The 64,242-nt window shown below is 41.4% G+C and overlaps 1 protein-coding gene across 19 annotated transcripts; it reads left to right on the top strand.

The window, feature by feature from the left end:
• Window positions 1-24,161: 24,161 nt before the first annotated feature.
• On the top strand, window positions 24,162-58,029 carry PWWP2A (PWWP domain containing 2A). 19 transcript variants are annotated; one of them, XM_087429477.1, is made up of 4 exons: window positions 24,162-24,820; window positions 29,063-29,134; window positions 29,757-31,371; window positions 41,541-41,605. In XM_087429477.1, exons 1-2 carry the CDS (start codon window positions 24,237-24,239, stop codon window positions 29,109-29,111), a joined length of 633 nt encoding a protein of 210 aa, XP_087285603.1. In that variant the 5' UTR covers window positions 24,162-24,236; the 3' UTR covers window positions 29,112-29,134; window positions 29,757-31,371; window positions 41,541-41,605. The 19 variants fall into 19 exon arrangements, with proteins under 19 accessions (XP_087285603.1, XP_087285598.1, XP_087285604.1 ...); XM_087429472.1 differs by lacking the exon at window positions 29,063-29,134 and having other exon boundaries at window positions 29,757-29,830; window positions 31,309-31,371; XM_087429478.1 differs by lacking the exon at window positions 41,541-41,605 and adding an exon at window positions 31,706-31,723 and having other exon boundaries at window positions 29,757-29,830.
• The last annotated feature ends 6,213 nt before the right edge of the window (window positions 58,030-64,242 follow it).

The raw sequence follows: 64,242 nt of genomic DNA on the forward strand, positions 1-64,242 counted from the left end.
CCTCATCCCAGTTGTGACAATGAAAACTGTCTCTAGACATTGCCCAAGATCCTCTGGGGGACAAAATCATCCTACATCCACTCACTCCTCTATCTTTTGTGGTTGCAGGAACATTTACCCAGAAGCATTATTTATCTGGTGAAGTCATACACATTCTTCAGGTGTCCCTCCTGGATGCTCCCATCAAGCTGTATCTTGTGTTTCCCCCACTAGACTGTGAGCATCTCGAGGGCAAGGACCACGTCTAACACCTCTTGGTATCTCCAGCTCAGCACCTGGCTCTAGACTGAACCCAATAAATATATGTTGGATGAATGAATGAGTAAATTAAGTATGAACCATACATCTCTCCTGAAAAATAATGACTTCCTTTTGAGGAGAACAATCCATCTCTGGGTCCCTAGTAGCCCCAGGAGGGTTTGGGCTTGGGGAGATTTTTCTGTTTACATTCACATTCACATATCCCTTATCATAACTCACCATCACCACCCACTGACAGATGGGTTGCTAAGGAAACAAAAGTGTTTGGGGGATGCCTTAACTTTTGAAGTCGAGGACAAAGGGGCAGCTGGGGGTAGTGGGTCCAGGGCAGTGCTGTCCAATAGACTTTCCACGGTGATGGAACTATTCTGATAACCTACTCTCTTCAAATACAGTATCCACCAGCCACATATGGTTAATGAGCTCTTGAAATGTGGCAAGTGCAAATGACGAACTAATCTCTCTATTTCATTTAACTTGGGCTAATTTAAATCTAAATCTAGACAGGTCAAGAGCGTCCATTTCAGAATCAAGGGGCTTGGATTTTAGTCTTGCCTCTGACTTTGACTCATCTGTGTGGGCTTGGACAAGTGCCTTTCCTTCTCTGATCCTCAGTTCCTGACTCTGTAAAATGAAGGACTAAGATTAGAACAGGGATGACAAATATGGTTCCTCTAGCATACTAGCCTTCATGGATTGCTGATGGCTGCCTGGAGCACAGTCGGGAGGAGAATTCTGAAGCCTTGTACTGCCAGGGAGGAGGAATGCAATGTCTGAATGAGCACTGTGGTGGATCCTGAGGGTCTGCTGCAGGCTTACGGCTCCAGGACTGAGTCCTTCATTTGCCTAGCTGCTGGGAGTGTTGTCAGGGCCAACTCAGCTGAGCCCCTCTCCCGACTTGCCCTTGGCTGAAGAGCGCCACCCCACTGGTCAATGTGGGTCCAGGAGGCAACTCTGCACAGGTCATTCCAGCTTTGGAGCTTCCAGTAGGATGCACTGGGGCCTTTGTTACACCTACATCATAATTCAACTTCTCCCCTGCCCCATCCTGCTTCCCTCCCTCCCCACAGCTGTTGATCCTGAAAGCATCTCCAGTAAATTTCCTGTATGAAAATCTCCATCTCAGAGTCTACTTCCCCGAGAACCTGGTTCTAAGACAGCACGGTGATGGGGGGTGGGTGAGATGGGGAGATTGGTGATACTGGGGATAAGAATTTGCCACTTAGGGCCTAGAGAGATTATAAATCAGGTTTTCCCACAATGGCCCCTGGTACCTATAGTGAGTGACAGAAAACAGCTCAGCTACAGCCCTGCTTCTAGGAAACTATATTCCCACCTGAACCAGCCTCTGGTGCTGCTGTCGTAAGCAGAGGCCAAGCGTGAAAACCCCGGGGAAAGCCCACAGTTCACTAATCTCTGATGGTTCTCTCCAGCTTCTGTCTTGCCCAGAAGACCGTGAGGCTGCTCTGAGTTCCCTGACAGGCTGGCAGGCCCCAGGCAGAGAACCATTTGACATTGACAGAAGAGACAGCCCTGGGAGGAGGGGACTCCAGGCAGCAAAAGTCACAAGCCATTTGTCAGGGCTTCTCTGCTGTGTGGGACGGAGAGAGTAGCACTAGCAGGGTAGAAGACAAGTCTCTTGGTGTACACATTTGCTGGGTGTGTCTCTGTATGTTCCAGGTGCAAGCAAAAGGTACATTACAGGCATTATCTAATTTAATTTGTACAACCCCTTATGTGTTAGGGACTCCGATCCAGTTTTATAGAGAAGACTGAACTGAGGTTCAAAAAGAACTAACTCACCCAAGATTGCATAACCAGTAAGCGGCATTGCTGGGATTCAAACCCAGGACTTTGTGGTTCTGATGCTCACCTGAAGTCACTCCCATGCCCTGCTGCTGTTGTGATTGCAAGCCCAGAGGCTCACATTCATGAGAATATCAGAGCTGGATGGGCCCTTAAAAACCACCCAGTTCAGGCACATGGGTAGTAGGTGCTAAGCTATGTGCCAAGTCTGATCCCTGAGTGGTAGCTGATTAAGTCACTGTATTGAAAAGGATTCTGAGGCTGACTCCCAATAGTGCCATGATCAATTAGTGATATCTGCCAAGGCAGGGGTATGTGTGGCAGAATGTAGGTGTGGTCTTAGTCATCCCAGAACTGGTCCTACCCCGTCACTGCACCAATGAAGAAACTAAGGCCCAAGAAAGTGATGAGACTTAAGTAAGATACAGGTTTGGACGGTGGCAGAACGAGGACCAGATTTTGGGCAACCAATTCTTCCCATTGTCTCCCAAGGTCCGTCTGCTTTTTGTGCCTTCTGCCTTGGATCCTGGCAAAGGGGCTGCTTGCTGTACTTAGGCTCAGAAATATTCACTTCTGGTGGCATTTAAATTGGTGGTGAGCCCCCAGAAGTCAGGGGTCTCAGAGCCACCTAGTGCCACCTGTATCATTGGACTGGGATGAGAGTCCTGATAGGGAAATCTATGAACGCATAAAGAAACTCGAGGAACAGTTCTGCACCCGAGTCTGGACCTCAGGGCCCGCTGGAATTGAGCAGAGGCCACAGCCTGACCAATTAGCAGTTTCACCCTCTAGGGCTCCATTTCTCATTTGTCAACCAGGTTATTGTAGGATTAGGGGCAATTCCCAGGGACTTGAACAAAACCAATGTGTTTAGTCTATGGCACTGATTTTGAGAAAATGTTTGCTTTATATTCTTGTTTTCTCTGCAATTGCTGAAAGAGTGTCACTTTACTGTCCCAAGGGAAAGCAATTTTCGCTATCTCCCTCCCTCCCACCAGAAGGATGCCACAAAGACATTTCATAGGGCCAGCCCCAGTGGCCTAGCGGTTAAGTTTGGCATGTTCTGCTTCAGCGGCCCGGGTTCGGTTCCCAGGTGTGGACCTACACCACTCATCTGTTAGTGGCCATGCCGTGGTGGCGGCTCACATGCAAAAAGAGGAAGATTGGCAACAGATGTTAGCTTGGGGCGAATCTTCCTCAGCAGAAAAAAAGACATTTCACAAATCAGTTGGGCACCAACTTGAGCAAAGAAACAGATTAGTCGACCAGAAAAAGCAGTGCTGGGAGCTGAGAGTTGGCAATGGAATGAATTACTATGGCGGTGCTTGTTAAGAGCTCAGGGGATGTTTACTGAATGAATGAATGAATAACTCAAAGGTTACCTCCTCAAAGAGACCTTGCTTGGCAATCCTATGTAAAGTAACTTACTCCCCATTTGACCTAGTCACTTTCTACCTTAAAACCCCCACTTAATTTCCTTATAGCATGTATCAGTATCTGAAATGATCTCTCCAAAATGTATTTGTTTATATACTGCCTCCCTTCATTAGAATATAAGCCTCGTGATGGCGGGCGCTTGTCTGGCTTGTAAGTCTCTCTATCCTCAGTAACCAGAATGGTGCCTGGGGCATGATAGGTTTTTAATAAATAGAGTTGTTTCTGCTTTTTGGCTGTTATGAATAATGCTGCTATGAACTTTCACATACAAGTATTTGTGTGGACATAGGTTTCCTTCTCTTGAATATTTACCTAGGATTGAATTGCTGGGCTAGGTGGTAACACTGTTTCAACCCTTTTGAGAAACTGCCAGATTGTTTTCCAAAGTAGATGCACCGTTTTACATTCCCATCAAGAGTGTGTGTGGGTTCCAGTCTCTCCATGTCCTGACCAAAACCTGTTATTCTCCATCTTTTTTTTTTTTCTGCTGAGGAAAATTTGCCCTGAGCTAACATCTGTTGCCAATCTTCTTCTTTTTTCTTGAGGAAGATTCGCTCTGAGCTAACATCTGTGCCAATCTTCCTCTATTTTGTATGTGAGCTGCCCCCACAGCATGGCCACTGATGAGTAGCGTAGGTCTGTGCCCGGGAATGGAATCCCGGGCTGCTGAAGCAGAGCACACCGAACTTAACCACTAGGTCATGGGGTTGGCCCCATTTTTTTAATATTATAGCTGTCCTAGTGGGTGTGAGTGGTATCTCATTGTAGTTTTGATTTGCAATAACCTGATGGCTAATGATATTGAGCATCTTTTCATGTGCTTATTGGCCATTTGTTTATCTTTTTTTGTGTGTGTGAGGAAGATCAGCCCTGAGCTAACATCCCTGCCAATCCTCCTCTTTTTGCTGAGGAAGATTGGCCCTGGGCTAACACCATGGCTAGTGCTTCATCCAGACAAAGAAGTCAAAGTGGTTCTGGAAACTTCGGTGAGTGTTGGAGGTGGTTTTGGTGGGAATGACAGCTTTGGTCATGGAGGAAACTTCAGTGGTTGAGGTGGCTTTGGTGTCCATCATGGTGATAGTGGATATGGTGGGAATGGGGGTGGCTATAATGGATTTGGTAATAATGGAAGCAATTTTGGAGATGGTGGAAGCTATAATGATTTTGGCAATTACAATTAATCTTCAAATTTTGGACCCACGCAAGGAGGAAATTTTGGAGGCAGAAGCTCTGGCCCCCATGGTGGTGGAGACCAACATTTTGCCAAACCATGAATCCAAGGTGGCTATGGCCATTCCAGCAGGAGCAGTAGCTGTGACGGTGGCAGAAGGTTTTAATCACTGCCAGGAAATAAAGCTTAGCAGGAGAGGAGAGCTAGAGAAGTGACAGGGAAGCTACAGGTTACAACAGATTTGTGAACTCAGCCAACCACAGAGGTGACACGGCCTAGCTGCTATGAAGAAGACACATTTTAGGCAATACTCACATGTATGGGCAAAAACTCAAGGACTGTATTTGTGACTAATTGTGTAACAGGTTATTTTAGTTTCTGTTCTGCGGAAAGTATAAAAGATGCCAACAAAGGGTTTTTTTTTTTTTTTTTTTATGAGGAAGATCAGCCCTGATCTAACATCCATGCTAATCCTCCTCTTTTTGCTGAGGAAGACCGGCTCTAAGCTAACATCTATTGCCAATCCTCCTCCTTTTTTTTTTCCCCCCAAAGCCCCAGTAGATAGTTGTATGTCATAGTTGCACATCCTTCTAGTTGCTGTATGTGGGACGTGGCCTCAGCATGGCTGGAGAAGCGGTGCGTCGGTGCGCGACCGGGATCCAAACCCAGGCCGCCAGTAGCGGAGCGGGCGCACTTAACCACTAAGCCACGGGGCCAGCCCCAACAAAGGTTTTTAATGTAGAATTTTTTTTGCATCCATGCTGTTGACTGCTACATGTAATAGTCTGATCATGATGCTGAATAAATGTCTTTAAAAAAAATAAATCAAGCAAATCCAATCAGACATCCATAGCAAAAAAACAGACTTTGACATAAACCTCAGACCTTATATAAAAGTTAAATCAAAATGGATCATAGACTTAAATGTAAAATGTAAAACTACAAAACTTTTAGAAAAAAGAAAAAGAGTGAAAATTCAATATCCAGGGCTAGGCAAAGAGTTCTTAGACTTGACACCAAAAAGCATGATTCATAAAAGGAAAAACTGATACACTGGATCTTATCAAAATATAAAACTTTTGCTCTGTGAAAGCCCACGTGAAGATGAAAAGACAAGCTACACAATGGAAGAAAATTCTTGCAGACCACATATTTGATAAAGGACTAGTATTTAGAATATACAAAGAACACTCAAATTCAGTAATAAAAAAAACAAGCAATCCAATTAGAATATGGGTAAAACACATGAAGGAAAAGCTCATCAAAGAGGATAGATAGATGGTGAATAAGTACATTTTCATGTTCAACACTATTAACTATCAGGAAATGCAAATTAAAACCACAATGAGACATCACTACACACCCATGAGGACGGCTAAAATAAAAACTAGTGACGACACCAGATGCTGGTGAGGCTGCAGAGAACATGGATCACTCACATCTTACTGGTGGGAACGTAAATGGTCTAGCCACCGTGGAAAACAGTTCAGCAGTTTCTTTAAAAACTATTATGCCACCACCATGCCACCCAGCAATAGCACTCCTAGGCATTTATCCCAGAGAAATAAAAATGTATGTTTACACAAAAGCCAGTATACAAATGCTCATAGCAACATTATTTGTGATAGCCCCAAACTGGAATCCACCCAGATGTCTTGCAATGGGTGAACGGTCAAACAAACTGAAGTACATGTGTATCATGGGATACAGACTACTTACTAACATAAAGGAACAAACTATTGATGCATGCATCAAACCGGGTGTATCTCCAGGGAATTTAGGGGAAAAAAGTCAATTCCAAAAGATGGCATACTGTATGATTCTATTTATATAACATCTTTGAAATGACAAAATTTTAGAAATGGAGGGCAGATGAGTGGTTGCAGGGGTTAGAGATGAAGAGGAGAGAGGGGAGGGAGGTTGGTGTGGTTACAAAAAGGCAGCACAAGGGATCCTTTTGGTGATGGAATGTTCTGTATCTTGATTGGAGTGTGGAGACAAGAACCTATCCAGGTAATAAATTGTGTAGAATTCATACACTCACACACACAAATAAGTACAATTAAAATGGGAAATCTAAATAAGATGAGTGGATTGTGTCAATGTTAGTGTCCTGGTTGTGATATTATATTACAGTTTGGGGTTTTTCTTTTTTTAAATTGTGGTATAAAATACACATAACATAAAGTTTACCATCTTAACAATTTTTAAGCGTACAGTTCATTAGTGTTCAGCACATTCATTCACATTGTTGTGCAACCAAACTCCAGAACTCTTTTCATCTTGCTGAACTGAAACCCTATACATATTAAACAATAAGTCCCCATTCCTCCTTCCCCCCAGCCCCTGGCCACCACCATTCTACTTCCTGTCTCTCGGAATTTGACTATGTAAGTATCCTGTATATTGTAAGCGGAATCATACAGTATTTGTCTTTTCGTGACTGGCTTATTTCACTTAGCGTAATGTCCTCAAGGTTTATCCGTATTGTAGCATGTCAGAATGTCCCTCCTTTTTAAGGCTGAGTAATATTCTATTGTATGTATAGACCACATTTTATTTATCCATTCATCCACTGATAAACATCTGGGTTGCCTCCACCTTTTGCCTATTGTGAATAACACTGCTATGAACATGGGTGTACAAATATCTCTTCAAGACCCTGTTTTCAACTCTTTGGGGTGTATACCTATACCATGGTTTTGTAACATGCTACCATTGAAGTGTACTAGGGATCTTTCTGTATTATTTCTTGCAACTGCATGTAAATCTACAATTATCTCAATAAAAATTTCAATTAAAAAAATCAAGCAAATTGCTCTCATCATGTTAGCCCCTGCTCTGCAGTCTTGAAACATCTTTGCACTTAGATGAGAACCCAAGACTGTGAGAAGTAATGAACTTGCCTGAGGACACACATTAGTAAGTGTTTGATCCCAAAACCACGTTCCTTTCACTCCCAGCCCAGTGAGGCCTTCTATCCTGGCTGCTAACCCACCTGAGGACAGCTCTGCCTCCCTGGCTCGAATTCCATGCTGTTAGCCCTTGTTTCGTTTGTTTATATTTTCTTTTTTCAAGTAACTTCTGGAAGATCTTTGATTTCCCCAAAGAGCTTGGCACAGGGCCTTGTTACGGTGACAAGTCTGGAAAGCTTTGGGCTGGTTGCCAGAGTTGCCAGATGGCTGCGTGAGCCAGCCCTGCCTGCCCTTGAACCTCACTTCACACCTCCCTCTCACTCCGTGCAGCCACACCTGCCTTCCCCCAATCCCTCCTGCCAAACGCCTTCCCTCTGCAGGGCCTTTGAATGTGCTGATCTCACTGGCAGGAAAAATTTTTCCCTCTTGTTTTAACTCCTACTCATCCTTCAGACACCACTTTAAATGTCATTTCCTTGACCAGGCATGTTATATGCCTGTACTTTTCCTCTACGGCACTTTCGTTTATGGCACTGTTCATGATTACTTGTTTATTGACGCTCTTCCTCACTAGACGGTAGGCTCCCTAAGGCCATGGCCTGTGTCTCTATGCTGACCACAGTATCCTCAGTGCCTAGTCTAGTGCCTGCCACGTAGGAGGGCCTCAATACATATTTGGTGATGGAAATAATGCGTGGGAAGGGAAGTGCTTGGACTAGGAGATCTGAAGTTGTGGAACACATTGTGGGAAAGAAGAACCTGAGAACTGGAATGGAAAGAAGGCTTACTTTTCACTCTACTCTTCTGAGTGGTCTGAATTGTTCATTATGTGCATGTGTTCATTGGAAAAATGTTTTAATCAGAAAAAAAGAAAAGAAGAGAAGATCAGGAGGCCCACCTGTAAGGAGGAGACACTTGAATCTAGATCTTTACCCAGACGCTGTCACGTACCCATTCCCCCCTTCTCAGTGGTGCTTGGGAGAGTGACTTCAGAAGTAAGTGGTCCATTGTCCGGGCAGATGAGGTTCCGCCAGTAGCTTGCATTGCCAAGCAGGAAGTTTACTCAACCAAACAAAGACTCATGGGGAGAGACTTTCGATTCTAATTTTTCCTTGTGCTTAAACATGCCACAACAGCCTGCCCCTACCAAGACACTGTCCTTCCTAGCTTGTCATGGGTCCTAGTCGATACTCAGGTCATCAGGAGTCCCAAATCATTCAGTCTCTTTAAAAATACCGACATTTATCTAGAAAGAAAGGAAGAGAAGGAGGGAGGGAGGGAAGGAAGGAGGGAAGGAGGGAGGGAGGGAGGGAAGGAAGGAAGGAGGGAAAGAAGGAAGGAGGGAAGGAAGGAAGGAAGCAAGGAAGGAAGGAGGGAACGAGGGAAGGAAGGAAGGAAGCAAGGAAGGAAGGAGGGAAGGAGGGAAGGAAGGAGGGAAGGAAGGAAGGAGGGAAGGAGGGAAGGAAGGAGGGAAGGAAGGCGGGAAGGAAGGAAGGAAGGAAGGAGGGAGGGAAGGAAGGAAGGAAGGAAGGAAGGAGGGAAGGAAGGAGGGAAGGAAGGTGGGAAGGAGGGAAGGAAGGAGGGAAGGAAGGAGGGAAGGAAGGAGGGAAGGAAGGAAGGAAGGAAAAAGAAGACTCCCCTTTTGTCCTCCTTTTGTGCCTGTGAGTTGCTGTCTGAGGAGAGGGCTGGCAGGCCTTGCCCCCATTCTCAGGACAAATTTTTTCCCATTCATTCTGTCCTTTTGAGCTTCCCCATGTGGCCACCTGTCCAAGGCCCTGCTCTGGCCACCTCAGGGAATTCAGGGCCAGGCCTAACAAGTCTGTATCCTATCTACCTTGGAAAAAGGGAAAGGACCTGATGAGAGATGAGCTAGAATAGCAGAGGAAGTGTTCAGTGAGGGAGCAGGCAGAGGTGAGCAGAGGCCACAGCTGCCTTTATATCTCAGCTGGAGAATGTTTGCTGGAAAATGCTAGAGCCTTATTAGAATAATCCTTAGATTGAGATGACAGAAAGACATTGATTAAAGAAAGGAAACAAATGTGTTGTACACCTGCTGCCAGGTATCATGCATCATGGTAGGTCGTTTCATGTACATTGTCATCTAATCTTCACAATATTCTAGAGGATAGGAATTATTTTTTATTTTTTATTTTTTTATATTTATTTTTCCCCCAAAGCCCCAGTAGATAGTTGTATGTCACAGCTGCACATCCTTCTAGTTGCTGTATGTGGGACCCGGCCTCAGCATGGCCGGAGAAGCGGTGCATCGGTGCGCACCCAGGATCCGAACCCGGGCCGCCAGCAGCGGAGCGCGTGCACTTAACCGCTAAGCCATGGGGCCGGCCCGAGGGTAGCAATTATTAACTCACATGGCAGATGGAAGAACTGGGGCCCAGAGAGTAAGTGATGGAGCCGGGATGTAATCTCAAGGCTGCCCCCAAAGCTGGTTCTTTCGCTGGGTACCCTGCGTCTCTCTGAGGGCTGATGGCCACGTTGCCTGGATACTCTGATCAGCCCTGCCCGTCAAGCATTAGCTCTAGTCTCCAGCAGGTGAGCTGCAGGTGTGGCTGCTCCACAGGCCATTAATTAAATCACCAATCAATCAAACACCATAATATGAATTAATCGAGAGTTTCAACTTTGGAGTTCAACTGCCTGGGTTTGAATCTGGGCTTTGCCATTGACTGGCTTGGGGTATTTGAGCCTTTTAGACACTTAGGTGACAACTTCTATGCCTCAATTTGTTCATCTGTGAAATGGGGATTAGGTTGTTGCAATGACTAAGTAAGTTAGTACATGTGAAGTGCTCAGCACAGACCCTGGCACATAGTTGGAGGTCCATAAAGGTTAGCTATTATCTATTGAGTGCCTACTACATGCCAGGCCAGGGGCTAGGGTTTGGAGACGAGCAAAACAATGCCTGGTCCTTGCTCTCTTTGGTCTCGTGCAGAGGGAAAAAGCAAGTAAATAATCACATGAATAAACAGGAAAAGCTGTGTGTGGGGGTACATAGGTCCTATGACTCGGTAGGAAGTGGTGATCTGAAAGATGGATGAGTAAATGCTAAACAGGCAAGAAGGAGGGTGCAGGGCTCCAGGCTGGGGAAAGCCATGTTCCCTGGGCTCGGAAGATAGTAGATCATCTGAGTTTTTGAGACCCTTTCTGTTAGCATCCTCTGAGCCTGTGTGCTGGTTTCCATTACTTCAAGGACAAAGTCACATCTTGAAAGCTGATCATTGGACCAAAGCCTTTGCAAAGACCATCAGTCTCTCTACCAAACAAAGATTCTTCGCGGGCAGTACTTAAAAGGGTGAGTTTTGGGTTAAGATTGAACTGGGCCTAGGTCTTCAATTTTTGGTGGGTTTCAGGTCACCTGTTGAGACTTTTCAACACAGCCAAGGGCCACACCCCAGGAAGTCCTGAGTTGGTGACTTTAGGTGGGGTCTGGTAATCTCCATTTTCTCATGCTTAGACAGGGATGAAACCCATGGAGTTCTCACTTTGAATCCTGGCTCACCAACCGTCTGGGTGACTTTGTACAAGTTATTTAACCTCTCTGAGACTCAGTTTCTCCAATGAGAATAATAATATTTACTCATAGGGCTATCATGAAGATGAAATGATATTAATACACGAGTCCTTGGCATGTAGTAAACATTCCAAATATGGTAGTCATTTTTATTAGCATTTTTGGCTAACAATGGAATATTCTTTTGGTAAGGTTGGCAATGGGAATGATTTATTATGGGAATCCTGGCCCATTGCAGGCTGCCAATGGTTCTTAGACCAGCTGCCAGGTAGATCAAAGATGTTTTCAAATTAAGTTCTTGTCCTTCCCTTCTCAGTCTCTCTTCTTTGAACTACTGATTTTAAGGGAACATAACAGCATTTCAGCCTTAGGGGAATGTCAGTGTAAGAATGAATTCATTCCTTCTACAAATCTTTATTGAGGCCTCCTGACTGCCAGAGACTGTTCTAGGTGCAGGGGTAGGGGATGGGGAGGTGCACAGATGGGACAACAATTAAGTAACTAAGTATATAAGTAAATAAGACCTATCATTTCATACAGTGATCAGTGATGAAAAGAAAATGAAAGGTAAAGGGGTGGAAAGGAGAGGAGGAGGTGCAGAGTCTGGATACATTATCATACTCCCTTCAAACTAGTCACTTTGAGTTGTTTTACACTTACATGTTGGTATTATTCATTATACCAGATTTTCCTTCCCTGGGAATAGCTTTCAGAGACCAGAGCACATACTTTTGACTATTCTTTATAGTGGCCAATATTTATCCACTAAGAGAAAAATGTCCTTATGGAAAATTTTAATCATGCAAAAAACTAGAAAGAAGAAAAATTGCAATGGCTCCTATTGCTAACATTCAAACGTGACCATTATTAATAGTTTAGAGTATTTATTTCCAGGATTTTTTATGCATTTAAACATTGTTGTAATGCTTTCTTTCCTTTTAGACTTATGTCATAAACATTGTTCATGTTAATGCAAATCTTTATGAATACATCGTTTAAAGTTGCATAATATACCAGAGTGGCCATATAAGTTATTCATCAATCCTTATTGGTGAAATTTAGATTGTTCCTTTTTGCCCCGTTTAATAAAGTATGTAGTGATAAACTTCTTTATATATAAAGTTTTTAATAATTACTTCCTTAGAAATCAAATTGAAAAATTAAAGTCCTTGTATATATTATCAAATTGCTTTTCAAAAAGGAAATAAATTGTAGAGGCTTGAGTACCTCAAAGAATGCTCATCTCACCTCACTTGGACTCATATTTGGTATTATGGTTTTTTAAATCTCTACAAGTTTGCTGGGGAAGGCACGGTCTCATTTTTGTTTTAGCTGGAATTCTGGCCCCATCACTTAGCAGCTATGATGTGACCCTGCGCAAGCTAGTTCACAGTTTTAAGCTTTGGAGTCTGACAGATTAGGCTTGGGGTCTTGACTCAGCCATTACCAGCTGTGTGACCTTGGTTAGGTCACTTCACTTCTCTTAGCCTCAGTTTTCTCATGTGTATGATGAATAAGACCCACCTTGTAGGTTGCTATGAGGACTGAATGATACTATGTTTGCAAAGCACCTAGCAAGTGACAGTCATTAGAGTCGCAAAGCCCAATATGACTAAAAGACATGATTATTGTGGCCTCTCCTTATACTTGTGGCTTTAAGATGCCAGCCTCCCTAATCCCCCATTGTGCAAATCTTCAACTTCAGGACTGGAATTTGGAGTTGGAGAAGGTCAAAGCTGAGCACGTCTCCCCTCAGCTTTAGAAGTCAGGCGTGAGGGCTGAGCTCTGAAAGCGCCAAGCTGGGAGCTGGACAAGTCAGAAATCACTGTGACTTGGGCATGGGAAACTCAATTCTAAGTCCCCTGTCAGGTGGAAAAGGGCTGACGTGGAGCAGTAACCCCCTGGCAGCCTCTGGTCTCCCGGGGCCACGGGCACTGCCCGGAAGCATGCAGATGCAGCTGTGGGTGAGGAGGGGGCAGCAGCCCACCTACCGCCTGGCATCACTGGACGGGGGGCACAGGGCCTTTCTGGTGGGCTTGGTTTGGTAACCAGAGCTTCCTGACATTTCCCAGCAGGAGGGAAAATGAGGAGGGCTGGTTAGATAGAAATCCCTCTTCCATATCCACGCAGGATGAAGGCAGATGTGTTCACTTCCTTTTAAGCACGTGTGTCACTTCAACTGTAATTACCTTTTCCAAAATTCAAGAACAGACTAGGGTGGGGTGGGGAGGGAAAGGATATGAATCTATAATAGGATTCTAAAAGAGAAAAAAACCTCATCAAATGCAACTGCAATCATTTCCTGGGACAATTATGGGGAGGCAGAACTGATGGAGAACAGATCGTAGAGTTTACCAGATGGGGTTCAGATCCTACAGCCCCACTTATTAGGCATGTGGCTCTCAGAGCTTCAGTCTCCTCATCTGTTAAATGGGGATAATAATAGTACTGACATCATAGGTTTTACAGAACCCAATAAGATAAAGCATCTAGGGCCGGCCCCATGGCTTAGCGGTTAAGTGCCCGTGCTCCGCTGCTGGCGGCCCGGGTTCGGATCCCAGGCGCGCACCAACGCACCGCTTATCCGGCTATGCTGAGGCCGTATCCCACATACAGCAACTAGAAGGATGTGCATCTATGACACACAACTATCTACTGGGGCTTTGGCGGGGGGGGGGGGGAAGATAAAGCATCTATTAGTGCAGTGTCTGCAAATAGGCTGTTAAGAAATGCCAGCTGCTTTTATGAAGGGAGATAGCTGTAAAGCAATGTATTGTTTTACATAGTTGAAATGTTCAATTTTGTTGGTATTAAAAAGTCTTTTATGAAATGATGATATTACATAATAATAGTGGGTTCTGGCAACCCTTCCTAGCAAAATGAAGGGTTGGCAGCCCTAAGCTTGTCCTCCAGGAGTAAAATGCAGATAACAATACCTTCCAGACCATATTGTTGTGAGAATTAAAGGAGAGAAACGTGGGGAGGTGCCCTACAGAGGTTGGCTGAGCTGGAATAGATTTTTCTATACCAGCTCTGTCTTGTAAAAATATAATGTGAACCACATACGTAACTGAAAAATTCCTGGTAGCCATATTAAAAACATCAAAAGAAATGGGTGAAATTAATTCTAATAATGTATTTTATTTCAATTATCATTCCAACATGTAATCAGTATAAAAATTGTCAATGAGATATTTTATAATATTTTCTCCCACTGAGGTTTAATGATCTGGTATGCATTTTATACTTATAGCACATCTCAATTTGGACCAGGTACATTTCGTGTGTTCAATAACTCCGAGTCTGGCAGCCACCGTGTTGGGGGGAAGAACAGAACAGCTCTGGGGGGGTATCGGCAGCAAAGCTATAGAGAGACACCGATTTCAACTCTTCCCTTCCCTTGTCTGAATCTCTTAAAAATGCAAAATCAAGCTATGAAAAGAATCTTTCAAATTCACTTTCTTCTCTTTGGAATGTCTTTTTTTCAAGTGCTCAGTTCCTGGGCTGACAAAGGAAGGCATTGGGCCGTGGGTAAGCCTGGAAGTGGCATGCAGATTTTCTCTTTTTGTCTATGACCAGCAGATCTAGCAGGAGAGTACATACTTTCTCATTTTGGAATAATAGAAACCACTTATTAAGTGTCAGGCATAGTGCTAAGTGATTTACATGCATTACTTTAATCCTCACAATGACCCTATGAAGTAGGTTCTATTATTATTCTGTTTTTACAGATGGAGAAATAGAGGCTCAGAGAAGTTAAGTAACTTGCCCAAAGTCACACAGCAGGGAAATGGCAGGACTCGTTCTCACTCAATCTGAAGTCAGTGTCTATACTAATGAGCTGTTATGCCATTCTTTATCATTAGTAAATTGCAGAGTTAGGATTCAAATTAACCTCTGACTTCAAGTTGATCCATTCAACCACTCTCTGAAGCCCCAGTTTTCTCAATTTAAAAGAGAATAATAGTGGTCACTTTGCAGGGTAATTTTGGGCATTAAACGAGTGAATTTACTTGCAAATCTGTACTGGAAATGGAACTGCTTTGTCTCACTGCAGGAGCTCTAGCTCAGGCCTTTCACTATGGCTCCAAATCAGATCTATCAAGTTCAGTAACCTTTAGAGACAGTCCCAGGAAGTGTGACCCCAGTGCTTGGCACAACAGGCCTAGAAGTTAGAAAATCTGGGATGAGACCGTGGGCCCTGCACACCGCTGTGTGATGGAGTGCAGTGAGCACTGGGCTAGGAGCCAGGGCACTCTTGTTCCAGTCGGGACGTCCCTCGGAAAGGCTAAGAAACCTTGGGCAAGTCCCCTCTCTGTAAACCGGGAGTACACACACACACCGACACACACACACACACCGTTTAAAGGCCCTGCGTCAGCCACGTGACTGCAAATGCACGCGGCGCTCTGTTCCCCAGTGGGCGAAAAACGCAGAGGTGGCCTTATTATGAATGAATACCGAGCAAGAACCCCAGGGTTGAGGCTTCAGAGAGAAGTCACTATGGTGACCACAGCAGAGGGAATGAGTGCGGGCTCCAAGAGCCCTCCAAGGTCTCTTGCCTTTCATTCCAGAACTCTGCCGGCTCCCCGCACCGCGAGCTCTGCCAAGTTAAGTGCCTCAAGGTCAAGGGAACAAAGAGAGGATGACAACTAAATTGGCTTGTCTGTTTCCTTCTTCGTCAGCATCCACAGCCCTGGGTGGAGTGGGCTGAGTCTGGAAGGAATTCGGCTTTGGATACAGGAGCCAACTCATACAGAAGAGGGTCGCCTCTGAAGGTCCAGGGACGGTTGGGGTGGGACAGGGTGGGGCGGGAGCGGCACCACCTCCAAAGCGGCGCCACGAAGACAGCCGAGCCCCAGCCCTCTGCTGCAGGAGTAGAGCTGAACCATACGAACCGTGAAGAGTCCTTGACACACTCTTCTGGGACTTGCTCCTCGCCTTCACCCAGCAAACACACCAGAGCAAAAAATAATGTGTTGTGACCCAACGGAGGACAGAAAGGGCTGGCTGGTGGAGCCTCTGGATTCTAGGATGGGGACTCTCTTGTCCCTCCTCCCCATCAGATCCCGGGCAACCCAGTCAGCCTGCGGCTCTGCACACTCCCTCCACAGATCCCGTGTTTGGAATCCTCCTCTTGCAAGACTGCCAAGGCCCTATTTTATTCACTTATTTATATATTTATTTACTGAAGTAAGAATTGAAACATTTCCCCCCAAGAAATACAGGTTCATTGTAGAAAAATGAAAAAATAAGGATAACTGGATAGGCAGAAAGAAAAGAAAACCCACAGTGATCCTACCCCCGAGAAATAACTATTCACTTAGTCATTTGTTTATGAATTCTACAAATATTTTTTGAAGGCCTACTATATGCCAGGCACTGGGCTACGTGGGAGAGGTGCGATGATGAATAAGATAGACATCACAAAAAAAAGGGGCTTTTTTCTATGTACACACATTCCTTCCTAAAAAAATCTCCGCTGTTTTTAAAACAAACAAATACAAATAAAACAGAGAGTAGGAATTTGGTATAAAAATGAACCAAAGCAACTTAGAACTGAATAGTCAGGTCATTTTTATATTAGCATATGTAGCAACTATGTAGTCAGAGAAATAACTGGGGATTAACACTGAAATAGCTGCTTGGAAGTGAATAGTCATGAAGTAAACAATAAGACTAATGCCTGCCCCAGCTTCTGGCTCCGAATTTACATTGGATGAGCCAAACGACCTCCATGCTCCCGGCCAGGCCTCAGACCTTTGGGAGGGATGATAAGAATAGTTACTGCTTCGAGACATGGTCCATTTTAACGTAACCTTCACGGCACCTATTTGAGGTAGAGATTATTATTACCATGCCCATATGACAGATGAGGAAACTGAGACAGAGAGAAACTGTGATGACACAGAAGCAGTCCTATCAAAATGATCTTGGATTTGTGGTTTTTCAAGGATGGCTCTCATATCACATGTACTTTTTTTTTTTTTTTTGGTGAGGAAGATTGGCCCTGAGCTAACAACTGTTGCCAATCCTCCTCTTTTTGCTTGAGGAAAATGGTCCCTGAGTTAACATCTGTGCCAGTCTTCCTCTATTTTGTATGTGGGACTCTGCCACAGCATGGCTTGATGAGTGGTGTGTAGGTCCACACCTGGGATCTGAACCTGTGAACCCTGGGCCACAGAAGCGGAGCATGCAAACTTAACTACTACGTCACTGGGCCGGCCCTCACATGTACTTCTTTAGCTGAGGTTTCCACCCGTTTTTCAGAAAGCTTCACTTAAGGCTGTCAGAGCAAATGATAACCTTCCCAGAGAAAACACAGGGAGCATTTTGTAATCAATGAGCAAACAGGTATTACTCTCTGGTACCTATATTTACTAGCTGTGTAACTAGCTGTGTTACTAGTGACCTTGGGCAACTTACTTAAGTATTATTACTTGACCTAGCACTATGATAAGAAGCTATAAAATCAAGTCCTTACTTGATAAGTCTAATAATCTAATAGCTACTACATTTGAAATGATGGGCGAGCCCAACTGAGAGGAATGTCAAGTAAATAAATGTTCTTAGAACTTTTTGAGGGGGGTGGGTACAATCAGGGGTGTTTAGAATCTAAGGTCAGGTTTAACCTGTGGGCTTGGAACTAGAAGTCTGGACAGAAATGCACACTGATATGCCATTAACCCAAGGATTCTGTCCCAGGGGACAGCTAAGGAAATATAAGAAACAGCCAAAAGATCAAAGTTGCCAAGAGCACATTCCTTGGAGACTGACAGGCCCAGTTCCCATCCTAATCCCAGACTCCAGCTCTGGAAGCCTTCTTTGACCTCTCTGAGGCTCCCCCTTGCTGGGTTGTTGCAAGATCAGTGTTCATTTCTGCAAGACACGCAGCATGAAGCCCAGCCAACTCTCACGGTTTTCCCAGGACTGCCCCACCTTTGACACCGAACGTCCTACATCCCAGGAAACCCCACGGTCCCAAGGGAAACCAAGATGGTCAACTTAGAACCACTCCCTCCAAGCAGTGCCCTTGGGGTCCATTTTTAAGGAACTGTATTGACACGACAGCTGTTGAGAATATACAAAGAAGGGATGGGGAACTTGTGAAAGAACTCCCGAGACCGTGGAGGAAGATGTCTCAGGACAGTGCCCACCTTTGATGTGCTTGATCCCCCCCAGGCTCATCTGGTTGCTCTCTCTGCCTGGCACACAGTAGGTGCTCACTAAATGTTGGATGAATGATGGCTCTCCTTACAGAGATTGTCCTCAATATTGGGATTCACCTTTGTAATATGATGGTCTCTTCCACCTGCCAGTCTGAGGTGAGGATCTGTTACTAGAGGGCAGGTGGTATGGGGTTTAAAAAATCTACATAGAACAAGAGGCTTTGGCAGAGTCTATTGATGAGTATGTAGGGGTGGGGGGAGGTTTGGGGAAACATCTGAAATATTTTTCCTTTTTATTTTTTTAAACCTTTAAATTCTGTGATAATCATTTCCCAATAATCTCTGCCTCTTAGTACTCATGCCCTTGTATAATCTCCCCTTATATGTGGGCTGGACCTAGCGACTTGTTTCTGAACAGAAAACAGCACAAGTGATGGGACGCCTCTCTGAGATTAGGCTATAAGAGACTGGACTTCTCTCTTGCTTGCACCATTTTGCTCTGGCTCATCTCCTATGCTTGGTCTGATGAAGCAAGCTGTAAATCCTGAACAGTTCTATGGAGAGGCCCACGTGTCAAGGAGCTGAGGGCAGCCTCTGGCCAACAGCCACCGAGGTACTGAATCCTGCCAAGAATCATGTGAGTGAGCTTGGAAGTGGGCCCTTCCCTAGTCCAGCTTTCAGATGAGACTGCAGCCTCTACTACGATCTTGATTATAGCCTTGAGAGAGACCCTGAAGAGATGATCCAGCTAAGCCATGCCTGATTTCTCCCCACAGACACTGTGATAAAATACATGTATGTTGTTTAAGACACTAGCAGTAATAGATTGCTAATACAAATCTATATACAGAAAAGCACATATAAGTGTACAGCTTGATGAATTTTTATAAGCTGAACATACCTGTGTAACCAGGTATTTTCTGAAGAAGCAGAAAATTATCAGAATCCCAGAAAACCCCACTCATATTCCCTTTTAATTACTAGCTGTACTGTTCCCCTTTCCCCACCAAGAATAACCTCTATCCTGACTTCTAATAGCATAAATTTGTTTTGCTTGTCTTTGTACTTTATATAAATGGGATCACACAGTATGTAAAAAATAGCCTTTTAGCAGATTCTTAGAGAGATCCCTCGATACATTGAGAACCACTGAGACACATGGAGAGAGAGCCAATGATTGACATGTTTGTCAGTAGTTATCCATCACAGTCTTGCTCTGGGAATAGGCGATCTGATGTTAGAAGAGAAATATTAACAGAAATAGGCCTAGAACAGGAGGAGCGATTCATCCAGCCACTGTGCTCTGCAGCCATGTGCTGTAAATCAGTTCCTGTTGTTCTGAGTCTCTGTTTCCCCTGCTATCGTCTGTCTGTAATTCGATTTCCTGAGAGACCAGGCCCAGAAAAAAAAAAAACACTAAGCCATAATTAGCCATATTTATCCCTCTCCATGAACCAACACCCCAGTGTTCGGGTTTTTACCTAGTCTTTCACAAGTGTGGCTTTGGGAGTCAGAGCCCCTGGAGTATGATCAACCCCAGATCGATAAGACTGGATCTAGATTTAGTTGCTAACAATTACTGAGCTAAGTTTACCATGATTTAGGGTCTATGTTAAGCACTTTAAATATGTTACATAATTTAAAAACAAACAAACCCATAGGAAGGTGGTTATTATTAAGATATTTTATAAATGAGGAAACAGAAGTTAAGCAACTTGCCTAAGATCATGCTCAGATCATACAGCTAGTCAGAGGGCACATACAGGTTCATTCACTTCTATTCTCTGAGTATTTAGCCACCAAACTATAGTATTCCGCAGAGCTCAAGATCAAAGTCTGCTTGTGACAGTGAGGATCAAATTGAGTAGTCAGCTGGATTCCTTATCCCTGCCATCATCTATCCGTCCATCCTTCCACCCATACATCCATCCATTCAACAATCTGTCCAATCAACCAACTATCCACCTGCTATAGTCTGAATGTTTGTGCCCCTCCAAAATTCAAATGTTGAAATCCGAACCCCCAAAGTGATGGTATTAGGAGGTGGGGCCTTTGGGAGGTGATTAGGCCATGAGGACAGGGCCCTCATGAATGAGATTAGTGCCCTTATAAAAGAGGCCCGGGGCCCCCCCACGGTATAGTGGTTGTGTTCAGCGCCCTACACTTCGGCAGCCTGGGGTTCGTGGGTTCGGTTCCTGGGTGCAGACCTACACCACTTGTCAAGCCATGCTGTGGCGGTGACCCACATACAAAATAGAGGAAGATTGGCACAGATGTTAGGGGCCGGCCTGGTGGCATAGCAGTTGAGTCCACGTGCTTCGCTTCGCCGGCCCGGCGTTCACAGGTTCAGATCCCAGGCGTGCACCTATGCACCGCTTATCAAGCCATGCTGTGGCAGCATTCCATATAAAGTAGAGGAAGATGGGCATAGATGTTAGCCCAGGGCCAATCTTCCTCAAAAAAAAAGAGGCCCCAGAGAGCTCCCTTGCCTGCTTCTGCCAGGTGAGTACACACCGAGAATTCTGCAACCTGGAAGAGGGCACTCACCCAAACATGCTGGCACCCTGATCTTGTACTTCGAGCCTCCAGAACTGTAAGAAATAAATTTCTGTTGTTTATAAGCCATGTAGTCTGTGGTATTTTGTCCTAGCAGCTTGAATGGACTAAAACATCATCCAGCCTTCCAACCATCCATCTAACCCTCCACCCATTCATTCAACCATCCAGCCAGCCACAAATACCACATGGCTATCCATTCCACAAATATCAAGGGCCTCTGTGCTGATTCTATGCCAAAAGGAGGCTGAATGCAGAGATGACTAGCATACCACAGCACATGTAAAAGCTAGGTTCCCACTAGATTTGGAACGCCCTGAGGGCAGAATCTCTTGTTTTTATATCTGTAGTACATAAAGTATGATTTGGCTCCTGTTTTCCTTTCCAACCTTATCTCACCTACTTATCTTCCTGCTCATTCTTCTTCAGCCACACTGGTCTCTTTCTGTTTCTGGAATAAGCCAAACCCTCTTTTCCCTCAGGACTTTAACAATTGCTTTCTTTTGATCCAAATGTTCATTCAGCAGTGTCAATACCTGGCTCCTTCTTATCCTTTGCATTTTAGCTAAAATGTCTTGTCCTCAAAGAGGCGTTTTCCGACCACCTTCTCTAAAGGAGACACGCTCTGCCTCTCTCTCAGCTGCTCCTGATCATCTCACTTTGTTTATCCCTTTTATGGCATTGCTCACAATCTGTAATCATCTTGTTTATTCATTGCTTATTTTCTAGCTCCCTCGCTAGAAAAATAAGCCCAGGAAGCCAGGTGCTAAGTCTTTCACATTCTTTCTGCATACCTTCTGCCTGCCTAGCCCAGTAATTGACATATAGTAGGCCTTCAATATTTATTTGTTGAATAAATGGATGAAAGATGCATGATCAGATCTTCCCAGTATTAGGAAGCTTGAAGAGTAGTAGAAAACAGACCTTGAAAGATGGAGTAGGAACAGAGAAGGCCTTGAAAGACAAGCAGAAGAGGGTACACTTAATGTGAATGTAGGGATCCAGTAGAAGCTCTTGAGTTGTAGGATGAAAATAGTGATTTAGAAAGGTGACTTGATATGCCACAATCTGCTATAAATCCTTAATTTAAACAATTCACTGCAGCATCTTGCAATGAATTACTGCAAGAGGTAATCAGGTTCTAAGACCTGAACCGTATTTTTCTCCCTGTGGAAGATTATACAATGTGGGCACTCAGTGTGGGTCTAGGAGTTTCATAGAACGACATGTTATGTTTAATTAACTGATTGTGGTGAACTATAGACAAAGTGATCTTGGTGAAAACTCTGTAAGGTGGGATCCATGTCTGTTTACTGCAGACATCTAGCCTGCAGGAGAACAAAAAATTATTTCTTCAATGAATGAGTGAGTGGAACAATCATGTACTTGGAAACAACTAAATTAGATACGATCTGCTGCTAGCTATCGGTGTAACCTTTAAGAAGATCTTTAACCTGGCTAAGGGTCAGTTTGCTCATCTGTAAAAGAGGGAGAAGACTTAACTTACAGGATTTTAAATGAAAGCTTATGGGAAAATCTCTGGCACAGAGTGGACACTCAGTAAATTCATTTTGTTCTGTTACTTTGGAGATGCTGAACCTGCCCTGACTGGTATTTCCTACTGGCCTTTTTCCAAAATCCCCATGGCCTGAAACAGAGCATATGGTGATATTTACTTTTTGCCACTTTTAGTCCTTTCAGTCTAAAACTGGAATTCTGACTCTGCAACTTACTAGCTGAGTGACCTTGGGCACCCTCTTTGTGCCTCAATTTCTTTATCTATAAAATGGGCATAATAACAGTACTCACCTCATAGGAGTATTGTAAGGATTAAAGTGTTTGCACTAGGGGGCCGGCCTCGTGGTTCAGCGGTTAAGTGCGCACGCTCCGCTGCTGGCGGCCCGGGTTCGGATCCTGGGCACGCACCGACACACTGCTTGTCAGGCCATGCTGTCGTGGTGTCCCATATAAAGTACAGGAAGGTGGGCAGGGATGTTAGCTCAGGGCCACTCTTCCTCAGCAAAAAGAGGAGGATTGGCATGGATGTTAGCTCAGGGCTGATCTTCCTCACACACACACACTAAAAAAAAAAAAAGTGTTTGTACTAGTGCCAAGTGCTTAGTAGGTGCTTGATAAATGTTAGCTGTAATTATTCCTTAGAATTTTATTTTTCACTCCCCTTAATGCTGGCAACTTTTCTCCTCTCCCTCCTGTAGGCACTTTCAGTGCCTACAATCCCTTCTGGCAAAAAGGCTGACTCGCAGATGCAATTTGAGAGAAATGGGTTCAGTAGATTCTTCCAGACATAACAAACCAACAGACTTAAAGTGGGAATAGAGAAGTGGGGGCATTAGGACACTGAAGAGAGAGACTTTTGTACCTGTGGCATAGGAGATGCCAGGAAAGAAAAAGGCTTAAGTAAGAAGCCAGGTGCACCCACTTTCCAGTGAACTTGGAGAGAACAAGCAGTGTTCACATGAAAGTCCAGCAATGCCTCAGGACTGCTCTCTGGAACATTCATCAGCTTAATCCAGTGTGCATGGTGTCCCTCCTCTTTTCATTAGCATTTTCCTACTTTGAAATAAGTAGGTGCATTGTTCCTAGAAAGTGGAGAGGTCAAGGGAAACATTCCTTGTGTGGGGGTTGGAGTGGCTGCCACGAGGTTAGTGGCTGCCACGAGGTTATGGACAATGTCTTGCACATCATTCTATCCCTAGCATAGGAGGAGTTAAAAAGCGTTTGTAGAATTATTTTCCAACTTTAGTTGCCCTTCCCAAAGAAGCTTGTCATGACCACACGCGGCCGCAAGCAGGTCCGCGCCTAGAAATAACATTTATTCTAAGGACCTCTGCGCAGGGATTCTTGGGAAGCGGTGCCCCTCCCACATTCCCATGTTACTCCGCCCCTAGGTCGCCTTTGAAAGAACTGGCACGCCACGTGATTCCACCCTTTATCCCGCCTCTGAAAGCCTGGCTGATAATGGGCAGGAGCGTGGGCCAACCATAAAACTTATATTTCCTCTTCCAGCCAATAGAAAGAGGCAATAAGTCTATGGCTCAGCTTCTGTGACTTCCCCGCACCTCCCCCCCCGCCGCCCTCCTCCTCTAAGATTCGACATTTGACAATTCATCCGGCCAATGAGAAGTTCCTGCTCTGTATGGGAGGGATGTGCTGACTGGATGATAGACGTCCCCAGCTGGCCAATGGACTGTCAGAAGTGCGGGAGGGGTGTAGGACGGAACCAATGGCACGGTGCCAATGACGAGCATCAGGGAAAGGGCGGGACGAAACTGTTCGCGGGAGGGAGGGGAGGCCCAGGGAACCAAGCAGCGCTGCCGCTGCCGCCGCCGCCGCTGCAGCCGGAGTTGGAGGAGGGAGAAGCCAGGAAGAAAATGGCGGCCGTGGCTGCAGAGGCGGCAGCGACTGCAGCGTCCCCCGGGGAGGGGGGCGCCGGCGAGGCCGAGCCGGAGATGGAGCCCATCCCCGGCAGCGAGGCCGGCACTGACCCCCTCCCGGTCACGGCCACTGAAGCATCTGTGCCGGACGGCGAGGCCGACGGGCAGCAGTCCTCTCCTCAGGCCGACGAGCCGCCGCTCCCGCCGCCACCGCCGCCGCCGGGGGAGCTCGCACGCAGCCCGGAGGCAGCGGGGCCGGAGCTGGAGGCTGAGGAGAAGCTGCCCGCCCGGGTGGGGGAGCCGGCGGCAGCCGCGCCTCAGGAAGGGCCCGACCCTCCACCTTCCCCTGCCCCACCGCCCGAGCAGCCCCCGGCTCCCGAGGAGCGCCCGCAGCCGCCGCTGCCCCAGCCCGCAGCCCCGGCGCTCGTGCCGCCGGCGGGCGGGGACTCCGTGGTGTCGCAACTGATCCCCGGCTCGGAGGTGCGGGTCACGCTGGACCACATCATTGAGGACGCGCTCGTCGTGTCGTTCCGCCTCGGGGAGAAGCTCTTCTCCGGGGTCCTCATGGATCTGTCCAAAAGGTACCGCGCCCGCCCCCAGCACGCCCCCGGGGCGCCCCGGGCCGCTCGGTCCCCAGGGAGGGAGCGAGCCAGGGCGGCCCCTTCACCCCGGGCTCCCGGCGCCCCGCCGCCTGCACCGCCCTCGGGTCCCGCGCAGCGCGGGGCGCGCGCTCCGAGTGGGGCTGGCGCGCGAGGCCGGGGGAGGGCGGGCCCTGCCCCAGGTGGGCGCCTGCGAGGGCAGGTGTGCCACCGGGTGGGGGGCGCGGGGGCATATCGGGCTCGCGGTCTCACCCCCCAGCCCCTTCCGCGCCCTGGCCTGGCTCACCCACACTGGGGCGGGTGGGTTCATGCAAAAGGCAGAAGGATTTTTGCAGAGCACAGGGTGCTGGGCGGAGGAGATTGCCTGTGAGGCACCTCTGTTCTCAAATTAACCTTTAACGTGAACGAGGTTGGAGAAAGGGGTGTGTGCATTGGGGTTCCCAAAAGGTTAACTGTCACTCCTCATAGGGCGGGAGAACATTTATTAAAAATGAGCCTTTTGACTGTTACTCTTACTGTTAGAACTAGTTTCTCTAGATAACTGTTCAGTAGGGAAGCACGTTTGGCTAATTATAATGATAGTTTTAAGAAAAGTCTGAAGAAGACATCAGATTTTTTTTTGACCTTTAATATTAAGATGGTGTGGTATAAAGGTGCGCAAATATCTGACTTCTAATACAGTTTAGATTTATGTACTAGTTTATGTATTTTTACATATTTATGTATTAGTTTAGATACAATTTATGTATTAAGGACAAGAAGGTTGAGTTCCCCCACAAACCTGGATCTTAGCCACCACATCTTTTGATTTAATGTTATGGGCATTGCTTTAAACAGGTAAAGAAGGTAGGTTCTAAGTCTCGAGTTGAGTTAATCTTTTTATTCTCTTCTTTTGCAGATATGAAGTGCAGAGACTCCCTTTCACGGCTCTCCACTCTGTTTCCTGCAACAGCACACACTCTGATGGTATCTCACCTGTTTGGAAATGGCTTATTTTAGTATGTTTTACTTTTAACTCCTTGCCCTCCCATTAAGACACAAGAATCTTTTCCCATTTGGAGAAAAAAGCCATTTAAAATACATATTGAAGTATGGTGTTTGGGGGGAAAAGATGGGAGCTTTTGCAATTACTTCTGTATATTGTTTAATCTTAATTTTTTTTTTTTTTTTTTTTTAGTTTTTAAGAATTTTGAGTTAGGACTTTTGCACTTTTGTTTTCATAGTTAGAAAGCAGAATAAGACCAGTGTGCTTTCTATTGATGTATTTAATAGTGAAAGAGAGTGAGACGCAGTAGTGTGTATGCTATTGAATCAAACAGAAGTGAAGGCCAGTGATTGTGTGAGAATCTGGATTTCAAATCTGCAAAAGGAAGGTGCAGAAAGGTAAGTTGTTTCTGGAAATGGAATGGATAGTGTTTTCCTGTTTTGAGTGTTTTCCTGTTAACTCATTGTGTTGGTGTTGTATTTTTAAAAAAATTTTTTTGGTAGGGAATTGCAATTTACTTTTTGAGTTTTGATCAATTTTGCTAACAGCGCTTCTTATAAACAGCAATTTATTTTGTTGGGGAAGCTATTCCTATTATGAACCTTTTACATTTTAATGTTTTGAAGTGAAAGCATCCTGCTATTAAAGTATTTTTTAAAAAGCCATTAAGGGAACCATATCAACTTATTTAGCATACGTTGTGTAAGGCACCCTTCTAGGTATTCTGAATATTACATATATGAGACACAGTCCCTGCCTCCTAGAAGCTTATATGGGAGGCACCCATTGTGGAAGTGGTGAGGAAATAAAACACAGTGTTTTTAAAATTTAGCACTTCAAGGAATTATTATTGGACCAATGATTGACTAGTTGGGTATCCCTTTTTCGTAATTTAATATAGTTTGGAAAAATGGATCTGCCAATATATTTTGTAATCTGCGCTTACCTTGGTTGCATACTTTCATGTAGAGCTTGGGGGTTAACTGATGATCCAGGAGAGACTCTTGATAGATTTTTCTAAGACCTTGACTGTCGGCATCAATTGCTTTAAAAATAGTTTGTGTCCTATTTGAATTGGCCATTGAATTAAAGCTTTAGGTAAAAATAGCAAGAGCTTCCTATTGAGTGCCTGTTATGTACCAGGCATTGTACCACATGCTTTAGTCTTTATAACTCTGGTGGTATGTTTCATTTATATAGGAGGAAATTGAGGTTCATTTAATTTGGCCAGTCGTTTAGCTTGTAAATGGTAAAATAAGGATTCAAATGTAGGTTGATCTGATTCTAAAGCCTATACTTTTTCTGCTTTCATATTAGAAAGTTAGTTGGGCTAACAAATTTTCTTTTAAACAATAAGTAAAGAGTTGCATATTTCTGAAATTTAGTGCTTATCTTGATTTCAGTAGCTGTGTGGGAAAATAAATAGGGATGGGGGCTGGAGCCAAGCAGATTCTTTAGTTAGCTAACAGCCATGGAACCTTCTGCTCTGGAAACTCCCCATTTCCTTAGCTGTATATTGGGGAACACATACTAGGCTCTGAAGTCTTGGTTCTTGCCTGTTCAGTGAGATAGTCAGGAAAGAATTAACATTTGGGAGACTACTAAGTGCATCAATGTATGTGTGCTTCTCTTCAGTCTTCTAAAGGGCCAGTTACTGCTTTTATTATTCTATTCCAACATTAAACGGTACAGAAATGTCTTTTAAAGTTGGAAGAGTTGTCCACTGTGTGGAAAAAGTGTTTGATCCTAGCGTACAGCATTTCATATATGTGTGGATTGATCAAGAGTCTGCTTTTGTAAGCATTTGACATTCTTCACCTTCCTGTCATCATATAATTTTTGCCTTATTTTTTAGAGTTATTTGATTGAAGAACACATTTTTGAGGAGACTCCTTCTGTGGAAAAAAGGAGCAGGACACATGTAATTACAAAACTGAAAGAAAAGTGGTACAAAATAGTAGATTGATCTGAACAGACTGTCAGGGTACTTGGGTTTTGACTTCTAGAACCAGCCTCTCCAGTTAACACTGTGACTTGAGGCAAATCGCTGTGTTCCAGTCTCTAGTTCTTATGAGACTAATTCATTTTAACTTTAGGCAGTTCACTTAAACACAAAAAAGCAAACAAACTTGATGCCTCAGTTTACATATATGTAAAGTGAATAGGGTGACCTGGTGGTGGTCTGATTTTACTTACCGCCGTAGTTTGATTGTTACCTTTTCCTCCTTTCTTTCTTCAAAGTAGCTTGCTTTGGCCAATAAATGACATGGTCACCCTAAAAATTAGGATGTTTGAATATCTGGTTAAAAACAGATTTTATGTAGCATAGTATTTATTTGAAACTGAAGACTGTTAGGGTGAGGCCTGCATTCTCTCGTGTACTCGAGACTCCTCCCTATTGTTGTATACTCAGCCCTCTTGGGTAGTTTAAATTACCTGCCTACTCCTGAATTCATTAGCAACGTCGAATGACGATAGTCTGATACTAGCAGATAAAAATAATCAACTAATAATCAACCCACAAATTCAGTTAGGTTTTCCTATGCCCTTTTCTTCTTAACCTTATGCTTTTGAAATTTTGACATAGGTAAATTTGTTTCTTCATTTACTGTTATTTATAATACGCATTCCTTTAGGTTGCTAAACTGTCTTAATGATTATTTTAGACAGAATAATAAATCAGTGGTTGTACCATAATTTTTGTTTAACTTTTTATTATGGGAAATGAACCTCCATGTAGGTATCGTGGTTGCTTTGACATTTATCAACTGTTAGTCAAACTTGTTTCATCATATGCCCACCTCCACTGGATTCTTTTGAAGCAAATCCTAAACATACCACTTTACCATAAATATTTTGGTATAGATCTCTAAAAAGATAAGGACTTAAAAAATCATAACTGTACTACTATTATCACACCTAAAATAATAGCAACAATTCCTTTATATCATCATATATTCAGTCAGTAATAAAATTTCACAGGTCGTCTCAAAATTAACATCTCAATTAACATCTAAGTTTTATTCAATTTAGGATCCAAGTAAAGTTTATACATCGCAGTTGGTTGGTAAGTTTCATGTGTTTCATCGGTAGTTCTCCTGCCATTACTTTTATTCCTTTATAGCTTGTTTATGAAACCATAGACTTTGGGAGAATTTTCCACATTATGGATTTGTTTTCCAATTGTATCCCCTTGGGTGGATTTCTAAAATGTTTTTAAAATAGTTCTTTTCCTTCAGGAGCAAACTGCAGGGACAACAACCGCAGTTCTCTGAGGGCCTCCTGTGAAAACCTCCTGTCCCTTGTTTTGGGTCAGTAGAAATGATATGGGTATCTCTTGCCTGCCTGCAAACATTTAGACCTATCCCTTCTACACAGCTCCAACTTTTAGTAATTCCAAACATAGAAAAATTTAACCAGTCCAGATTATCTGCAAAGGGCAAAAGCCTTCAGCTCAGGTTTCTGAAAAGATAGTTTCTCTGGCTTCTCAATCCGTACCTGAAGGGACATTTACTGGGTCCTGTTGTTTCTTCCTACACAGAGGGATCATTTAAACTGTTTATTACTGTTCTCCACATCTTAGAAAATAGTTATAAAGCCACGTTGAAATCCTGAAAAATCTTCCTGAGTTCCATTTTTTTGGACCTGATATGAATTAAAGAATCATGAAGTAAATACTTATGCTTAAAAACCCTTGTGCATTTTAATTTTGTGATACATACTTATTAAAGGTAGCTAATTGTATTTCTGAATTGATCTTTTATGGATATTGACTTTTTGTGTCTGTATGTGGGATACTGTTGCATTAAAAAGAATTGAGGTGATTTCTTTAGGAAACTGCAGCTTTCACTAAGTCCTTAAAACAATTTGTGGAAAATTTACTTGTTTTTTTAAGGAAATATAAACCAAGACAATGATTTTTTTTCTTTACAGAGACCATGAAACAAACGTATGGTGCAATAGCCCTACTTTTGGTGGGAAAAATATACAGCCATTCTGGTGAAGCAGTGAGTAGTGGTATCAGTAGCTTATACTAAGCGTCCAGGTTGAGAATTTAGGCCTCAAGTAGAATGCTTGAATGATTGTGTTGAGTTATACATATTTAAAACACTTAAATATTTTTTGGTGATTATTCTGCTTATGTCCCAAGGTGTTGATAAAAGCTTTCCACAGTAAGCTAGCATAGAGGCAAGTGCCAATCACTTTTTGACCCAGACAGCTTTAGGACCCCCGCTACTGGTATACATACTGTATTGAGAGGGAGCTCTTCCGTCGCATGTTGGACTGCGATGATGCTTTTTTTGAAAGTGATTAGTTGTTGGACATTTAAAACCTAGTTTGAGTGTAAAGAATCCTGTAACATCACGGTATTAAAAATAAATTTTATAAACTAGATAACTAGATGTGTTATACACAAACTATGTCAGGCATGTTTTATTGGACTTGCGGTTTCTAATGAGGTTTATCTTCAGCCTTTTATGTGTAAATAAGACCATACTTCACTGTGTCCTGTTTTAAAGCAAAGCTCTTGGTGAAACTAGGTTTAATCTTGCTAAGATCATTTTGTCTGTGGGTGGCTGTTAAAGAGTTTGTGTATTATGTACTCAACTCCTGTTATGGCTGAGTTAATTACACATTGATAAAAAATAAAAAATGCTCTTAGTAGTTATTGTGCCTATGAAGTGCAGCCTTATTTCTTGATATTTATCTGCCCTCTTCTCCCTAAATTCTCCAATTAGTTCAGGTACACGTTACCAGCAGAACAGAGCTTGCTCTAGTGGCAGATCTTGCAAGAAAAAGAAAGTGGAGGTTAAGTTACACTCTGGATAGATTTAATATAGAATGTTTTTGCTAAACACTTTTGGACAGTGGTCCTCAAAACAAATGTGCTTAAGATTTCTGAGCTCCACTCCACCAATTTGCATTTTTACCAAGGTGATTCTGATGCAGATGATTCTTGAACCATATTTGGAGATAACTGATTTTTAGGGGGTAGTTTTGCCAAAATAGTAGGACCATAAATTTGTTAAACCTATTTTAAGTTACTGGTTAATTTCAATTGAGATGTAATTGCAAAGTAAACAATACCTGTGGGGATGGGCCACTTGGGTGGCACATCCAGATCCTTACTGTAGAACTGGTAATTAGACTTGCAAATGGTTTCTTAAATCTGGTTGCCCACTAGAAGTTGAAGTAGTCCATAATTTTCATCTCTTCCCCTTGGGACCAGTTTTATATAGTCAGCTTACAATAGAATAGTGGTTTTCAGTTTTTAAAATTCGTACCTACTATAATATTTGATTTCACTTTTCTGCCTGTTCCCTCCATCTAAGGAGGTTGCCAAGCTGTGCTTTCTGTAAGTAATAAGAGCTACTTTGTATTTCCCACTCTTTTGCTAGGCACTGTGCCAAGTACTTTGTATACATTGTTTCATTTTGCTCTGGAAAATCCAATGAAGTTAATTCTGTTAATCCCCATTTCACAGATGAAGACACTGAAGCTCAGAGAGATTAAGTAAAGTGCCTAAAATTTGAAGTGGCAGATATTAGTAGGTATATTGAAGATGCCTTTTTTGAATGGTAGATACACAATTCTCTTAAGATTTGAAAATAATCCTGTTCTAATTCTAATACGCTTAGCTATATTTTACCATTACCATTTAGCTTATGATTTTGGTGGGGAGTTACCCTGGTAGGTAGAAATGATAGAGCTCTCTGCCCCTCATTCAATCAGGCAATAGCTGCTGCTTTTAAAATATGAGCTGCTGTTCAGTTCTATTTAGTGAACTCTTGGGCATTTTTGGAAATGTGATTTCTTCTTCATATATGGTCTTTGGTGTTAAACTAAATGTTTTCCCTTGGTTGGCCTGGCCCTGGTAACAGTGGAGTCCACCTGTTCATGAGAGGAATCACAGAATGTCAGATTTGAAGCTCATTGAGTAGAAGATCAGCATTCATTAAGTGCTGGATGATTGAACTGGAAAAGAATTTAAAGACTAAAATACAGTAAGGACAACGTGTTTTTGGTAAAATAGGAATAGTGAAATAAATGGAAGAAGGTGCCTTTTTAAAAAAGCCCATCTGTTGAGAAATACTTAGACCTCTGTGTAGTGGATCCTGCTGGATATAATACAAAAGAAATATTAAAAGTTCATAGAGGGCCGGCCCGGTGGGGCAGTGGTTAAGTGCGTGCGCTCTGCTGCAGCAGCCCAGGGTTCAGATCCCGGGTGCACACCAACGCACCGCTTGTCAAGCCATGCTGTGGCGGAGTCCCATATAAAGTGGAGGAAGATGGGCACAGATGTTAGCCCAGGGCCAGTCTTCCTCAGCAAAAAAAAAAAAAAAAAAAGGATTGGCAGATGTTAGCTCAGGGCTGATCTTCCTCACCAAAGCAATAAAATAAAAAAATAAATAGAAGTACATAGAAATCATGATGGAAACATAGAAAACTTAAAACTGCTTATTGGTATCTTAGAGCCAGGACCAAAGGAATTGTGTCCAAGTGTTTGAAAACTGGTGAGTACTTCCATTAATAATTAAAAAAGATCCTTTTATACCAGTGTTCATTTTCTTGGGAACATGTCAAGTATGTTGCTGTAAGTGATGTTGTATGAAAGTGAAGTCAGGATTTGTCTGCTCTTAAAAATATTTTCCCACTTTGTGGGTATTATCATTTTTTTGGATGGTTATTTTATCCTTTTTTTTTTTTTTTTTTTTGTGAGGAAGATCGGCCCTGACCTAACATCTGCCAATCCTCCTCTTTTTGCTGAGGAAGACTGGCCCTGGGCTAACATCCGTGCCCATCTTCCTCCACTTTATATGGGATGCCGCCACAGCATGGCTTGCCAGGCGATGTGTCGGTGCGCGCCCGGGATCTGAACCGGCGAACCCTGGGCCGTTGCAGCAGAGCGCACGCACCCAACCACTTGCGCCAGCGGGCCGGCCCCAGGATGGTTATTTTAGAAGAATTATTTACTATTAGGGAGTTAAATAATTTGAATACTATACAGCTGTTATTACTATTTCTGCTTTTAAAAAAAAGACTGAAGCATAAGTGTTTATCTATAGTTGGTTCCATTTTTATTTCCAAACCTATTTATCCAGGTAAGTTTTTTTAAAGGATTGTTGGAAGGTACATGATTGGGAGCTTAACCTCTAAATTATTAGTGTTTGACCTCTTTCTTCCCACCTCCAAAAGCTATCTGTGATTTTATAAGAGAGGATTGAGTAGATTTTTTAAAAGATTGAGTAAATTCTTATGGTTGGAGAGATGTTCTTTTAAGACTTTGATGCAGCTCCCTCCCTACCAGTTAATTTTGGAAGATATTTCCTGGTATTCATGTTCAAAATTGGTGGATGGTTTTTATGTTGCTAATGTCATCCTCCCTCCCTCCTCATCCGTTTGGGTATCCGTAGTCCCTGCAGAATGCCCTTGTAATACTTAGGGCTTTTAATTAAAAATATCATCTGTTCACTTACAGTTAATAAAATTGAATAATTTTAATTTTAATATAATAATTACCATATATCGTGCCTACTTACTGTGTACTAGGCCCTATGGTAAGCAATTATGTACATTGTTATTTAATCTTGATGACAATTCTATCAAGTTACTTAATTACAATTCCAAAATCCAAAAAGCTCTGAAAACTGAACTTGTTACTTTTTTGATACTTTTTTTTGGTGGCAAATCCTGACTTGAAATTATGTGAGACTATTAGATCTATTTATCCCATTTAGTGTGAATGTTCTTTCATTTTGTTGTTGAAATATTAATATGCTTGATAATAGGGTGCTTATTATCTTTTGCAAACCAGAAAAATTATGAATTCTGAAGGCTGTGTGCATCCCTGCGATTCAGAAAAGAGCATGTGGACCTGTTAGCTCCTCCACTCCCTTCGTGGGCAAGTGGGCTGGAGGACAGGGGTTAAGAACTTGATGAGGAGAGGCAGTAGTTAAGAACTTGACTTTCGGCTGACTGCTTGGATTCCTGTCCTGGCTCTACTGTTTACTAGCTGTGTGACCTTGGGAAGGTCACTTACCCTCTCTGTTCTTTAGTTTCCTCAACCGTAAAATGGGGATAGTCATAGCACTTTAATAGGGCTGTTGTGATGATTATATCAATTAATGTAAATGAGTATATATTTAGAATAGTATGTGCCATATAGTAAGTGTTTTAACTATTATTCTATTATTTTATGAAGTAGCTAATAAGTGGCACAACTAGGATGAATGACAACAGGTATTATAGTCAATAATGGGTTTGCTTGAATAGCCACTCAAATCCATTGTATTGTGGCCTACAGTATAATCTGCATGTTTAAAATACCTTGAAAGACTGTAGAAGCTTCAGATAATACTGGTGAAGTATAATTAATAAGGAAGGATGACATTTGTGTTTTACTAGGGAGTGAGATAACTAGGAGTTTCTTGCATAATGGACGGTGGGAGATGTTTCAGGCTTTTCTTCCCACTAACCCCTGGGGCAGATGGCTAGTGAGGAAATTAGGGGCTTTGTCATGAGGAGAAGGTTACAGTCTCATTAGGGAGATTGAGTCCTTACAGTCTCTGCTTCCTATATACTTTTAAAACAATTGAAAAGGGCTCGCCTTTGAGCATGAAACATTTCAAAGTTAGGGAAAGGAAGATATTTTTGTGCTCTTCCTTGTGCTTATTACATGATGGGACCAAACTAGTATAGCTGTGCTTGTTTTTAACAAAACGATTTCGACGTGTTCGTCCCCATCACTACGTAATCAGAAGCCTTCATTGGCCTCCTCTTGTTCTCCGTCCTCCACACTCACACCTGACCCTCATGACAACACCGCCTCTCTATCTGCTGTGTGGTTACCTTTATCTTACTGCTTGTGTAAGCCTTTGAATCCTTACCTGTCTCCCACAGAGGAGGGAATCAGGTGCTGACTGGTGGTTCCTCTGCTGCATCTGCTCATCTCTTGGTTTTTGCCTCACTTGCTCAGTGTTTTACTTTTTAAACCAGCTTAAACTGGTTACCAACATTCAAAAATAGGTAACCACTCTTCACCATGCCCTACTTCACTCTTCCCTTAATCTGCTTGGGCCCTTCTAGGTGCAAAGCCCATTCCTGAGCACTAATCCATGGTGGTTTCTTTCTTCTGCGGTCTTCAGCCTCTTGGCAGTGACTCTTGCCTTCTGCTCGCACCTACCGAAGGTGGGTCCTACAGCTGGGACCTAGTTTTATACTATCTGACTAATTAGCATACTTGTATTTGAATATAGAGTTTTTGCTTAGTGGTACTTGAGGTGAGTTTGCTGGTATTTACACTTAAGTACCACGAACTTTCTTTTTTATATACTTTGTGTAAGTTTTGGTGGAACTGAGGTAAACTGAATTTAAGATTAAACTTAAAAACTAATTTTTTAAACTTTTTATTTTAAAATAATTTCAGACATAGCAGAGAAGTGTTATACACTCTTTATCTAGAGTCACTAATTTTTTATTTTTGGTGAGGAAGATTGGCCCTGAGCTCATATCTTCCTCTATTTTGTACGTGGGATGCCGCCACAGCATGGCTTGATGAACAGTGCGTCAGTCCGTGCCCGGGATTCGAACCTGTGAGCCCTCGGCCGGCGAAGCTGAGTGTGCAAACTTAACCACTACACCACTGGGCTGGCCCCCTAGATTCACTAATTTTTAACATTTTGCCACATGCTTTATCATTCTGTATACAAACGTATTTTTCTTAAACTATTTGAGAGTGGGTTGCACACATCATTCTCCTTTACCCCTTCATAGTCTAGTAATTGTGTCCTGAGATCAAAGATATTCTCGTACATAACCACGATATAGTTTTCAAATTCAGGAAACATTGATAGAGTACTTTTATCGAATTTGCAGCCTGTATTTCATTATTTTGTCAGTTTTGCTAACAGCGTCCCTTAAAGCTTTTTTCTTCCTCCAGTAAATGATCATATATTGCATTTAGTTGCAGGATAATATAGAATATATGTAATAGGGACTATTCCTCGGTTACGTTCGTCTAATATTTGCAACTGTCAGGTCGCACAGGCAGTGTTGTGTTCTTGGGGTACCACAGCTGCAGGCATTTGCCCTCTTTGGTGATGCTCACTTGGATTCTCCCTTAGGTCAGGATGTTGTTCTGTTATTCTCCTGGGCAGTTACTGTTATTTATTTCTCTTGCACTAATAATTCTTTTACCACCATGAAAACTTTACTGCTTCTCATCAAACGTTTCCCTCTACATTAGGTAGATATACAATTAAAAATTTTTTTAGTTGTGGTAAAAAAAACACATAAAATACACCATCTTAGCCATTTTTAAGTGTATAGTTCAATAAGTATTGGTAAGTTCATTCATATTATTTTATTTTATTTTTTTTCACATTATTTTAAAAAAGATCTCTAGAACTTTTTCATCTTGCAAAACAAAAACTCTGTACCCATTAAACAACTCCCCATTTTCCTCTCCCCTTAGCCTCTGGCAGCCACCATTCTGCTTTCTGTTTCTGTGAACTTACTACTTTAGATATATCAGTGGAATCATACAGTGTTTGTCTTTTTGTGACTGACTTATTTGCCTTAGCATAATATTCTCAAGGTTCATCCACGTTTCTAGCATGTGACAGGATTTCCTTTTTAAGTATGAATAATATTGCATTGTATGTATATACCACATTTTGTTTGTCCATTTGTCCATTGATGGGCACTTGGGTTGTTTCCACCTTTTGGCTATTGTGAATAATGCTGCTTTGAACATGGGTGTGCAAATATCTCTTTGAGACCCTGTTTTCAATTATTTTAGGTATATACCCAGAAATGAGTGTGCTGGCTCATATTTTTAATTTTTTGAGGCATAGATGTACATTTATTTTGTAAAATTTTTTATTGCATTTAGTTGACTATTGAATTAATTTCATTTGTGCTGAGATTAAACTTTGACATAATAACCAATCTCACAGAGATGAAACGTGAACCAAAATAACCAGAATAAGTTTTCCTCCCTTTATGATTAAACCTGTTGCTAATTTAAGGAGAGGTGGTTTCTAAAAACATCTGCTTGAGCTGAAATAAATCTGGATACTATTTTTCAAGTGGTTAATTGCATATAATTTTTTCCTACTGTAGATTCTTTTTTTTTTTTTTTTTTAAAGATTTTATTTATTCATTTTTTCCCCCCAAAGCCCCAGTAGATAGTTGTATGTCGTAGGTTCACATCCTTCTAGTTGCTGTACGTGGGACTCGGCCTCGGGTTGGACGGAGATGTGGTGCCTCGGGGCGCGCCCGGGATCCGAACCCGGGCTGCCAGCATCAGAGCGCGCGCACTTAACCGCTAAGCCACGCAGCCGGCCCTCCTACTGTAGATTCTTTAAGAGAAAACAATTCTGGGAGGGGAAGGATTCTTTTTGTCTTCTGTTGATCTGTTTGTTGGAGAGAGGTTTGGTCCAGCCAGAATGCTGGGGCCTGTCTCACCTAACCCTCTTGAACTTTTTTCCTGAGTGTTGAATTCCTCAGGACCTCTATTTGCTTTGCCTAAAGTTTGTAATGCCTTAGTTTTTTGTTTCTTTATTTTTAGTGTATAATATTTTAAAAAAGAATTTCCTCCTATAGTTGGCGCTTGGCAACCAGAATTGGAGGGAAGAAAATGAGAATCAGTTGAGCACTATTAAACTGTTGTAAACAGGAAGGAAAAGAATGTAATCCTAGGTCAGAGACAAGTTGATTTGAGTTTGCTGTGAAGTTAAGGCTGATGAACACTACATCAGCACTTTATAAACTTTTAGAATAAGAGGTAAGAATTCTAAATATGTCTGACTTTAAAAAAAAATTGAATAGTTGTTGTTAAACATTTTTAGTTTTGTTTGAGGTATTCCTTTGGAAAGCGAATTTGGATAATATGAGCTTCACTCCAGGAAATGAGGCATATTTAGGTATAGGATTGATTGGTAATGCTAGAAATCTTGAGCAAATACCATAATTTTGTAGAGCTTATCAGTGGGGGAATAAAGGCTTCATTTAGTCAAAGCTGTTGTTGAATTTTAGTCATCAAAAAATGCAGACAACTAAAGTGGAACCCAAATACTAGAAATATCTTACTTCCTATAATAGCCACATTTTGAATTTTGGCTTAAGTACTCTACATTTATATTTGTTTCACCTTTACATTAGCTGAGGATTCTTTTTCGTAGTGATTTTCTCTTGCCTTGACACAAAATAACTATTAAGCTCCAGTATTCTCCCTCTTCAAAATTTTGGCACTTATTACTCCTAAATTATTAAGAAGATAGCTATTTTTAAAACTTTTTATGGATTCACAGGAAGTTGCAAAGATAGTACAGAGAGGTCTCTTGTATACGCGCCTGATTTTCCCCAGAAGTTATTTTTAATTAAGCCATAACACCTGAATATTTTTCCTTTAGAATTTTTGGGTAGTGATTAAAGAAGCCTAAGAGCGGGTAAGGGTTTGAATGAGTTACCGATACATTAATAAATACCCTCATGCTGCACAGAGAAGGGGTGCGGGAAGGAGGAGAGAGACTTTGTGTGTTATTACTCAACTCCCTGGAGTATTTGTAAAAAGTTCTTTAGAAAAAGCTGAAGCAAGGGCTATTAGTCAGCCTGCCACCTCTCACTGATCATTAAAGCCTTCCTCTGCCGAGGTCACCCTTTGGTGAGCATGCACGTGGGACATAAATATCTTCACCTTAGAAAAAGCTAAAGCAAAAGTGCTTGCTAAAAATGCAGATCCTGGGTTCCACCCTAGGGAAGTCTATGATTCAGTCTTGGGCAGGGCTTTGGAATCTCCATTTTCAAACACCAGTGAGTGCTGTGTTGCCGATTTCCACAGACTGTACTTGAGAAATTAGATTTTAGGATTTTCAAGAGACTATAGTTTTGTTGGTACTTTATATTCTTACTAAGGTTACAGTTTTATAAGTTAGTGGCTTTCAAACTTGTGAGCATTGTTACAAATATATTTTACATGTGGATCCCTATATACATGCATACATACATGAAACAGATTGATTGCAGTTACATATATTTACACTCTGATTTTTATTTAAATCATAGTTGTGACCCTTGAAATTGATGTCACAACCAATATCCCCACCCTCAGATTGAAAACACTACCATGGAGTTAAGTGCTGTCTGTGTTCGTGTGACAACATGATTACTGAGATGGACTAGGCCTGATTTCCCTTTTCCTTTTAGAGTGATTTGTCTTTCTGGTCCTTTGAGGGACTTTTATTATTATTTAAACTATTTTTCTGCTTTTGCCAATCATATCATCCGCCACCCACAATTACCAGTTTGGCTTCTTTTTTTCCATTTGGTGCCTGCAATTTCCATTCATCATTACACACTTAATTGCCTCCCTATGTTCTTAAAAACATTTCACGCTTGTATTTTATATGCTTAAGAAGGAAAGGCAAGGGAAAACACACAGATGTGAAGTGAATGTTCTCACTAAACTCCCTGAGGGTAAACATATCAGATTCCAGAGCTCATCTGATATAAACAGCTTTAAAATAATTGGCTGGTTAGCCTCACATTGAGACTATAAAAATAGGATCAAATTACTTAAATGAAGTAAATTTTAGCCAAGAAAAATGGCTAACCTTATTGACCTATTTAATCTTCACCTGAATACTTTAAGGTAGGAAATAGTGTTACCCCATTTTACATGTGCAAAACTGAATTTAGGGAGGTTTAGTAATGCCTGAGGATACAAAGTTGATAAGAGACAGCTGTGAAACTTCACCTTAAACATTAAGATGATTATAGCTTAGTTATTACTAATAAAAGGAAGGAAATTTGTTGTTTATTCAGCTATGGAAACATCATGTGAAAGAGTAATGGGGGCAAAATGATGGCTTCTTACAAGTTTGAAAATTTTATTGTTAATAAAATAGTGGTCTCACCTCAGATACGTTATATTTTATGTAGTTCTACATTAAAACAAAAATCACCTCTCTCTTGTCCTGTCATCTTGAAAAAGTGGTTATTGAGCACCTATATATAAGAAAAGGCTAAATGCTCAAAGTGCCTTGGAATTAAGTAGTCAGGAAGCAAACACTTAGGTCCCAGATGCTATGCTAGAATAGAAAGCCACTTTTTGCACAGTCTGATACAGTGAGGAGGGTATCCTTCCTTTGTGGACTAGCCCAGACCCAAACTTGTCCCACTCTAGGTAAAATAGGCTTTCCTCTTTCTTTGTGGTTTGTAAGTATTTGCTTTGAGTTGTTGGATTGTGGTAGCCAAGCTAACAAAAGACTTTAGGAAGAAAACTATTTAGGTGTTAGAACCAGATATCCTGGTGGTGTTGGCTCTTCCTATATCCCTGTCTGAGTTTAGGTGTGTCTATAGCCGTAAGTACCTAGTCTCAAGATTTCTTCCCAAGAAAGGTATTCTGAACGTTTTTGGGGGCTTAAGGACATTTTAGAGAATCTGAGAAACAAAGACTCCAGGAAGACAGACACATACAAAATATTTGGGGATTCTACCTGAAGCTGATCCTTGGCTTCTAAGCACCTGTGCCTTCAAGGATTGGCATTAGAATTGTGTTGTGTTTAACACTGTTTGGATCAAATAGTGCTTAAAATTAACATGTTACCATGTACATGATGAAATTATTCGGTAGTGTGATCCTGTTTTTATGTGCAGGAATCTGAGTATAGCAAGTTTAGCTTAAAGATTCTTGATGTTTAGCCCAGATAGATTGAGCCACAGTTATTTCTAATTCTACATGAGAAATAAGGTTATTGATCCCTGTTTTCTTAGAAACTGAGAATTGTAAAGATTTGTGTCCTATACCAGTGCTTTGTAAACTGGGTCTGGATCCATAGGGGAGTTTTGAAATCCACTTAATGTGTCTGACTAGCATTAAAACAAATGAAATAGAGCAGAGTAGAAAAAAATATCATTATGCATCACATAAGTTTAAGTATTTAGTGAAATTTTTGCTTAATTGTGTATTTATTGTATATATATGTGTGCATGTATATGTACATAAATGTTCTTATTGGATTGCAATGTGAAAATATTTCCTAATGTGCAATGTGATTTTTAAAAGTTAGAAGGCTGCAGCTCTAAACCTGTCTGTTTTTGAGGTGATTTGAGTATCTGACTTCTAGTGTTCTTGTGTTCTTTTGGTGGGCGGGTGAGGGGTGTGGATGAAGGGCTCAAGTGTGAGGATGCAAGAGTAAAGGAGCAACTGCCCTTGAATCTTTATCGATTCACCAGTAAAGTTGAGGTGGGAATTTATTGATTTAGTCTTTTTGGGTAGTTATGGCTGAATTTGTTTTGTGAAGCTTTTGAAAGCTATTATAACCAGAGGAAGATGTGTGTTACAATTTTACAGTTACATTTCCTGGACATGTTGTCTGTAGTTCAGTGAACATAATATCAGATGACGTTTAATATTAAATCTATCTGATAGAACATCCTTTCTAATTCAAGACTTGAAAGGTCTCTTAAATTAGATCAGCTGTTCTGGCATTGCTTAGAGCCACCATTTGAGTATTTCTGTTTATACCTAAAATGTAGGATCAATAAAATGTGGGTGGGCTTTGGGATTTTTGAGGGGAAATAGTAGATTTTTGTTTTTGTTCTTAATAGCTTTCAGGAAAGGTCATACAAATAAACATCAGCTGTTGTTTAAAAATTTCAATTATAGACGTTAACTTAATGGCTTCTTTTTTTCTTTCATTTCTTTCAAAGGTTTGGGCCCCATGGGATCCCTGTGACAGTATTTCCCAAAAGGGAATATAAGGATAAACCTGAAGCCATGCAGCTCCAAAGTAATACATTCCAAGAAGGGACAGAAGTCAAGCATGAAGCGAGTGATGCTGTTCCCGGTGACCCCTCTCCTGTCCCACCTCCTGAGCGGAGCTTGGCTGAAAGCCTGTGGACTTCCAAACCACCTCCTCTCTTCCATGAAGGAGCACCTTATCCTCCCCCTTTGTTTATCAGGGACACATATAACCAATCAATACCTCAGCCACCTCCTCGGAAAATTAAGCGACCCAAACGAAAGATGTACAGGGAAGAACCTACTTCAATAATGAATGCTATTAAACTACGACCCAGGCAAGTCCTGTGTGACAAATGTAAAAACAGTGTCGTTGCTGAAAAAAAGGAAATTAGAAAAGGTAGTAGTGCAAGTGACTCTTCTAAATATGAAGATAAAAAACGGAGAAATGAAAGTGTAACTACTGTGAACAAAAAACTGAAAACTGACCATAAAGTGGATGGGAAAAACCAAAATGAAAGCCAGAAAAGAAATGCTGTGGTTAAGGTTTCAAATATTGCTCACAGCAGAGGCAGAGTAGTCAAGGTTTCTGCTCAGGCAAATACATCAAAAGCTCAGTTAAGTACTAAAAAAGTGCTCCAGAGTAAGAACATGGATCATGCAAAAGCTCGGGAAGTGTTGAAAATTGCCAAAGAGAAGGCACAAAAGAAGCAAAGTGAAACCTCTGCATCCAAAAATGCACATTCAAAAGTCCATTTCACACGTCGCTATCAGAATCCTAGCTCAGGTTCCCTTCCACCTCGGGTTCGTTTAAAACCACAAAGGTACAGGAATGAAGAAAATGACTCTTCTCTGAAGACAGGACTTGAGAAAATGCAGAGTGGCAAGATGGCACCCAAGCCCCAGTCTCGCTGCACCTCTACCCGCTCAGCAGGTGAGGCCCCTTCAGAAAATCAGAGTCCCTCAGAAGGCCCTGAAGAGGCCAGCAGTGAGGTTCAGGACACAAACGAAGTGCTTGTGCCTGGTGAGCAGGATGAACTACAGACACTGGGCAAAAAGGGCAGCAAAAGCAATATCTCTGTTTACATGACCCTAAATCAAAAGAAATCTGACTCTTCCAGTGCTTCAGTGTGTAGCATTGATAGCACGGATGATTTGAAGTCCTCTAACTCCGAGTGTAGTTCTTCTGAAAGCTTTGATTTTCCTCCAGGCAGTATGCATGCACCTTCCACCTCCTCCACTTCCTCCTCTTCAAAGGAAGAGAAAAAGCTCAGTAATTCCTTGAAAATGAAAGTGTTTTCCAAAAACGTCTCTAAATGCGTCACACCAGATGGCAGGACCATATGTGTAGGGGACATTGTTTGGGCCAAGATATATGGCTTCCCTTGGTGGCCAGCCCGTATTCTTACTATAACTGTGAGCCGGAAAGATAACGGCCTTTTAGTCCGACAGGAGGCCCGTATTTCATGGTTCGGGTCTCCAACAACGTCTTTCCTTGCTCTTTCGCAACTGTCCCCCTTTTTAGAAAACTTCCAGTCACGCTTTAATAAGAAGAGAAAGGGCCTCTATCGCAAGGCTATCACAGAGGCAGCTAAGGCTGCCAAGCAGCTGACGCCTGAAGTGCGGGCTCTGTTGACACAGTTTGAAACGTGAACATGGACAGTAAGGTAGGCAAGAACCATTGGAAGGCGCCACAGATTCTCTAATCCAGTTAGAAGTAACTTCTATGAAATAGCCTGGCCAAATTGGAGAGAGAAATTGCACTCAGTTGGCTGCTTTTTTATACTTATCTTATAGCCATTTTTAGAACTGAGAAGCTTAAACTGAACAAGCAATCAAATTTTGTCTTAAGGAAGTGAAATTTTAGCAGGATTTTTCAGTTTTGAAGTCTAAAACCATCCCAAGGCATAGGAGCCATAGCCTCAACTGAAAATGAATTTTTGCAGGGACTGTTAATTGCCATTTGTACCTAGTACTGTGTGTATGTGTGTATATGTATACACACACGTACATATATGTGTGTGTATATACACACATGTATAAAATATAGCCTGTCACTGTGTGACACAGGTTGCATATTTGGGATTGCAGTAAGGGCTGGTGAGCTGGGGGGAATAGTGTGGATATTTAATGACTACTTGTTTTTTAATTAATGAACACTCAGCCTTTCTATGTGCATAATGGCACAAGAGTTTGATACTTAGGTGTTTGAAGAGCTGAGATGCTTGCTATTCAGTTGCAAACTGGGGAATTAGCCCAGTATCTGAGATTAAAACTCTCAAGGCTGGTGAGGTTTGAATCATCACTCTCTCTTTCGTCCAATGGTTATTTAACAGAAACTTTCAAACTTCTGGTTTGGGAGTTTAGATAGGTTTGTCTTTGGATATGTAAATAGTTGATTGCTGAATTTGGTCAGATTTCTCCTGACTGGCTGTTCCTAAATTCTTAGGATACGTCCTGGTAAATTACACTTTGTGAATTAATTGTCATATGTGTAATTGTTGCATTTTGGATGTACCTAATTTGATAATTTTTAAAAAATATTTTCATTTAAGGTATCTGTTTGCAGGTCAGAAAATGAGAAAATGTAATTGTGTAACGCTCTGAAATGTAAAAAAACAAGCTGTAAATAAAATCAACTAAATCCAAATTATTTGTGTGTGTTTCTCAAAAAGCTTTGAAAAATTTCAAGTTGGTAGAAAATTATTCTTTGTAATAGTGTGTAGAGGAGGTGAAAAATCAAACTTTTATTTTCCTATTTGCCCTATCAAAGAATATATTATCTGAGCATAGGTAAAATCAATAGTAAGTGATTAATCAGTATATTCTTAAAATCAGGTTTTGTAGTATAGAGGTCTGAAATGCTTCTAGATTTGAGACCCTCCTCCTGCCAATTTCTCATAAATGTGTGGGTTTTAATTTTTTCGTTTTTAGCCATACTATTTCATCACATGCTTCATTTTTTTTTTCTTTTTAAATTTATATTTGGGTAATTACAACCAGTCTCTTTCCTGCTTGGTCTTCTGCCTCAGGTCTCATTGGCTTTTGGGGCTGGTAACTTAGCCTGCTATTTTCTACATAGTCCATCTGTCCCTGAGATTTGATTTCTTACTTTCCATTTTTAGCTTTGTATTGTTAGTGAAAAATATACCCAATTGCCTGTGGAGGCAAGTTTATCCTAAGGTTTTTTAAGTTGCTTTCATACTTTGTGTCTGACTTAACTTTTAAATTTGATACAATGTCAATTTGACACTTTTGGAAACTTGAAACTTAAAAGAGCAACTTTTTGTGGGTTTCTAAGTAATCCAATTTGAAATATCTTAGTTACTATGGAATTAAGATGAAATGATTAATGGAGATTGAAAATCAGTAGTCTTGTGTCAGCTTCCTTAAGGTTATGGACTTCCATGATTTATGTACTGATTTCTGCAAAATTAAGTAGAATTTCTTCTGGGGAACTCAGTCAATGCTTTTTGATTATAATAAACACACAATGGAAAAAAAAGATGTTTCACTTGAATAGAACATATTCTTTCCTGCAAACAGAAACAACTATACTATTTTTAAAATTCTTTGATTATAACAGGTTGAAAGAAGTTTACAGAATTATTGGGGGTTTTAAAGAAGTATCTTAAATTTTCTGAGTATTTGTTTCAGATTAATGAATTTGTTCATTCAGATATTTTTGAATAAGAATTTCATATTTGAATTCGATTTCAATCGAAGGCTTAGAAAGATTTAAACAGGGCAGAGCAAAAAGTCACCTCAATATGTAATTCCAAGGCTTTATGTAAAGATCCAGGTGAGTTTATAACAGTGGTTTTGACAGTGGATACTGGTAATATAGTCAAGTGCTTTGGCAAATGTGCTCTTATGGCATAAATCAGATTTGATTTGTTTCAGAAGCTATGGGAAAAAAAGAAAAAATAATAAAATCGTGATTGTTGAATACAAAAGTAACACTCAATTTCATGTGGTCCATACCTTTGAGGAAAAGGTTGAAGCATAGTTACAAGTGTGCATGATCTCTAATTATCATGCCAAATGATTCCTTCATTCTAAACTGGCCGTTTGGCATATTTTATCTGACGTTTCAACAGGGAAACAAGTTTTAAAGAATTTCTGTAATCTTAAAATACATATTCTATACACTAATCCAGTAGCTGCATATTAACGTTTTATTCAAATAGAAATTTCTTAAGCAGCTAGATAAATTTGTCCAGTGTCTACTGCAGATGGAGACCGAGATGAATTGGGGAGTTGTAGCCATTTTTCTTTTACATTTCTTTTTAAAATGATAAAAGGAGGCATTTCCTTTTTGTATGGAGATAACCAAATGGGTTTTTGCCCCTTGCAACGAGAACTCGGTTTAGGCTAAATCTCCAGTGATCTAAGAAAAGTGGCTAAAACCAAGGATTAGCAAGGGAGACATCAAGCAGAGTAGAGCTATCAAAAAAGCCAAAGATGTCTTTATTTCTAGAAATTATCAGAAATTTAAAGCATCAGAGTATTTTTCCCTTTTAGTTAATTTTAGATTAGAACTAAGTAGAATAGACAGGAATATAGATCTGAAGACAGAATATGGAACTTACTGAAATCAACTAAATGAATGTATGTCTTCCTTAGTGGGTCTGCATTTCTAATTTACAAAAATTGAGTTGCACCTGTATTTGAGCAAGTTGTACTTAATATTGGCTGTTAAAGATACACATTTACATTCTTTTATATGTATATACATACCTTTATATAGAATAACTGAATTGAAATACCTTTAGAAATCTATAATTTGAATCTAAAATTAGATTTTCCCTTTTATTTTTATTTTTTTGTGAGGAGATTCGCCCTGTGCTAACAACTGCCAATCCGTCTCTTTTTTGCTGAGGAAGACTGGCCCTCAGCTAACATCTGTGCCCATCTTCCTCAACTTTATATGGGATGCCGCCACAGCGTGGCTTGCCAAGCAGTGCGTCGGTGCGCACCCGGGATCCGAACCGGCGAACCCTGGGCTGCCGCAGCGGAGCATGTGTACTTAACCGCTTGCGCCACCGGGCTGGCCCCTTTCCCTTTTAAATTGTGAATTTTCTATGGTTTGTGCTGCATTGATTCACTTTTGTTAAGTACTCATAGCAGAGAAGAGACTGACAAATGTCTAGAAAAGTTGATAATGTTTTCATTCAGGATATTTTGATTTGGGCCCAGTGATGGCCTCCAATAGGGAATTTGCCAGAGAGAATGAAGACCCTTTTTCTAAGGTGGGACAAATTTAGTGTTTACTTTGGGATTGTATTAATATGGCTGCTATTAAAATAATCTCTAACTGAAATGCCTGATATAGGGAACTCAGAAATAGAACAAGAGGCTGGTGCCATGCCAATTGCCAGGAGAAAATAAAACAACGAAGCTGCATTAATTACTCTGATCTGGTTCTGACTTAGTTAATAGGCTCTTCATATTCTGTATTTACAGTTTGTAAACGTACTGTATTCATTCAACAAAGTGAATAGAATTAAAAAATGAAAGCTCTAGCAATTAATATGCTGTGCTATTTTGAATAAAGAGATAGGAAGTTTAAAGTCATAGTGATATAGGTCGAAATATTTTTAGTTTTCCAGGATGTCTTGGTGTCTATCATGGATAGTTGACAATAAGATCAGAATAGAAACAGTTCACCTTTTTTTGTTTAATCTTTACTCAAGAGACTTAACATGTATCGACTCAAGGACATTTTTCTCTTCACTTTCCTTGTGACTTTAGGTGGAAATAATTTTCTCCTTGTCATATTAATAGAGCACTGTAATTTGTTTTTTTTTGTATTTTAAAAGTTGTTAAATATAACAAATTTTACCATTTTAACCATTTTTTTAAAGTGTACAGTTCTGTGGCGTTAAGTACATTCACAATGTGCAACCATCACCACCATCCATCTGTAATTTTTTTGATAAAAATCTTTTATTTATTTATTTATTGTGAGGAAGATCAGCCCTGAGCTAACATCCATGCTAATCCTCCTCTTTTTGCTGAGGAAGACCAGCTCTGAGCTAACATCTATTGCCAATCCTCCTCCTTCCCCCCCCCACCAAAGCCCCAGTAGATAGTTGTATGTCATAGCTGCACATCCTTCTAGTTGCTATATGTGGGACTCGGCCTCAGCATGGCTGGAGAAGCGGTGCGTTGGTGCATGCCCGGGATCCGAACCCAGGCCGCCAGTAGCGGAGCGCGTGCACTTAACTGCTAAGCCACGGGGTCCGCCAGATAAAAATCTTTTAGATTTGGGATGGTATTGTTCTAAGAGGTGTTTGGAAATTAAGTCACAGGAGTATTCTTCTCGGTCAGGCAGCCTGGCTTCCAAGATTCCTTCCTAATCAACCTGCAGTCCTGCACAATGCTAATAATGGTGCCCCCATTTTTAAGAACTGTTGGGGGCCAGCCCAGTGGCGTAGCGGTTAAGTGCCTGCGCTCTGCCTCGGCAGCCTGGGTTTCGCAGGTTCGGATCCCAGGTGTGCACTGACGTACCGCTTGTCAAGCCATGCTGTGGCGGCGTCCCATATAAAGTAGGGGAAGATGGGCACGGATGTTAGCCCAGGGCCAGTCTTCCTCAGAAAAAAAAAGAGGATTGGCAAGTGTTAGCTCAGCCGATCTTCCTCAGCAAAAGGAGGAGGATGGGCATCAGATGTTGGCTCAGGGCTAAACTTCCTTAAAAAAAATAAAAACGGTAACTGCTTCTTGGTGAAATTTTTAGGTAAATTAGTGTGATTGCATTTACCCATTAAATACTCAAGAGTAGGTTTTTTTAGGTTAAAACTATCCCCTCCCAGTGACAAAAGCAATTGTTTTGGACAATTTTATGAATGTGGAAACCATTTAAATTATTTTAGTAATGGAATTAATTAGTTTCCAAAAACTTAAATTATTTACATTCCATCACATTTTTGCTGTATTTTCAAATTTGCCGTATTTTCAAATTTTTCCACTTTTTGTGTCAGTACAATTAATGGAAAACAAATATGCCTTGATATATGTAGATTATTAAAATTCTAAGATCATCTTGTGTACCACATTTTGGTAAAAATACTGATTTAAATTAGTTTTTACATCATGTCTTTTAATCCATCTTGGGATGGATTAGTCAAATTTTAATGCATCTAATTAATCTCTGAAAAAACTAATTGCCAAACGAGTTTTTTCTTATAGATTTCTGTGTTATGGTACAAATTACAGATTGGTTGTAGGGAGCTGTAAAGGAAAAGAAGAAACTAGCCTCAAAAATAATCAGGATTTATCAAAATATTGAATTTGTGACTCAAATTGTCATTTTCCAATTGAAGAAATTAGATGGCTTTTGTTTGTAAAACAATTTCTTAAACCTTTGATGTGAAAACAGACCAGTTTTAAAATACCTGGTGTTAAAACTTGGTTTAAACGTGAATTATTATTTTTTCTTCAAATTCCTGGTATTTTTGTAAGGTCTCATTAAAAATAAATTGAAAACACAGCCATTATGTAAATACTGAATTTTCTTTGTATCATAAGAATGTGACCTTAGAAATCTGTCTTAACCAGAAATCATGATTTAAAACTCCTTATAATTTTTTCTATCTTAGTATCTAGAAGGGAAGCTGGATACTCCATAGCTCAAGTGCTATGCTATCACACTTTTTTCCTTTTCACATAAACTAAAAAACTTGAAATTATAATGCATACCAAGTTTTAGCGAGGGCTCATTTCTTCTTTAATATGTAAGATAATTTTATAACCCTGAGGGTCCCTCATTTATTTCTCTACAACACAAAGATTCACTTAAAAGCTATTGAAATGCCTAGAAGAAAGATAATTTTTTCCCCTGGTAAAATAGATTTTTTTGTTTGCCTGGGGAGAATATTTTCGTAGAAATGTGAGGGTCATCCTGTTGAGTGTAAAAGATAGAAATGCATACTTAGGGGGGCCGGCCCCGTGGCATAGCAGTTAAGTGCGCATGCTCCGCTGCTGGCGGCCTGGGTTCCGATCCCGGGCGCGCACCGACGCTTGTCAGGCCATGCTGTGGCGGCGTCCCACACAAAGTGGAGGAAGATGGGCACGCATGTTAGCTCAAGGCCGGTCTTCCTCAGCAAAAAGAGGAGGATTGGCATGGATGTTAGCTCAGGGCTGATCTTCCTCACAAAATAAATAAATAAATAAATAAATAGAAATGCATACTTAGGAGTATATGACTTGCCAGTGAGGCTGGTGAGTTGAAGCATTCATTAACGTTTTTGCACCAGTAGTGCTTGGGATCAGGTTTTTATTGAGCAAACAGTTATTCTCTTCCACTTTTCAGGCACATGGTTGAAAGTACAGGCCCTTGAGCCAGACTGCCTAGATTCAAAGTCTGACTTGGCTCTGCCACTTCCAAGCTGTGTGATCTTAGGCAGGTTACCTTAATGTCATCATCTGTGAAATGGGGAGAATAATAGTACCTCCTCAAGGTGATTGTGAGAATTTAAATATTTTAAAGCAATAAAGTGCCTGGCACAAGGCCTGTATAAATACTTGCTATCATTACCACAACCACCACTTTCTGTGTCTGGCATAGAAATTTCATTCTGGTAGCTTTCGGTATTTCTGCAACATACACAGTATAAATGGAAAAAATGTTATAGCAACGTTATTCTTACCTGGAAATTACAGTAATCATAGTATGATCATAAACATCTAGAAGTAGGCGTGAACTATTTCCAACAAGCATTTGTGGAGGGCAGCTGGGTTGGAGGTCATGGGGATTATAGTGAAGGAAGATGCATTAACATCACATTTCAGGTCTTGCCCCATTCATTTATGTATGGCATAAATTCCAGGAGTCTGTTACTCTTCCATTTCTGTTCTCCCTTTATGCCAAGCACAGGGCCTGACATAGTAGAAATGATGGTCTACTTGTGAGTGAATGAGGAAGAGTAATTCTGGTTCAGACACTTATGTACTAACGACCAATAACTGTCAGAAACCTGGCACATCGCAAATCCTTTCAAAGAGGAATGAGAAGTATCCAGGCTGGTGGGGCTCAATGGAGGAGAGCTCCTCTTAGGAGAGCTTTTTGAAGGTATTAGAACCACAAAGGTACAGTTGTCAGCTTTTAAGTAGTGTAAATGAGCTGATTGGCACAGATGCTGTTTTCCCATGGGACTCTGGCGTTTTATTATTCTAATATTTGCCAAATGGTGAAAAAGTGGACATTAATTTGAACATTCCTTTTTATTTTTTATTGCTACTAGTATGAGTAGGAGATTTTTTCCCCTTTCTAGGAGGGAAATACCTCACATTCCAAGGCCTTGATCTGTTTGCGTTGTGGCTGTATATTCCAGAGGGTAGTCATTTTTACCCATGGCTCATTTTTGAGATGCTGTTGATTACAAACCTATGATTTCTGCCCCCCAGTTTAAGTTCTAGCAGGGCATCTGGCTGGAAGTGGCACATCTTGGTGTGAGTCCTGGTATGCTGGGAAGAACTATATGCGGTTTGTCTAAAGCCCTAGAAAAATAACTGGTTAGAGAAATAGCGCTAGGCTAGAAAACCAGAAGTTCTCTTGTAAAACAATAATATTCTATTGTAGAATAATAAATGAATGGCTATTTTTCTAACCAGTTATTTATGCTTTTTCCTGCTTGTTCATGTTGCAACATACTGTATTGTATAAGAGAAAATTTATATTGACTGTTCAGCAAGATAATAGGTGCATGTACGTAATCTTAATTATATAGGTTTTAATTCTGGGCTTTGCTGAAAGAGCACGACCTTGTGCTTGCTTCTTTCGTGCACTTTAAAAGGGAGACTGGGTGTTTCTGTCCCCTGTTCTGATTTGCCCCTTAATATCTCTGCTGCCTTCCAGGAATAGTTGCCATTGTTGCACATAAGCTTTCTCTTAAGGACAAAATAAGTAATTTCCAGTGAAATCGCTGCTCTTCCTGAGGGTGTCTCTCCATTTACTGCATTACTGCCAGGACTCCCTGGCTTTCGCTAATGGGTCCTGTACGTGTGGTCAATTTCTAAAGAGAAACCCTTGAGACCCTAAAAGCATTGAGGGGAAACGCATCTTAAACATGAGCAGAAAAGACTCATGAGCCAGGCTCTGTGGACCCAGGACTGGCAAGTTAATATTTCACCGGATATTTCAGGGGATGGCAGGGGGAGATGCACAGGGGAAGATGATCTTGCTCTGAGGCAGATTCTTGACTCTTGCCTAGAATCAAAAAGGAGGTTCTTCAGAGTGATTGTGGAACCCTAACAAGTTGTCCTTACGAAAGGAGAGGTTCAAAGATAAATTGTGCCTTCAGATTACTTTTCTTCTTGTATAACTGCTGTTGGGTTATAGTTAATAGTATATTTAAAGTATATTAGGGCCGGCCCCGTGGCTTAGCGGTTAAGTGCGTGCGCTCCGCTGCCGGCGGCCCGGGTTCGGATCCCGGGTGCGCACCGAGGCACCACTCCTCCAGCCATGCTGAGGCCGCGTCCCACATACAGCAACTAGAAGGATGTGCAGCTATGACAGACAACTATGTACTGGGGCTTTGGGGGAAAAATAAATAAATAAAATCTTTAAAAAAAAAAAAATAAATAAAGTATATTAAATATACTTAAATAGTATAGTTAAGTTTTCCCATGAACAAAAGGGTAAATAACCTCATTAAACTTCATTTGAGAAAATTGTTCTCTGAGTTAAAATTCAGAAGTTTACAGATCAGGTGTATAAAATATCTCCTTTTCAATGTCAGAAAAGCCTTTTTTAAAGTTTTAATTATATGCTACTGCTTCTGATTTAACTTGCCATTTTAAAAATAATTATTTTACGGTAAGGATTGAACATTGTCTAAATCAATGATCCCAGAGTTGCCTACACTGATGAGATAGATGAATTGTGTATTTATACTTAACGAAGGGAAGTAAGCAGACAAGCAAATATGTTAAAAAAATAGGCTTACACTAACAATCATTCATTTGAATTATGCTTAGTATTTGAAGTCTCTGTTCTGAAAGCTTAAGTGAGGAAGCTTGTCTTGTCACGCTTACTTCAAGCAGGTATGATCTCAAGCAGTCAGTTCAGGCCCTCAACAGTAGCACTGGTGTGTACTGGTGGGCACTGGTATTCAAGGAGAAAGGGATTCAGGCAGTTTTTGGTCGTTCTGCAAAACAGGGTCTCTGAGCTCATTAATGACAGAATACGAATAGGGATGACCTTCAGCCCTCCATACCGAGAAGATCAGGACTATTCCAACACTAGGCTAGTGTTAGGCTAGTGAACATTTTTTGTCAGAACATTAAATGTGAGTTAGCGTTGGAGGGCAGCATCTTGGTGTGCCCTAAGGCATCTCACTGCTGAATTGACTTGGGCCGGAGAGTGCCCTCTCCTGGCCAAGGCTGGTGTGTACACACCGCTCAAGTCTGTTTTCCTTTAGTACCAAAGCTTCACATTCTGTGTGAAGCCAGCAAATTATGTAGAATAAATTCATTATGAAAATTCAACTGAATTTTGGTCTTATTTTTAAATTTTTTTTTGTAAAATGGATTAAAAAGAACTCGAATGACTGCTCTATTTTTGTTAACTTGGTTTTTTCTACCATAGGTCTCAACAAATGGCAGCTATTACATCAGACAGTGACGAGTCCTGCTGCTCCCTTACAGTGTCTGACAGACCACTGTGGATTCAGACTGGGAGCATTGAAGTTAACAGTGAAACGGGCAGGTCTGTCTGTGTTAAGCCCTGCCACAAGTGAAGAGGGCATCATGTCATCACTTGATCATTCCCAAAGCAGATTAGGCTAGACGTACAAGAATTCAGTAATTCTTTTTCCTTAGTGTTCATTGACCTTGGTAGCTGGGTGTACTTCATGTAGGGGACAGTTTTAATGACTGAAAATAAGTTGCAATTGATATTACCTGCTGTGGTAAAAAAACAGAGCCAGCCTTCTTCCAGCTTCCATGAATTGAGAGGCGTTTCTCCTAGGGTGGCAGAATTATGACAAATAGTAATGGAGTCTCCATGGAAAGTCAAATAGTGGATTTCTTTATCTTTTCACTATCTCAGTCTTTCTTTGTCAGTTTATATTTATTACTTCTTAATGTATAGGTAAGAATATATATATCCATATATAAACATATATATATTCTTTGTGAATTAACCTCAAAACCATTGTCATTTACATAAGGCAAGTCAAAACTCAGAGGGTGGCAATATATAATGCTGAAATGTAGTTGTAGTCTATTTAAGTACATTTATTAAAACCCCCTTGGATAATGCCTAAAAGGCTTATTTTGGGCTCTTATACAGCACGAAAGGCTTAGGGATTTTTGTTGTGCTGCTTTTGAACTATGATCTTTTGCTTCCCTGAATTAAGGCTATGTAACCCTCTGGTGTTAGCGGCTAGGGGAGAGCTGTAATTGGGCTGTATCGTTGCATATGAGCTATAATTTGCAAGCTGGGTCAGAATGGCACATTTTGGATGAGAGATTGAAGCTGGGATATTTTGGACTCTTACCTGTATGGGGTGGTAGCTACCCTTGCAGCAATCTCTTGAGGGAATAGCGTTTTTTTAGTTTTTTGCAGCTCTCATAGGATATTAAGATCTGCTTCAATCCTTGGCTTTCCTGCCAAGTTGAACAGGCCTCACTAAGGTGGAAGCCAGATATTGAGAGAGTCATAAGTAGAAGGAAATGGATTTGTACATGGGATTGGCTATTTACTTTTCTCTTTCAGTTTATAAAATGGGGATATTTACTTCCAAAGTTCTGTGTGAGTCTAAATTTATTAGTAGTATGATCGTATTAGTATAATATCTTAGTTTTAGAAAATAAAAACTTTTCTTAGCTCAACGTCAAATTTTAAAACAACTAGTGTTAATCATTCTGTTTCTTTAGAAGCAAGGACTGCCTTCACCTTCCATTCTGATATGTGCGGTATTTATGGCTAGCAGTAATTTTTCATTGCCGGAGAAGAAACGTGATAGAATGCCCTGTGAAACTTGTTTGACAGGCCCGACCCAGTCAGTGAATGAAGCACGGCAACACTGGGAAGTTAACATAAGATCTGGAGTTCTGTCAAAGACTGGGAAAGATGCCTACTTTGAAATGTTTGGAAGTTAAATATTGAGAAGGATAGGGTGGTTTTTCTTTTTTCCTTTTTGCTTTCTATGTTTATTTTGTCTGTTATTATTCCACTGGAAATACCATATCTTTGGTTTAAAAATACATTTGACCAAAAACATCATCTTTCTCTTCACGGATCACCTCTTTTGGAATTCAGACCTTTAGTGGTACTTAGGGTCCCAGGTTTGAGAGGCATAATCAGAGATTGTAGAGGGTTTCAATGGGGTTCTTACCACCTGTTGGTATTAAAGGGAGATTGGTAATGTTGGGCATTCTGGTCATGCTACTTGGCAGTAATTTTTATAAGCCTTGCCCTTTAAGTGTTCTGTTCAGAGTCCTGCTTTTTGTTGGCAGTGTGGTGCAGAGTGCTTCTGCTGACAGTCAGGTTTGCTGGTGTGACAGGGGACACCACGGTCAGTCTAACCAGCATGCGCAAGTTGTCTTCTAGTTAAAATGGTCCTCTTGATGCCTTCTGATGTGCTGTGTCTACCTCGTAGGAGGCATGCTCTGCCCCCTCTTTTTTGCTTTTTGCATATATGTAGACAGTGTGATCTGCAGCTGATTTTTACATAGCTTGGGTTTGTATATAAATTTGCTTCCTAAGCCTGTAGGTAGCCTGTGCTAGAGGAAGGCTGCTGGTGCTTCCTAGCAGTCCACAGCAGCCAAGCTGACTTGCAGAGTTTAGGATTGTTACCTGTGAAATGGCAGAATAAAGGACAAAGCTAAAATTCACCCTTTATTAGGCAAATATTCATAAACAAGTATTTTTAAAAATACACTCAAGTGCAGATTGACTATGTGAAGGTGACAACCATTTTATTTGTGTTGGAGTTTGGCCAGATATACTGCCGAAATAACATGAATGCTTCTGTTGGTTTAGAGTGGCATTAAGTTGTTTTCTCAAAAAAATATTGGTCACGTTTAACTGATTTAAAACAAAAAGTTAGGTGTGATCCCAAAATCTATAGAGGGCTTAATTTAAACAATGAGGACATCATTTTTCTCATATAATTACTTGTGCTTAACTACATTCTCTTCCTTTTCTTTACTATATTTCAGCACAAAGACATTAGCAGGCTGCTGGTTTCATGGACCTGTACCACAATGACACAGAACACCAGAGCATCAGGACTGAATGCAATTGGAGACTCAGATTTTTAAAGCTGCACTGAGAAGTAAATGTTAAGGCAGTGGTTAAAATCAACAGTCTATAAAGGGGCACTTGCAAATTGTGCTATAGTAAACCGAAGAAAAGCTATTAGGGGAATATTTTATAAAAAATGAACTGTCGCAATAAATTATGAATGAGATGAGGAGAAAGGTGATGTGAAATACACATACAAAAAACTCACTTGAATTTTATGTATGGAGAATCACTGACAGTAACATCTTTTGAACGTGAAGTTTTTATCAGTACAGTTTAGACAGGCCTAAAAGGCATAGGAGGATGGCAGAAATATTGAATTATTTTTCATACTAAAACTTTGTGCTTTCTCCAAGGTTTATGTTAATCAGTTTAGATATAAGCAGAGCTATTTCTAAAATGGCTCTCCTATGAAACAGCAATAGTCACATATGCCGAGGCCAATGTTTCCTTCAGGGTGCCAGTGGAAATGACAGAAAAGATTATCTAACATCCTACTAAAAGGATAGCAAAGTGCTCCACCCCACCCTGCAAAGAAAATTTGGATCTTTTCTTTAATAAAGCAGGGCTGTATTATCTTGAATATACGTTTGCTTGTTAGAACATATTAAGATGTATTTATTTGCCACCAGTATTTAACAGTTTGTGCACATTTTCATAATACGTTCTAATCTTTCAAATTCTGACTCAGAGTGGATAGGCTAGTGTTGATCTTGGAGTGAAAATGTATACTCTAAGAGCCAGTTCTTAATTCTACTGAGCTGGAAAGGCTTATATTATTCTCCCTCTCCTTACTGGTTTTATCTAGTTTAGAAAAGGTGACAGTATCTGAATTTTGATGTGGACCTCTCTCCACAGAGACCCCCCTCCTTCTGTCTAAGTGCAAGAAATTCTCACAGGGGTCAGGTGGGACTTGACCCTGGAGAACAAGCAGCAGGAACAGACCCATAAAGACAGCTTCGAACTTTTCATGCCTGGAGCATGAATTCTTATTAATGGAAACCGTAATGTTTTTCTTGTCTTTAGAAAATACATATTATGAAAACCCTTAATTTTTCTTTTTTAATGAATGGAGAAAACATTAATGAGAAAACCAAATGGACCTGTTAGTACTACATTTTTAAGGCATTTTATATTTGATGGTGCCGTGCTTTTAATAATAAAACAAGTTTTTTAGTGGCAATACTGATTTATTTTTTAAACCAGAAAGATAATCCATATTGATAACTTAATACAAAAAAGGGCAAAAAAAAGCCAAAAAATAAAAAAATACAAAATTCATTTAAAGCAACATAACAGATAACTGAGCATTTGGCTCAAGTGTTCAACCTTTCCATAATATTACTGTATAGGCTTGGAATTACTTAGTAACCCCTCAGGATTAATAAAAGGTTCTGGGTGAGAGTTTTAGAACACTCAGTATAACAGACTAGGATTTGTTTTACAACTCAAGAAGAAAAGATAGGCAATCTTGCTTCTAGTGAGCTTAATGCAAATCCTAAATTACACTGCGAGTTATTAAAAGTTTTGATCACATGCTACAATTGTGGAAAGTTCTTTATCATGAAGTCATTATACATTTGATCAAATCTGAAAAAGTCAGCTCAGGAACTGTAGCAGCAGGGAGTTCTAAAGATGCTGTGTACTTCAGTGGGGCCCTGCTCTCCATGGCCCTAGGGCTTCAGCTCGGGTCTGTCCGGTTCTTCCAGATATGTAACACCAGCAGTACCTTTTAGGCTCACTTCAAGAACCAGATAACTCCCAAGCCATGGAGGATTGTATAATCAACATTTTTAAGCTTTAGAATTCTTTATTTGTGCAGAGTGATGGAAATGATCAAGAAGTAAGATAAAGGCAAAAGAATTGGGAGAGGTCAGGTTTTAAGTATCTAAATATTTTTTCTCATGACAAATTCGCAAAGGTGTTTTGTTATAAACCAGATTTTCATTTTTTAAAAAATGAAACTTGGTGGTATTTAAAATCTAGACATACCATGTTGCTGTTTCACTTTCATTGCTTTAGTTGCTTAATATTTAAGCTTTGCTTCATGCTACCTTTGTCTGTATTTCATATCTTCACAAGCCTATTTCATTTTGTAGACTTGAATGACAAAAATTGTTTCTCATCTAAAGTATGCTGAGACAAATGTTAAAGAATGTTGTGTGACATTTATCCAATAAAGTCTTGATTTTTTTTTAAATTTAGTTATTTAAAAACTATTTGTTTACTTTTTAGGAGTTAGATTTTAAAGGTTATATATATTTTTTTACTATTAAAATTCAACCATAGTTCTTTAGGGAGCTGTTTTAAGAGGCATTGCTTCCTTAGGAGAATGACCTGTAAGTTTTTAATCACTGGGAGGTTTTACGGGACCTCACTATGACCAGGGATAGAGGAAGGGTGAAGAATTGTGCACAAACATTACTGTTTTCTGATGGAAACAACCTGCCATTCAGAGTTGGATGTCATTAAACAAACATATACTGGTGAGTTCTTTTGTTTGTTTGTTTTAGTTTTAAGGAGTCCTGCCCTTATGGATACACGGTTGCTTCTTGAAAAGCCCAGCAATTTCAATGTGAGGTCAAGTGTTGGGCCACAAACACTCAGTTGTCAGGAAAAAACTAGCGTCTTAAAACCTACGAGACAGTTGAGATTTTTTAGGACTGACCCAGAAACTTAGGTCAGTCAGTGTACCTTTTTATTCCCCATTTGAGTAAAGCCGTCCTTTAGAAGGCTACCTGTTCCTCCAGTATATACATGGTGTCTTTAATCTCATACATTTTCCCATTTCAATTCATGTAAATGAGTGTAAAAAGGAGGCTACTGAAATCTGGCTCTGTTAATATCTTTTTTTCCCTCAAGTTTCCCACTAATGAAAATGGAGCTAGGGAAAACCAGGGAAGGTAAACAAGCCACATGCACATTATCTGGGAAGGCCTACATGAAACCCCCCTCTCCCCCCCATACCATATTCCTGATCACATTGTATACACGTGTTGCTATGTTTATAGACACAACTCCTACAAGATAGAGGGAATGAGTGACGAAACCTGTAGATGAAACTTAGGATCTTTTTGGTGCTGTCTTCAGATAAGGAAGTGTAATAAGTTTAGATTCATGCCTTGGAGTCACATATGGACTGTCCCAGGACCTCCCTGAGCATGCTGGGTATGTCACTGCAAATATGCTGCACTGTAGATAGATAAGTCAGCTGTTTTCCTGCTTTTATACCTGATAGCTCAGTACTTCTCCTCTTTCGAGTAATGAGTCTTCCTTCAGTGCTTTGAATAGAGCACACTGTGTTTCTTAAGCATAATTTTTCTACAGTGATGAGCGTCCTGCCAAATCTTTGCTTATTCACAATGAAACTTCATGGCCTAACAACGTCTTTGCTTTGATATCGAGAAGGTAATGAACCTGCGATGAAAGAGAATACAATTCAGGAATATCGCGTCAGGAAGAAAGAGCTGGCCACACACAGTGGCCGTGTCGGTGTCCTTAAGAGGGAAGAAGATGTAGGATCAGCTCTTTCATCACCCCTCCTGCGGCCTGATTGTAGAAGCAACCCTCTAGCGGTAAGGAGGGAAAGTGAGGCGGTGATATTGAGAGGAAGACGCTGCTGTCCCAATACCCTGCTGCAGTGTAAGGTAGAGATGTGGATTCCAGTCTTAGTCCTATCAGTTCTTCTGTCTGTCGGTGGCAGAAGAATCATGCAGTGGCTGCACTGGCCAAAACGGTGTGGAAAATAAGCGTCTCAACAAACTCTTCAGTTCCTACTCAGCCAAGGCCAAAAACATGGAGACATTAGAGAATTTTTGTCCTCGCGTGAAATAGTTTATAGTCATGTTTCTGAATTCTGTCTAAGCTCAGTGCCTAACTCCTGTGGATCCTGCGTAGATGGCTCAAACCTGCGATCTGAAGGTGAACGCTCAGCAATGTGAAGTGCCTTGAGGTGACAGGGCGCCTGCTGTGTCACGGCCTCAGAAAAGCACAGCCAGCGGCTTCAGTAAGACACGAGGCAGCCTTACAGAAGACGGTGATGGGGGTGATCCTTCACGTGTTTACGCGCAGCTTCTGTAACACCTGTAGGAGCTGAGGCCGGCTGGAAAAGCTTCTGCAGCACAAGCTGAAGCTATAACTCGGCCTCTGATGCCAACTCTGCCAACAGCAGAATCCAATCAAAGTGTCACACAGACCTAGGGAATTACCAGACCTTTTCTCCCAGTCAACTTCATGAGGCAAAGTTGCAAATAAGCATATTCTATTTTGAGGCAGTCAAACCATCCCTACAAAACTGTCTTGTGTACTTGAGACCAAGTACTACAGAGAGTCCACCAAAGCCTACATCTTTTGAAATTTAAACGCTATTTTCCCCAGCTCACTATTCCCTTGCTTTCCATCCCTGGCCCCACTGAGGATGGCTTTGTCTTTAGTTTGCTTGAAGACTTGCATGTTTGTATATTTCTGACTTGCTACGTTTGGGGAGTTGGAGGGCATCAAGTGGCATCAGGCGGTTGCCTGGTGTGAGTCTAGGTTGGGGTGCCTGATGTAGACATCAGTCTGGCACAGCACCCCAGAGAGGGACAATGAGGCTCCAGTAACCTCAGATCTGTCTCCTCATATTTGGAACTAAGGGTTCCCTGCAGAGCCTCTGGGTTGGTTCCCTTCACATCTGTAGTGATGCCTCATGGCTTAGGACCCCCAGTGCCTGACAGGAGTTCCCATCTGGGTAGGCTGTACTTCTCAGCAAGCCAGAACTAGCAGCTGGGACTGAATCACGGCCACAGATTGTTAGCTGTGGGCTTCCTTGGCGGTGAGGCAGCAGGCCCTGCCATCCTTTAGCTAAGGGAAATGTAAGCTTCCAAAGTTTCCCCATGAGTGAAAGGAAAAAGAAGGTAGGGAGTCATATTTCTAGTTCTGGCTCATAGAACTTAAAACTCCTGTATGATGGAGCTTATTCCTAGGCATGCAGACCTCAGAGGGTTGGAAAACTAGAAGCAAACCGAATATTTTTATTACAGACTATTTAAGACATTTGTACAACAAACAAACCCCACGTATCCGTCCCTAGCTTCAACAATTACCAACTCGTAGCCAGGAAGATTGAAAGTTTGCATGCTCTGAAATATGAGGGCATCCTCACTAGTTTTTGCAAGTAGTTTTATCATTAGTTTCTTTGATTGCCCCTTGAAGGGTTTTAAGCAGTCGTTCTGATAGTCTATGGTCATTTTAGCCCTACCTCTTGGGCTGGCTGGTGGCAGGTAATCCATTTCTCATTTGCAGGAACATTAACGGACTGGGTGTAGCGCAGGCTCAGGGCAGCTCTCCACACAACAGAAGGAAGTGACTGGAAATGATCACCTCCTTTCTCTACGGTTTTTAATTGTGCAGTTCCCCGAAGGAACAGATTTTTCAGCCACTTCTGGTGAGATGTGCAGAGACTTCCTTTTTTAAAGGAAATCCAGGTGACGGAAGGACTAGGCTTGTTACTATGGAAGTGAAGAAGGGCAGGCTGAAAAGGCTCAGAAACATCTCACTGAAATCGCTTCAAGGATATTTTACTAGGGTTGTGGGTGTGTATCAAGTACACAATTTACACTGATAGGATTATTTGAGGAAGAGTTCAATGCCTTAAGAAATAAGGGAGGGATGAGGTAGAGGTGAAAGGCAGGATCAAAAGAGGACGTGATCACAGAAAGCAACACGACACACAGCAGCAGGGCGGGCAGCCGCCCTGGGCTGCAGGCTCGCAGGTCGCACCAGAGACGGCTCCAGTGGCTCCAGGCTTTCCTTTTATGCCAACGGCACACTTAAGGGAACGCACAGATGACACAGGAAAAGGGACAGGGGCTTAAGTCACACTGATTTTTCCTGCCCTATGTGGTGTCTCAGATTTGCACTCTGGTCTTTGAAGGTTATTGGACCCTTCCCTTTAAAGATCTTTCTCAAGGGGATTAAAGCAGCCATTAACTTGCACACCTGTTCTCGGCCTCCTTGGCCTCCCAGCATAGTCTTCCCCTTTGACATCCCAAGTTTTGCTAAACCAGTTGTAAAAGACAGGATTTGCAGGTCTGCTTAACTCTTAGGATCAAACAACCCTTGCAAATACATCTTCCAATCAGGTTTACATTTAACACCTGCTGCCAGCTCCCCAATCCCACAAGTCTATTCAGACAGTAAAATGCCTCCAGAAAGGCCGTGTCTGGTTTTCCTAAATCAGTCTGGATTCTAGCTTGGGAGCTGTGTGAAATGTAATTCAGCAATAGTCTTGGAGGCCAGCTCAGAGACCCGAGAAGCCCCAGGCCCGGCAACATTTCCTAAAGCAGTTCCCTATCTTCAAATACACAGACTATAGGAACTATGGCTCTTGTCATTTATGGACTAAACAAACATTCACGCCTTTGACTATACCTGAGCAACTCTGAAGGTCCAGTGTGTGAGGTCATCACTTGACTGAAGCTCAAATGCAGGCCCAGTGCTGCGATGCTCAGGTCTTTAGCTGGTAGGCTCGGCCACTCCCCAGCCTCTGCATCTCGGCATGGTGTAACAGTCTCCATTCCTATAAGCACAATAACTTGTAAAGTGATGAGCTATGGCATCTTTGGGGGTGGGACAAGGAGCAAAAGGATAGGGGAAAAAAACCCAAAAAAACAGCTACAGTGCTTGTGATGGAAGGGAAACGTGGAAAGTCAGAGTTCTTAGAAAAAAGAGCTTAGATTCTGAGAACAGAATTTAACCATAGCTTGGATCCATGATGTGAGGAAAATGAGCTAATCCACAGTGCACTTTGCACAGAAAAACCAGCAGATGAGTATGAATTTATTGTAGTAATAGTCCCAATTTCCTGGGTAAGCCTTCTGCAGAGGATCCAGGGAATGGAAAAGCTGCTCATGTGGAAGTTGGAAATGTGGTAAGACAGAGTGTGGAAATGTACACAGAGAACATAAGTCAATGGAAGTGTGACCTGGGAGAAGGTGGGGAGGCTGAAACTAGAGGACAAGTTGGGGATTTCTGAAGTCTCAAGACAAATCCTTGCAAATATCCAAGATGCAAAAACGAAAATTTAAAAACCAAGAGACCTCCTTACAGGCCAGGTTGAATGCTCAACATCTGAGGACATTCTACATGGCTGCACAAGATGGGCTCGGCTGGCTTAAAGTAACTCTCCAAAATCTCTTACGCTTCATGGGTACAATTACTGGATTCACTGTTGAGAAATCCTAGTTGAGCTCTCCAAATTGGCCAGAACTGTACACCTCTCCGAATAAAACACTGCTGCACAAAGTTAACTGGGACCATAAACTGCAGGGTACTGAGGCCCTTCTGGGCAATACACAGGGCAGTCACAGATCCACTGGCGTTGACCAGGTAAAACCAAGCTGTGGTCTTTCACCACCCCCACCGCATTCTTTGGAAGGTGAAAAATAGCATGGAAACCTTCTAAGCTGACATTTAAATCACTTGCTGGGTCTTAACATTTTGAGGAAGATGACTAGTTTCTACTTATCTTGAGATAACAGATAATGGTTAGTAGCACAGGAAACATTTTAAAAAACAGGTACTAAATAAAGGGCACAGATTCTGAAGACTTGTGGATAGTGATGGTTGTTCACACGGAGACCACTGCTTGTGGAATGTCCTTCAATACCGATTTACTAAGTTTCCAGTCAAGCAGCAGGTGCTGGTGCTACTAAGAACAGGAATATGGCCCTTACCTTCTAGGAGCTCGTGGTCTGCTTGTGGAGACAGAGAGGGAATCATAGTATTTTAAAAAAAGTGTCTTAGAGTCTTCAAGGAAGTTCTAGGAGGAGATCCAAAATTATTTTGATCCATTGCAATATCGTTGGAATAAGAATATATACAATGTCAAAGTGTGATTACCATAAAAGTAAATTCTGGAATACTTTTTTGGTGGGGGGAGGAAGGCATCCCAAACTTTATACATCTTAGCAACAGTGGGCAAATACAGGCCACCTGTTCCCTTACACACCTCCTACTTTTCAGGCCTTTCAGGACTTTTCTGTTGTCAAAGCTTTTTAAAAGGTTAGAATCTATCTTTTCTTCCAGATTTTGGAAGCAGAGAAATAAGAGTGGTAGATAAAAAAACTCCTTGGCCCAAGCAAAGTCACACCTACTTGGATTCCCTTCCTTCCCTTTTCTTGCATTACTTGGTCCACTCACTAGAAACATTTCATGTTGGCCTTGTTTGGCATCCTGTAAGATTTCAGTGTGGTGATGGAGGAGGAGGAGGAGGAGGGCGAAAAGGAGGGGTGAGGCCTAAGATGCAAAACCACTACACCCTGCAGCAATGGCAGGGTCTTAAGGAAGGCAATTTGTAGGCAAAGAAGTCTATCTCCTATTCCTTGGAGGCTCAGACAGTCCTTCAGGAATCTTAGCGCTGACCTTGGCATAGTCTC

Source organism: Ceratotherium simum, chromosome 4, assembly GCF_057802395.1.
Source record: "Ceratotherium simum simum isolate JZ-2026a chromosome 4, ASM5780239v1, whole genome shotgun sequence".
In the NCBI taxonomy this organism is placed as follows: domain Eukaryota; kingdom Metazoa; phylum Chordata; class Mammalia; order Perissodactyla; family Rhinocerotidae; genus Ceratotherium; species Ceratotherium simum.

Excerpts from the sequence above, each read along its gene's own strand:
- PWWP2A (XM_004428572.3), top strand. The coding sequence starts at position 24,237 with ATGGCGGCCGTGGCTGCAGAGGCGGCAGCGACTGCAGCGTCCCCCGGG. Across the intron at positions 24,821-41,540 it reads CTCATGGATCTGTCCAAAAG|GTTTGGGCCCCATGGGATCC; the intron begins GTACCGCGCCCG and ends TTTCTTTCAAAG.